The sequence below is a fragment of the Poecilia reticulata genome, chromosome 20 (assembly GCF_904066995.2).
Source record: "Poecilia reticulata chromosome 20, P_reticulata-male-v2, whole genome shotgun sequence".
NCBI lineage: Eukaryota > Metazoa > Chordata > Actinopteri > Cyprinodontiformes > Poeciliidae > Poecilia > Poecilia reticulata.
In genome coordinates this window covers 9,804,680-9,858,652 of record NC_088849.1, presented here as the reverse complement: position 1 = coordinate 9,858,652, position 53,973 = coordinate 9,804,680, and the positions used below count along the sequence as shown (strand labels likewise).

The 53,973-nt window shown below is 40.2% G+C and overlaps 2 protein-coding genes across 14 annotated transcripts; both read left to right on the top strand.

Annotated features, from left to right (window-relative positions):
* The first annotated feature begins 10,226 nt into the window (after window positions 1-10,226).
* LOC103482481 (B-cell receptor CD22-like) lies at window positions 10,227-18,709 on the top strand. 6 transcript variants are annotated; one of them, XM_081601938.1, is made up of 9 exons: window positions 10,227-10,294; window positions 12,043-12,133; window positions 12,427-12,695; window positions 13,991-14,293; window positions 16,584-16,844; window positions 17,413-17,715; window positions 17,790-18,047; window positions 18,435-18,516; window positions 18,631-18,709. In XM_081601938.1, exons 3-9 carry the CDS (start codon window positions 12,479-12,481, stop codon window positions 18,665-18,667), a joined length of 1,461 nt encoding a protein of 486 aa, XP_081458064.1. In that variant the 5' UTR covers window positions 10,227-10,294; window positions 12,043-12,133; window positions 12,427-12,478; the 3' UTR covers window positions 18,668-18,709. The 6 variants fall into 6 exon arrangements, with proteins under 6 accessions (XP_081458064.1, XP_081458063.1, XP_081458062.1 ...); XM_081601937.1 differs by having other exon boundaries at window positions 12,330-12,695; window positions 14,120-14,293; XM_081601936.1 differs by having other exon boundaries at window positions 12,330-12,695.
* Window positions 18,710-38,776: 20,067 nt separating this feature from the next.
* Window positions 38,777-51,549, top strand: LOC103482483 (myelin-associated glycoprotein-like). Of its 8 annotated transcripts, XM_081601728.1 has the most exons (14): window positions 38,778-38,841; window positions 39,061-39,106; window positions 39,915-39,960; window positions 40,128-40,221; window positions 40,342-40,432; window positions 40,629-41,003; window positions 44,748-45,050; window positions 45,840-46,124; window positions 47,763-48,065; window positions 48,140-48,403; window positions 50,338-50,640; window positions 50,715-50,972; window positions 51,267-51,354; window positions 51,470-51,549. In XM_081601728.1, exons 5-14 carry the CDS (start codon window positions 40,360-40,362, stop codon window positions 51,486-51,488), a joined length of 2,271 nt encoding a protein of 756 aa, XP_081457854.1. In that variant the 5' UTR covers window positions 38,778-38,841; window positions 39,061-39,106; window positions 39,915-39,960; window positions 40,128-40,221; window positions 40,342-40,359; the 3' UTR covers window positions 51,489-51,549. The 8 variants fall into 8 exon arrangements, with proteins under 8 accessions (XP_081457852.1, XP_081457856.1, XP_081457854.1 ...); XM_081601726.1 differs by lacking the exons at window positions 39,915-39,960; window positions 40,128-40,221 and adding an exon at window positions 39,370-39,530 and having other exon boundaries at window positions 38,777-38,841; XM_081601727.1 differs by lacking the exons at window positions 39,915-39,960; window positions 40,128-40,221 and adding an exon at window positions 39,370-39,530 and having other exon boundaries at window positions 38,782-38,841; window positions 39,061-39,101.
* Window positions 51,550-53,973: the final 2,424 nt, after the last annotated feature.

Here is a 53,973-nt window from a genome sequence, read left to right as displayed (position 1 = left end):
CTTGGGAATAGGACTTCTTAGCAGTACACACTTCATGATTAAAAAGTAAGACACTTTTGTATGAGTTGGTACAATTCAGCTGTAAAGCTCCTGGTCTTGCTTACAGATTGGTGTTGAACGTTTACTTTCAATCTCTCCTGTTTTTTTGGGGGGTTTTTTTCAGATGGATCCAAGCCTCCTCATCCAGTCAAGCTCATTAGTTGTGCTTGTGTTTAACACTAAAAATAAAATGTTACAACCCACTTCAACCCTGTCAGTGCTATAAAAACATCATGCAGTGACCAATTGTGAAACAAGCAATAAACATTACATTTTGTCAAAATGCAATAATCAAAGTCAGTAATACAAGTCAATTATGTTGAATTCTTTTACTGCTATTCAAAGGGAACTTTAAACAGGTGGATTTTTTTAGTCTTGATTTAAAGCAACTCAGCGTTTCAGCTTCTTTGTAGTATTATGGAAGTTTGTGGTAGATTTGTGGTGCATAGAAGTTGAATACTTCCCATCTGTTTCTGGGGATCTTAAGCAAGCTAGCAGAAAAAAACCTGAGCAGTCTGGAAAGTTGATGCAACAACAGCTGGTGTTTGTTGTATTTTGGAGCTGTGTTGTTGACACATTTACGTAGTTATGTGTAACCGGGTGGTTTTTACTGGAAAGCATAGTTTACATCCAGTGGTTGTAAATTCCCGCCCGTTTTGGGCACTTGAACACATCTAGGCTCCGTTCCCCACCTTCACTTCTCACTTCCGTTCACAGCCTTGTCGGGCTCATTAGCGTATATAGGCACCGGGTGTGCACGCCAATCTGAGTGCCTTTGTCAGGTCCGTTGTGTTGCAGTTGGCTCTCGGTCCGATGAGCGCTGGGGCCGTGCTCATCGGGTTGCTGTGAGAGGGTTCGGATCGTGGACATTTGATACTGGTAGGTAGTGATGGGCAAATGAAGCCTCATGAAGCAATGAACCTTTCCAGCCCTTTGCTTTGCAAAAAGGTTCATTACTCGACGCTTCATTCATCACTCATTAGTGACATCTGCTGGTGAAACTAACAGCCCTGTCACTCAGTTGGATCATACTTCCAAAAATTAGTAAATGCAATATTGTCACAATATTTTCATCAAACTTGTATTTAGTAACAGGAGAATCAATGAAACCATATTTAATTGTCATATGTTTTAATTATTAAAATGATTTGGAGCCAATCTAATCCTGGTATATGTTGAACGTGGTTGTGTTGGGTTTTCTTATGTCAGACTGATTTGACAATAAAGACATTTTATGTTTTAGTGTCTTGGGAGTGCAGTGCCTGTTGGGGCATTCACTTTTTCTTGAATTTATAATTGGCTCTGATCCCTTATATTCGGCGAGATGTTAAATTTTAGTTCTGCAACACCATTAAATCTGTTTCTGCTGTGAAAGACGGATATATCTTTGCTAATTAGACTGCAAATAATAGTGGCACTTTGCAGAAGGTGAGAAATTGGGACGTGGAGGGGTTAATAATTATCTAAGAAGAATTTTATTGTGAGCGATCATCTGTGTTACGTTACCTACTAAGTCTACTTCGGCTCGTCTGCTGGTAACGAGCTCTTGAAGGTTCTGCTCCGCTGGCGGCAAACAAGGAGGAGGCAGATGAAAGCTTGAAGAACTTTATTCCTTTCTTTTGGCAAAGCGAACAACTAACCACGAGCTGCACAGCTAGGGTCCCTCAAAGCTTACACAATCAGCTCTTCTTCCCTCTCTCACCCCTCCACGCTGCTCTCTTCCGCCCCCCTCAGGGAAAGGCTGGGCCTGTAACATCTGAAAGTATTCCCAGATGTCAGAGATTTTCCTCTTACTGGCTCCATTTCAGACAATCAAGTTCTGTAGCACATTTCAGCAACAATGCAGTTCATAAAATCACAAAAATATAAAGTCATAAAAAAACGTAATGTACAATTGAGAAAACCAGTAACAAACATTACATTTTGATGAGTGTCATCATCAATACACATCAAATATGTTGGTCAATGTTCATTTTATTTTGGCTACTGAAGACAAATGTCCTCCTCTGATGCGAGATCAAAAGGACACCAACCCATGATGCAGCGCGGCTCATCGCGCTTTTATTTTGAAAACCGACACGCAAAATGAAGCAGTCACGTGACCCATGCAATACGAGGCCTCGTTTGTTGCCAGTCACGTGGTTTTCAGCAAGACGTCACAAGCCTCGAAGCGGGGCTTCATCGGACACGCCCCCTTTTTACTCGGTACACGCCTCGAAGCCTGGATTCAGATAGCCCATCACTACTGGTAGGATAAATGGATTTTTGATGTCACTACCCTACCTGTCTGTATTATTGTCAGCAGATATGTCATTGTTTTATTTTGGTATTACAGATTGCTGCTGTTGCCAATTATGCTCCCACAAAAAGTGCATTTGTTTTGTAGTTGAATGCTCTCAAGAAATAGGTCATCTTTTAGAGAAGGAGTTGTAGCACAAACGGTGCAGAAACAGAACAGTTAATAGCTCCTTATTTTTACAAATTAGCTTATTGGGCACAGCCTTAGGACTGGGTTGGGGCAATGTGGGATTTGTTTTGCTTTGTCTAACATTATTTTGTGTTTCTACTAATTTGGTTTGCATTTGTTTTTGATTCCAATTGCTTCTAGTCTTGTCCTGGGTTTGTGAGCTTTATTGAGTTTTTAATTAGAATAATAAAGTCTATTTTTAATATTGTAAAAGAATGTATAAATAAAAATATATTTTGTATGCTATTTCTGTTTCATCATTCTCAGCCAGACCTACCTGGGTATTATTAATAGGGAAACTCTAGACCACTTGATATTTCAGTGGTCTACCAGTTGGCTTTAGAGCCACGTCCTCAGTCACCATCCGGGTGCTTTCCCCCGTGTTACATATGTGCGCGAGGTGAAGCAGCGTAAGGTGTGCTGAAGTGTATGGGACATCATCGGCGCGCCACCCCCTCCAGACGGGGCTTTGGCGCCCCCTCTTGTGCTACGCCCCTATGCGTTGCATACCCTGCATACCCACTTTTTGCGCCACTGTTCGCAACATTACGAAACTCATTTCAATTAGCCTACCTTCTCCCGTACTCGTAGGCCACTAAGGCTGGGCCCAAAAAATGCTCGAGGGCTTTTAAATGAATGATGAATAAAGTGATTTGTGGTGTTTGGGGAGGCGAGATTCTCTCACTGGGTGCGAGAGCTAAAGAGACCTGCTGCTGCCGCCGTACGAGCAGCACAGGTGTGTGTCTGTCCAATAAAACTATTAATCTATAAATCAATAGACTGGTCTATATATAAATATAATCCATGTTTCTGTCTAGTATTTGTATGGCATTAAAAGGACCTGGAACTTTTGTTTTTCCAATGAAAGCTCTGGTTTGCACAATAAATGCCATGTGGGTGAAGTTTTATGGATGATACTTTGATGTCCCATTCTCCTGAAGGCAGCACAGAGCTGCACCACCAGAAACCGACAAACACTGAAAAGAAGTTATGATTAATGTAGTTACAGTTCTATCCATGGTTTAATGTTACAGAGCTCAGTCGTTTTGCAAATAGTTCAAAGTTTATACTGGCATGTTGTACATCTGATCTGCTATTTTGTGTAACATTTAACAACTAGGAAATGGCAAAAAAATATTTTTTCCACTCTGATTGGCTGCTGTTAGGCCTACCAATTTTAAGTTGAATGTCCATGCATTTTTTGGAGACACCTGTGAAAATAATTTCTATTCATATGGGTTTTTTGTTCTCTGGGAAATTATTTTTGATGATAAATACAGAAACAAGCATAAAAATCAAAACATCTACAATAGTGATAGTAATATTAATAATAGTCAGTGCAAAGTAGCCTGCAAATTCTTTGGTGGGGGGCGGTGAGAGACCTGGATAAAGGCTAGGGGTGCGCTGGCCCGAAAAACGTTGAGAAACACTGCGCTAGAGCTTCGCACAGTTTTCCCCCAAATAACTGAGTTGAGCAATGCTGTTGGAGGCACATAATGTTAAATAAATGATGAAAGAGAGCACCTTGTCAACTAGTAGCCTGTAGCCCGCTGATATGTTCAAAAGTGTGTAGGACTCTCGATATTGAGTATTTTGGAAAAGGTGCTGTTGAGGAAAAATTATAATTTTTAGTGTTTAATAGAGTTTAATCTTTTTTGAACAAATTTCTTAATTTTAAACAGAGTTGCTAATTTAGTCAATTCCAATTTGAAATTGTATCATCTGTGACTATGTGAGAATCACATGGAAATTGTGTGCTATGAAAATGTTTTGTTAACTTAGACAATTGCTCAGGTTTATGGTGAATGATTGTCTTAACTTTTATTTGAATATTATATTAGGTTAGAAAAAGAAATTTTACTCCATTCTATTCTGTTGATTGTATGTATTACTTTTTGGTTTATTGCAGGAGGTCTTTGAGGTTGCTGAGTGCAGAAGAACAAATTGGGTTCCTGGAAGATTAACTTTTTCTTGAATTAAATACAGAATTAAAGGTGTGTTCCTGATAGAGCGGGAGAGAAACCAGAATCTCACAGCTACCTGTGAAATTACCTTCCTCTGTTTCTCTTTGTGTGCAAAGAGAAACAGAGACTTTTGAACCGCAGGAGGCCGGACAGCCTCTTCACTCCTTTTGTTTAACACGAAGGAGTGAATGACTTTTGATCTTGGCAGTAAAAAAGGGAAGGTCTAAGACTCTCTAAGATGGCTCCTGGTTGGATGAGCAAAGATACGCCTTATTTGAATCTTTGACTATAAAACGTTCTGCACAAAGTAACAGATCAGATTTTGCTCTTTGGAATTTCTCCAAAGATGTTTTTTAATCCCCTTCCCTGTCCTCTCTGTCTCAGGTAATCAATTTATGTCTCTGCTTTTCTTCAGGTTTTCTGTTGTATCTTCTTACTTTGTTCCGATTGAATTAAATTATGCAATTCTGTGACGTCATCACACATTGTTGTTTTCTTGTGCCCACACACGGTCGCCGAGAGGAACCCGGGATTTCAACAGGAAGGAAGAGAGAGCCAGATTTTTTTTCCCAAATTTAACCACACAAATTAATTCTTCCTTAACAGTGCTCATATGAGTAGTTTTACTGCACTGTACCTTTTTTATTTTCTTAAGTAATATTTTTACTATGCGTTTATTTTGCCCCCAATAAGCCAGTGCCCTCATGTTAAACTTGTCTGGAGCCGGGGCAGCGTAGAGGGATTACTCATTCCTGTAACAGCAGAAGTATGCGCACTCGGCTACGGAGAGCCATGCAGCCTATTGTCTCGGGTTGTCTCGGTTACCGCATTTATCTCAGCTCCAACATCGGCTAACTCATTGTCAATCAGCATACTACCTTGTCTTTGTCTGTGTGATAATACAAGTCATATTACCAATTGACTCTCTGCATGAAACTTATTAATCATCCAGTAATTAGGAGTTTTGCCTCAGTTGTGAAGGCGTCACACGCTGTACAGTTGCTGCCGACGAAACGTGAAGTTGACTAAAAATTCCGCCATGACAAATCTCGGTACAATCGTTCCAAACCTTTATCCATTAAACGAGCCATGAATTTTCACTTACATCATCCATTATTATCTTCTCACATCAAATTTTGTTCAGTGTCCTATTCAGTACCCATCAGAGGCCTAAATAGAAACTAGTTTTGCCGCAAATTTTAACATTCATGTTTTCGTGTTTGACTTGTAGGAATTTCTTTCAGATTTATACTGCATAGAGGCTGATTGCTGCTTCATGTTTTATCCCAGGTGTGCAGTACAAAGCAAACTAGAAGGGCTACATTGTCAAGCAGTTGCTATTTTTTTTGGGTTTATCGAGCGTTCCCCTGTCTTAGCTCAAGTTTAAGGCTTCTTTAAGTTGTCCTTCTAGGTAATTGTTTCCCGGCGGACAAGCAAACTGTCCCGTATTCCGATATTTTATTAAGCTCACGGCCCATGTAGTGTTTCCAAATTTCATTTCTTGTACAAAATCATTAGCAATCTGCATACCATTATTTCCTAGGCCAGTGTTTCTCAACCTTTTTTGGGCCAGCTCCCCGCCAGCATTTATCCAGGTCCGTCACCATCCCCCACCAAAGAATTTGTTGGCTACTTTGCAATAACTATTATTTTATTATTATTACTATCACTTTTGTGAATGTTTTGATTTTCATGCTTGTTTCTGTATTTATCATAAAAATAATTTCCCAGAGAACCAAAAACCCATATGAATAGAAATTATTTTCACAGGTGTCTCCAAAAAATGCATGGACATTCAACTTAAAATTGGTAGGCCTAACAGCAGCCAATCAGTGGAAAAATGTTCTTTGCCATTTCCTAGTTGTTAAATGTTACACAAAATAGCAGATAAAAGATGTACAACATGCCAGTTTAAACTTTGAACTATTTGCAAAATGACTGAGCTCTGGAACATTAAAACATGGATAGAACTGTAACTACATTAATCATAGCTCTTCTTCTCTTCAGTGCTTCTGTCGGTTTCTGGTGGTGCAGCTCTGTGCTGCCTTCAGGAGAATGGGACATCAGAGTATCATCCATAAAACTTCACCCACATGGCATTTATTGTGAAAACCAGAGCTTTCAGTGGAAAAACAAAAGTTCCAGGTCCTTTCAATGCCATACAAATATGAAACAGAAAAATGGATTATATCTATATATAGACCTGTCTATTGATTTATAGATTAATAGTTTTACTGGATAGAAATTACAAAGAACAAATCTGGTTCTTAATCAAATCCTAATTAGTCAAATTGAAAGTGTCATGGAATCATCAGCCTCATGATATTAACACTGACATAAAAATAATATTGAAGAAATAAATGTATCAAATCTAATTAAAAACATAAATAAGTGATCAGTTCTTTACTGTTATGGTCTGTAAGATATATTTATTCTCAGCACTAGAAATGGTCTCAACAGACCCATGGCATTTCAACAATATTATTTTACCATTTATCTGGAAATAGTGTCTGTTTATTCTTGCCATACTGCTCGAAAGATCTTGCCATACCTATTGCTAGATTTATTTTATCGTTTATTGACGCTCACCATCAGTAATCTTCACTCATCACCTGCTGCGCCGCCTAATCGTCATGTGTTTCACATCATGTGTTGATTTTTCACTGTTCAGCGTCGGATTCTCTGTTTTTATGCCATAATTCACATCTAGTTTGTCGCTCCGTTTTATATCCCGCTTCTCCCGTTTCAGAGTTTTGCTCAAAGTGTGCGTCTTTTTTTTTTTTTTTTTTACCCCCTAAGGTGCAGGGCGTATCGATGGGGAAAGGCAGACTGACATAAACCTTTTAAAACAACGGAAACTATTTCGGTATCCTGATTATTGAAATTTAAAAGTGCTGTGGTACCGTTGTTCTATCACACCCGTTTCATACCGGACCACTTACAGCCCTGGTGTTAATGCTATAAAATGAACGCCGTCTATTGTGGTATCACCCATGGAGGGATTTCTTTATTTAAATGGGTTCATTTTTCAGAGGGATACAAAGTGAGGGTATTGTGATTTTAGTAATTACATGTTTATAAGAGCGATTTTCTGTTGTCCTTCCATGGTAGCGGGCAGCTTTCAAACGGAAATATATACACTTTTTAATATAAGTTGCTGCTTTGACATGATCACAGCACTGCCAAAACATATGTACAAAAATCCTCAATAAAACATAAAATATTTTAAAATCAGACTCCAGACAAGTGAATCACAGCATCGTCATCAGCCGCTGTCAGTGAGTGTCTGTTGCAACGCTGAACTGTTGGTGAGCTGTGTTAGCGTGGTGAAGCTACCAGTAGCGCCAAGAAGCTACAAACACTGAATAGAAGAAGAGCTGCCATCGATACCGTTGCAGCCAAGCATGTTTTAATGTTACACAATACAGTTTTAGCAAGTTGCTCAAAGTCTAAACTGGTATTGTTGTGCATATAAGGTGTAAAGTTTACCTTCGACCAAACGCCCTCCCAAAGGAATCCCAGCGCCCCCCTTTTGTAAAAATTTCCGCCAGCGCTCCCTGCCGTCCTACCACCCACGTTGAGAACCGCTATCATAGGCCACCCTACCCTTCTTGGTTGATGCTGTTTCTCCCATCTTACCCTTTCTACTTCAGCAGTCGGGCATGGCCCCCTTTTTTGGGGGAGGAAACTCCAGCAAAGCTGGTGCAGCTTTAACCTCCATTTCAGCAGCTCAAGTCCTCGGCATTTTACTAAACCAGTCTCATTGCCGTAACCCGTTTCCCGAGAGTTAATTTCTGCAAGCGATCCCAGATCATCGCTCTCTGCTATAAGTTGTCGTGTTTTAAACTATAAGCCAAACCTCCACCATCTGTCTCATGTCTTCTATCGCCATCATATAATTTCAGCATACCTGCTCGTTACAGATCTGGTCATTTTAACACTTAATAAAGATAAGCTGCCTCTTTGCCTGTGCTCTGTCCAGTCCAGCTATTAGACAAGTCACCCATTTCAAAGCTTAATCTCATCCTGGCTGTATATTTCCTTAGTTTTTCATCCCCATTTTGAGTCCCAGCTTTTTCTTGATGCTCATCGTAGTTCCAAGCCCTGCATGCATGCAACCTTGAGGGGAAAAAATACAATAAAATTGCATAAATCATTTAGCTTTAGACTATGTTCACCGGTCTTCAATGTATTTATTCTCTTGGCCTTACGCCAACATCTTTGTCCATTTTTTAAACATTCCCTTCACATTATTATTATGCATCTCTTCTCTGCCTGCTGTTTCCCCCAGTGCCAGACGAGCACTGCGCGATTCTCTGGTGGTGGTTGGTCAACCTCATGCAAAGCGCATGTTCTTATCCTGTCAACGTTAAGCATGTCTTTCCCCCTTTGTTCTTTTCAGGTTTCATTCCAGACTGTAACCCCTCAGCTGGCCCCTATTCACTGGCCTGGCATCATGTCATTATGGTATATCACTGCTGGCCTTCTTCCACCAGCTAAGTTTTCCCGTGTCATTTTGTCACCTCAGATCGATTCCTCCTATCAGTGCCTCACATTTTCTCGTGAACAGCATCCTTATCGGCTGACCACTTATATCCTATGCCTTTTCTTTCCTCTCACCATTCTCCTCCTCCTGTCCCTCAAGTCAACTCACAGGTTTATGGTCCCACTATTCCCTTCCTCACCTTAGGGCCTCAGTCCCCTTTTGGGGGTAGAGCATCCATAATCAGCGTCAGGGCCCGAGTGCCAAAGAACTGTTATTCATTTCCAAAGAACCGTTATTCATTTTGTCATTAAATCTTTAATCGTTCATTTCTACGTCTGAGTTTTTCCAGCCATGTCTCAGCGTTGCCTGCCCCTACAGCTGGCCCATGTCCTAGCCTTTCTCTCATTGTTGGCCCATGTCTCAGTTGTTTGTTCTTCCCTCATACTTTTCAGTGTGGCTCCCTCACAGCGGACACCTATCCTCCAGCCTTTCTCCAGGCGATTGTGTGTCCCCTAAACTGATCCCAATCTCCTGCCTGGCTCCACGCCTTCAACTATCCTTCACTCTCTTGCCTGGTATTATTTCAACCCTTTCTCTTAGCAGGCCTTCATTCTTCGGATGGGCATCATAATATCATGAAAACAACTCTATCAATCAAATTTGATTCCTCCTACCAGCTTCTCACCTTCTAGTCTTCTGCACTCCTTTGGCTGACAACCTGTACTGTATTTTTCTCTCCGCATCCGCAAGTCAGCTCACAAGTTTTAAGTCTCACTTTTGCTCGGGCCTCAGCCCCATTTCTAGGGGGAGAGCATCCCTAATCGGTTATCGGGATGTTCATCGAGTTCACATCATATCTCGGCTCAAATCAGCTGCCGGGGCCCGAGCGCCAAAGAACTATTAATCATTCCTGTCATTAAATCTTTTAATTGTTCCTTTTTCTCAGAATCAGCCAGTGTTGAACATGCGTAGGTCAGTACCTACACAGGTCCTTCTGTCCATTCATATCTACACGTTTTTGAATATTAAATGTGCCTTTCAGCAGATCATGTGGAGTTATTTGATCTAAATCATTCTTTAAACAACATGATGCTCACATGAAAATTAAACGTTGACTTTCTCTTTGTCAGACTCAACTTATCAGTAACAAGATTTAATTTCAAAATTACAGCTGTGAAATTTGACTAAATTAGCTTGTGTTTTTCAAATTATTTTTTTATTTAAAATCATTTTCTCCTGACATTTATTGCCATCTTCTGTTATGTTCTACTGACAGTTGGTAGTTACCATAGCAACCAGCAACAGTAGGCTAGTCCCCTTTTACCATCTTTAACTCTGGTATGTATTAAGATCAGCTCTGTGCTTTCTTTACAAGTGGTATATTTTTAGACAAATTTAATGAAATACAGTGTTTAATGTTTTGCCATGGTTTGTATATATTTTTGCTGTTTTCATAATTAAAATTGCACATTTGAGCTATCTTTAACTTTACAACTGTTAACTCATGTCAACTGCTCTGTAGTTTGTTTGGGGTTATTTATTGTATTTTTATTTAATGTATAGGGTCTGGACTGATGTTAACCATCAGCTTGACCTTTTCTCTTGTTAAGTATGCTTCAATTTTTGATACAAAGTATTTCAGTTGTCAGTTGTGTCTTAGTCTTTAAATATTAAAATGTGTATATTCTCCATCTAGTAAAATTGCATATTGACATTTATAATAAAAAAAAGGTTTGCTATGTAGGTGTTTTATGTAAATTGATTTTAAATACCACAATACAATCACAGCCAGCCCGTCCCTTTTTACTGTCTGTAACTTTGTGGCACAAACTGCTGGCCTGATGCAAACCACCAACTTTTACTCTTTATATGATAAACACAACCAGCTTGACTGTGTGTTGTGAAGTCAACCTAATGGACCTAAGACGAACAGAGAAAGTTTACATATCCATCACATTTACCGTATTTTCCGCACTATAAGGCGCACCGGATTATAAGGCGCACTTTCAATGAATAGCCTATTTAAAAACATTTTTCCTAAATAAGGCGCACCACATTATAAGGCGCATAGAATAGAAAGCTGCAGTTAGGGTTGCTACCCGTCCTGTATTGAACCTGAGCGGGAAGCGATTTGTTCCGTTCTCTACAAATGTGGATGTTTAATAATAGAGAAATGGTCCCCGAGTACTTTATACTGCCCCAGTCATTGTTTCACTCACGGTGTTGGTTTGCGATATTGTGCCCAACTGCGTTCTGGGTAACACAGACCAACCGACACGCTGCCGCCGCAGTCTCTGTCTCTCTTTCCCCGCACCCCCGGCTTTAAATGTATAGGGGCTGGTCCCTTGGTAAACCTAGTCGAAGCACCTCGAATGAATGTCTAAAGCCACTTTGTTTACATAAAGAAGGTCAACAAAACAGTCCCGACTCGGGTCGGCAAGGAGAGCCTTCCGCAACTGGGCCGGGACGTGGCTGGACGATGGTCACCCTTCTCCGTTCGCGCACAGCATGTTCGTGGAGAACGTGGTGCTAAATGACCTGCAGACGACTTGATTATCAGATCGGTAGGTAGGTCAGTCAAACTTTATTAACAAAACGGTGTTCTGACAACTATCCTAGCATGCACCGCGCACTTCTTCTACGGGCAAAAATGAAGTCGGCGGCTGCTTACCGTAGTTGCTAGACCTGTTGTGGCTCAATATTGGTCCATATATAAGGCACACCGGATCATAAGGCGCACTGTCGGCTTTTGAGGAAATTGAAGGTTTTTAGGTGCGTCTTATAATGCGGAAAATACGGTACTTTGAAACACAGAAGGTGGTGGTCTGACCTGCTGTTGATCAACTAAAATACATAAAGTTTTTCAATCTAAACTGGTTCTGATTTAGCTGCAGCTCTTTTTGGTAGGTCTGTGTTGATTTGATTTGTTTATGTATGTTTTCTGACTTTAATTGTAATGCAGAATAATTTTTGATAATATGAAATAATCAAAAAATTTTTCCAAAATGTTTCATTTCTGCCTTTTAATCATGTAAGCTCTGATTTTTATCAAGAGACTGTTTTAAAAATATTAATCTCATCATTAGGTTGTTCCAGTCAGGGAGATGAAGAAGCTCTGCCACCTGTCTAATAACATCCTGATAGTCAGCATTTCACTGATTGTCTTCTTTCCTACAGGTGAGTTTGTTTGTTCACTCCCTTTTATTTGGAGACGTCACATAAATCACTTCTAGTCTGAAATATTTGATTCCAACATGGTTCAAAGGCTCCACACGTACCATCAAGATGAATCGGAGTTCAGCATCATGTTACATGGTTGATGTCACAGGATGATTTTTCTCCATGTTATTTTCATCTTTCTTCTGTTTTACAGGTGCCTTTTCTCATTGTGGTAATAATTTTCACGCCCACGTGCATACAGTAAAAGAGATAGATGCTCTGATTGGATCTTGTGTGGATATCTCATGTAGATTTGAGAATTTCGAAGGATTTGACAGCAGGAGAATCACTTTCGGAATCTGGATGAAAAATAAGGCGGAAGTATCTGACACTGTTTATAACAGCAGTGGGAAAATTAACACCTATCAAATGGAAACGACTGGAAATCTCAGAAGGCAAAACTGCAGCATTCGGATTCCTAATTTAACAGCAGCTCATGCAGACAAATACTTTTTCAGATTAGAAAACGAACCCGTGAAAGTAACATTTTGTGACGATCCTTTTAAGTTAACAGTTAGAGGTAAGAGAGCTGTTTCTTATTGCTATGTAATATACACTCAGCCACTTTATTAGGTATGCCTAGCTTGTAGCCTTTGGGAAGCCTTTTGCCTCCAGAACTGCCTTAATCCTTTGTAGCATAGATTCAACAATGTACTGGAAACATTCCTCAGAGTGGAATTTGGTCCATGTTGACAGTATAGTATCTCAAAGTCATTGCAGATTTGTCAGCTGCACCTCTATGATGTGAATCTACAGTTCCACCACATCCCAAAGATGATCTATTGGACTGAGATCTGGTGACTGTGGAGGCCATTCGAGTTCAGTGAACTCATTGTCATGTTCAAGAAACCAGTGTGACATGACTCGTGCTTTATGAACGTTATCCTGCTGGAAGTAGCCATCAGAAGATGTGTACACTGTGGTCATGGTCAGCAACATTACTCAAGTAGGCTGTGGCGTAACTTGACACGATGCTCAGTTGGTACTAATGGGCCCAAAGTGTGCCAGGAAAATCTCCTCCACTCCATTACACTACCAGCAGCAGCCTGAACTGTTGATACAAGGAAAGATGGATCTATGGTGTCATGTTGTTAATGACAAATTCTGACCCTATCATCCGAATGTCACAGCAGTATTAGAGGGAATCTCTAAGAGTCTCTCTAGTCTCTCAAAATTAGGGAGTCTCTCAAATCCCCCCCACCTCTGGTCACACACATCGTTTCAATCAGAAGACCACAGTCTGACTCTCCCTATTGTAATCCAAGGGGGGGCCCAGAAAGTGTTTGGGAACCACTGGGCTACATGTTAGGCTGCATGTTAGGCTACATGACGGCGCGGCATTGTCTCCATAGTCTTCTTACCTTGTAAAATGTGTTCACTGCAAATCCGCGGTTACACTGAGGGCTGACAGTCATTATGATTGACAGCTGATGTCCAGCACCACCATATCTTTCCTCACTACAAGTTATAAGATAAAATGACAAGTTTGCTTTGCATCCTTGCCTGTTTGTGCAGCCGATTACACAGCATCCTATGACCATTTTTAAAGTCAAGTCAACTAACTAGAAGTGGTGTAAGGTTACAGATGTCTGTTTTTAGACTAGCTTTAAAGGAGCACATTGGTTGTTTTGACTTCCGTCATGGTGGAGTGGGCAAAGGTCAATAAGTGAAGGGTCAATAAAGGTAATGTTTCATGGAATTAAAAGCTTGTTGATGAGTAAAATGGTGTTATATTTGTAGGCATAATGTCCAAGTAATCCAGACTGTACTTTGTGTCATGTTTCACTTTATGACATGTCTGGTTTGAAACCACAGATTCTGCTTGGAGTCCCATCATTAATGTTTCTGGAAGTGAGCTGAAGGAGCATCAGTCTGTCACTGTAACATGCTCAGCTCATACTCCCTGTTCCCTCTCACCTCCTATACTCTCCTGGAATATCGAAGGAGACTCTGTCAGAAAAATAGAGAAAATAACTGATGGAGCCTTTACAACAAAATTCCAGGAGACCATCACTCTGTACGACACACATAATGGATACAGCATCAAATGTTCTGCCAAATATCCTGTGACAGGAGGATTCAAACAAGCAGTTGCAGAAAAGACTCTAAATGTTTCATGTAAGTGATCCTATCAGCACATCATAGTTCATGTTTTTTCCATTTACTTGATCAACTCACAATAAAACAGGTTGTGACATTTAAACCTAAGCAACACAACCAACATCTAGCTGGGTGTGCATCTTGCATAATCATAGACGGCAGGCCTACAGTATGAATGGGGAGGTCATCTTTGTCAGAAACTACTTACAAATGCCATGATTGTCATCTGTATTCTCATCTATTAGTGATGGGCCGGTTGCGAGCATTTCGACTCTTGGAGTCGGCTTTTAGGTGTACGATTAGAGCCGATTCCTCACTTAGAGGCGTTCTTAATAACTGATAGCTGTAAGCAAAGCAGCATCTGGCTGAAGATTAAAGATATTTTGTGATAATTAAGGATGTGCCGATCAGGTTTTTTCATACCCATACCGATCACCCATGAGGGCCGATCACCGATACCGATCAAATCATTCTTTTTTTTCTTCTTTTTTTTAATCAAAAACACTACCGGTTACATTATGTGGAAAAAGGAACCATGAATTCACCTTAAATTAGACAAAAACTTGTTTTTAATAACTTTTTCCAAGAAGAAAACTAAACAAAACAGGCATTGTAAAAATTGTACTGCTATCGGTAATACTATCTTTAACAGACTGATAACATATGGAGGTTCTGAAGAGGCTAAATAATGCAAAGAGCCAAAATAAAACCTCTCAACATTGCCAAAAAATTCAAATATAAAACTTAATATTCAAAGGCAAATACAGGATCCATTACAATAAAAAATCCTGAGTTACTGAATGAAAACTTCCTGATAGCATGGCGGCTAGCTGATTACTGCTAGTTCTGAGTGGCTGTTTCTGACTGAGCGGAGTAATTATGCAGAACAGGGAGGAGATCGATGATTTTTTTAGAGATTATCTGTCTCATGTTAGGACAGCGAAAGTTTTAATACGTATGTAAAATGTATTTTTTTAAGTTAGATGGTGCAGCTTTAAGCAGAGGTTCGGTGTGAGAGTCACTACCAGGTGGAGCAGAAGCGGCGCTCCGTCTGTGAAATATTACTACCTGTAACGCGTAGCAGCGGTTTAACATCGAGAACAGAACCAGCGTCTTGCATCGCAGCTCGAAGACTTAAATAATTTTGCGGGTTATTTGTTTAGCTTTCTGATTGTCATGTTAATCCGGGTGACTGTTTGTAGCTGTGCGCTGCTTTACCTGCCATCTGATGCTCCATATGTCTTTTTTACTGCAGTGAGCCTCGATGTAGCCAAACTCCGTCAAGTATGTCATTGTTTTTATGCCATATTAGCTTCGTTGTGTTGATGCATTTTGACGTGCTTCAATTTTCCGCAGCAACACGCAAACTTCCCCAGTCATTCAGTGCTTATAGTTCCACATCACTTAGGATTTGTTGCTGCGCGTTTGGACAGTGTGAAGGAAAGAGGAGACCAGCTGCACAGACAGGCTGCGAAATGAGATGCAGGTGATGGGTATCGGCAACTAGAGAATGATCACTGATCACCGATCATGCACTTTTTCATGGAAATCGGCCGATTATGATCGGTGGCCGATCAATCGGCATACCTCTAGTGATAATACATTATTGTTACGGGTTTGTTTGGTAAATTTGTTTACTGTATTTTGTTAATTTGTTTTGTTTTTTCAATTGAAAGTTTGATTAAATTATTATGCAGAAGTTAGAATGTCTGTTTTCATAGCAGAACAAATATATAAAATTAAGGAAGTGTAAGGCTTCTTATACCGGGAACATAAAATGCAAAATGATTTGTCATATAAAACATTCCTGTTTGCCAAGTTATATTACTATGTAGGGCTGCAGATGATGATAAATTAAGAGACGTTTGGGAGTCGAAAGAGCCGGCTCGTCTTTGGAAGCTCTCTCTTAAATGCTAAGTCTTTTCAAGGAACTAATTTACTTAAATACATTTTTTTCCCCATGAAAAATATTCTCTGTTAAAGTGGAAAACAAAACTTTTTGAGTTATTGAAAGAAAAATATTACGGATCAATTTCATGACATTTATTTAGGCTTGTTTTGAATGTTTCATGTTAATTTAAAAAATTACAGAATTTGGAGATTTTGAGTCACAACTTTTCACAAGTTTTAATGTAAACTGAAGGGAAAACAAGTTATAAAATATTTCAGATTTTAAAGCACTGCTACAGCCTTAATGTCTAATCTACATGATACTGATGTTGATTAAAAGCTCTTTGAATGTTCTTTCAAGTAAAATTTTTACTAACCCTACCCATATAAAGTAAATGTGTCATGTCATTTTCCTCAGATGTTCCCGCAGGAACTGCAGCATCCATCAGTCCATCAAGTTTGGTGTCACAAGGTGCCACTATGGAGCTGCGCTGCAACAGCAGAGGCAATCCTCCCATTACCAGCTACGCCTGGTTCAAGAACAGTGGACGTGGAGACAGTAAAGTCTCTTCAGCGCAGACTTTCAGCTTCAATGCTACTGAGCGAGCCGCCTTTATCTGTGAGGCCACAAATAGGCTTGGGAGTCACAAATCGAAAAGCATCTGTGTTGACATCAAGGGTAATACATGTTTTTTTAATAAGATCATTTCATTTTTATTCATAATAAATATAGATGTATATGCAAGTGTAGTATATCATAGATACTGGATGGACAGAATAATTACTGCACAGCTGTGCCGTAGGAAGGCCACATTAAAAGACCAGTTTGAAATGGGCTGTTTGATTAATTAAGGACGGGGATCTAATAACCAGTCAGTATATGGAGTGACCCACCGCCTTGATGTGCAGTAATCATTCTGTCCAATCAGGATCTTGAGATGCCACACCTCCCAGGCGGGAGGGATTATCTACTAAAAGGAAAAATGCTCACTATCACAGATTTAGACAGGTTAGTGAACAATGTTTAAGAGAAATGGTTATATTGAAAATGTTCTAGATCTTTCCGTTTAACTCACAAAAAATGGGAACAAAAACAAAATGTTGTGTTTATATTTTTGTACAGTATGTATATTTCCAATGCATTTATTATACAGACAACAATTATGTTTTTTCCATGTGTAAATCTGTGCCACACAGATGGGACATAAACTAAATAGGTAAAATGTGTGTCTGATGTGAAATTTCAGATGCTCCTTTTACTCCCAGCATTCATATCTCTACTCATAATCCGAAGGAGCGTCGGCGTGTCACTATAACCTGCTCAGCTTTCACTCCCTGTCCACAATCAACTCCTAAACTCACCTGGAATCTCCAACAAGACTCTCTCACACAAACAAGCGACAACACAGAGGGAACCTTTACAACTAAAATCCAGAAGACCTTCACTCTGACTTACAAACATGATGGATTCATCATCAGATGTTTTTCCAAACATCCTGCGATTGAAAAAGACAACGTAGTACAGACAGAAATGACTCTCAGTGTTTCATGTATGTGATTCTGTCAGCAGGTCATGGTTCATCTGTTACTGATCAATAAAGTTCATGTGTCTCATTTTCATCAGATGCTCCTAAAGACACCTCAGCATCCATCAGTCCATCAGATGAGGAGTCAGATGATGGCTGGGTGGAGCTGAGCTGCTCCAGCAGAGCCAAACCTCCACCCAGTTTCACCTGGTTCAAGAAAGGCCCCCAAATATCCACTCAAGTAGCTACAGGCATCTTTCACAAGGTTCAATTCACTCAGGGCGGGCAGTACTTCTGTGTAGCTGCAAATACGCTGGGTAGTCAGAAATCATCACCGGTCAGTGTCAGAACAAAAGGTAAGTTCTGCTTCCTCTTTTGTTTTCCTTTTCAAAACCCTTAAAGATATTGAGATATGATAAATGGACTGAACTTATAACAGATAACAGTTTTAAGCAGAATAAAAGGTTAATTTAGGAAAGAAACGTAAACTATTGTTTTAAGACTTTGCCATCTCGTCAATATCCTAAGAACTCTGTTACTCTGGGTAGATTTCATCATGTAATTTCATTGAATTAATGAAGAACTATTGCATCAGTTCAAATTGTATAACATAGATTATTATATGTTATGAAATTGGTTAAGATTTTCCTCTTCTACAAAAGTAGTAATAAATGTAAGATAACAGTATTTAAAGCCAAGATATTGTCCATTCAAGGAAAACTGAGCATGTTCTCTTGTTGAAGGTTTACCGGGACTGTGGATGTATATTGTAATAGCGATTTTGGGAATAGGACTTCTTAGAAGTACACACTTCATGATTAAAAAGTAAGACAATTTTGTATGGGTTGGTACAATTCAGCTGTAGAGCTCCTGATCTCGGTTACAGATTGGTGTTTGACGTTTACTTTCAATCTCCTGTTTTTTTGTTTGTTTTTTCAGATGGATCCAAGCCTCCTCATCCAGTCAAGCTCATTAGTTGTGCTTGTGTTTAACACTAAAAATAAAATGTTACAACCCACTTCAACCCTGTCAGTGCTATAAAAACATCATGCAGTGACCAATTGTGAAACAAGCAATAAACATTACATTTTGTCAAAATGCAATAATCAAAGTCAGTAATACAAGTCAATTATGTTGAATTCTTTTACTGCTATTCAAAGGGAACTTTAAACAGGTGGATTTTTTTAGTCTTGATTTAAAGCAACTCAGCGTTTCAGCTTCTTTGTAGTATTATGGAAGTTTGTGGTAGATTTGTGGTGCATAGAAGTTGAATACTTCCCATCTGTTTCTGGGGATCTTAAGCAAGATAGCAGAAAAAAACCTGAGCAGTCTGGAAAGTTGATGCAACAACAGCTGGTGTTTGTTGTATTTTGGAGCTGTGTTGTTGAGTGATCTATAAACTGAAAGTATTTTTAAAGTCTACTCCCTGAGCTACAGGGAGCAAGTGTAAGGGCTTTAGAATTTGGTTGATTTGTTCTATTTTCCTAGTTTTAGTGAGCAGCTGTGTTCTGGATGGGCTGCAGCCGTTTTTTTTTTTTTTAGGCAGACATGTGAAGACACTGCTGTGGTAATCATCACAACTGAAGATAAACACATAGATTTCACTTTATTTTTCTTTGACATTAGTTCTATAATAGGGCTGCACAGTGGCGCAGTTGGTAGAGCTGTTGCCTTGCAGCAAGAAGGCTCTGGGTTCGATTCCCGGCCCCTGTCTTTCTGCATGGAGTTTGCATGTTCTCCCTGTGCATGCGTGGTTTTTCTCCGGGTACTCCGGTTTTCTCCCACAGTCCAAAAATATGACTGTCAGGTTAATTGGCCTCTCCAAATCGCCCCTAGGTGTGAGTGTGTGTGTGCATGGTTGTGTGTCCTGTGTCTCTGTGTTGCCCTGCGACAGACTGGCGACCTGTCCAGGGTGAATCCCGCCTCTCGCCCAGCACGCCAGCTGGGGATAGGCACCAGCACCCCCCGACCCCACTGAGGGACAAGGGTGTAAGAAAATGGATGGATGGATGGATGGATGGATGGATGGATGGATAGTCCTATAATCTCTGAAATGTTCTTCAGGTGATAGGAAGCCAACTTTGTAATTGTCTTTGTGTCTCTAAAGGTTTAAGTATCACTACTCCCAGATTTAGGGCCTGATCACTAGTTTTTTAAATTGTGTTTTCACTTTGCTTTCGCTTAAGGAGGTACTACATACAGGGTTTATATTTTTTGTGTCTACTTTGGCGTTCTTTAGTCTTTGCTCTCACAGTCGTTCTGGACTGCCACCTTGTATCCCCTCCGATCTGCTGAAATGACAAAATATCCTTGAAGTAGAATGGACCTTACCAAGCTCCGCCCAGAAACACCCCTCGAAAGTCCACACAGCTGCATGTCTCACAAACAAAGTCTCGCGGAGCTTAGTTTCTATGTGTAAACATGGCTTCTTTCATTTCGACTGACTCTCTGCAGAGTATTTCTGAGTCGATTAGTGTAGCATTTCTGCCAGATTTTCAAAAAATATCAGCCACGACAATGGACAGGGGAAATAACATGGTCATGTCATCTTTTTTGGACGACATCAAGCTGTGACGCCTCCAACATTGTGCACGTCACAGCTAAATGCTATCGGTCAATGAGGAAGACAGCAGATCCTCACACCCTCAGCATAAATATAGCTGTGGACAAGATCACTGATGCCTATTGTTCTTGCAAGGCTGGGTAAGTCGGGCATTCATGGTTTTGAGGGTTACTTTTGAAATCACTTGTTTTTGTTGTTGGCAAATGTTCGAGTGCCTAGGCCTGATACACGGTACTCGGTGCTAGCGTGGCTAACGCGATTACAGTTTAGTAAAAAGCCTTTTCAGGTAAAATAAAATCTTTAATGTATGTCAGATACGGTACACATTGCATATTGATCTGTTCAGCTAACGTAAGACTGTGTAACAGACAGGCTTCAAGGTGTAGAAGTTGTATCGGTACTGCCATTATGCTGTACTTGGCTAAAAGGTTTTCATAATGGATGTGTTTATTAGTGACTTTATTTTTTTCATTCACTAAACACAAAGAAAGCAAAGCAATAATACTTGCACCAGCAGACACTCCTTTGTTCTTATTGATCCTACGACGGTTGAGCTGCAAATGCGGTCGTGCACAAGCTTTGATCCAAGCAAGGCATTCTGTTTCAGATTTTGGAAATCTGTGAATTTTAGTTCCACAAATACGATCAGGATACCTGACATCGCCTGTAGATTCCCCACTGACGGTGGAGAACCATTTTTTTTCGGGTCCTGACGCAAAAACTTTCTTTCGGTCTGCTAGTTCACAATGTACATTAGCATGTGTTTACTTCTGTAGCTTGTGTTTGTGAGACGGTCATGCACTTGGTAGCTGCGCTGTGACGTGAAATGGGCATTAGCCAATGAAACGCGGCCCCTGTGGTAAGGTCCATGGAGGGGCGGGTCAATGAGGACTGAGATTTTATTGGATTAGCCCAATGTCCTTCAAGAAAATCAACCAGTGCTAAACATGCGTAGGTCAGTACCTACACATGTTCTTCTGTACATTCATATCTACACATACTTTTGAATATTAAATGTGCCTTTCAGCAGACAGCACATCATGTGGAGTTATTTGATCTAAATCAGTGTTTCTCAACCTTTTTCGGGCCAGCGCCCCCCTAGCCTTCATCCAGGTCTCTCACCTGCCCCCACCAAATAATTTGTAGGCTACTTTGCACTAGCCGTTATTTTATAATTAATATTACTCTCACTATATTGTAGATGTTTTGGTTTTTATGCTTGTTTCTGTATTTATCATCGAAAATAATTTCCCAGAGAACAAAAAAGTCATGGGAATAGAAATTATTTTCACAGGTGTCTAAGAAAAATGCATTGAACATTCAACTTAAAATCAGCAGGCCTAACAGCAGCCAATCAGAGTGGAAAAATATTCTTATTTTGTGCCATTTTCTAGTTGTTAAATATTACACAAAATGACCAGGTAAAAGATGTACAACATGCCAGTTTAAACTTTGAACTATTTGCAAAATGACTGAGCTCTGCAACATTAAAACATGGATAGAACTGTAACTACATTAATCATAGCTCTTCTTCTCTTCAGTATTTCTGTTGGTTTCTGGTGGTGCAACTCTGTGCTGCCTTCAGGAGAATGGGACATCAGAGTATCAACCATAATATTTCACCTACATGGCATTTATTGTGCAAACCAGAGTTTCAGTGGAAAAACAAAAGTTCCAGGTTCTTTTAATGCCATACAAATATGAGACAGAAACATGGATTATATCTTTATATAGACCTGTCTATTGATTCATAAATTACTGGACAGAAATTACAAAGAACAAATCTGGTCCTTAATCAAATCCTAATGAGTCAAACTGAAAGTGTCATGGTGTCATCAGCCTCATGACATTAACACTGACATGAAAAATAATATTGAAGAAATAAATATATCAAATCTAATTAAAAACATAAATAAGTGATAAGTTCTTTACTGTTATGGTCTGTAAGATATATTTATTCTCGGTACCAGATATGGTCTTAAACCCATGACATTTCAACAATATTATTTTACCTGTTATCTGGAAATAAAAGGTAAAATAGTAAAGTAGTTTTTTTTTTTAACCCTCTAAGGTGCACAGCGTTCGGGAAGTGTATCAATGGGGAAAGGCAGACTGACATAAACCTTTTAAAACAACGGAAACAATTTCGGTATTCTGATTATTGAAATTTAAAAGTGCTGTTTTACCGCTGTTCTATCACCTTCGTTTCATACCGGACCACTTACAGCACCGGTGTTAACGCTATAAAATGAACGCCCTCTCTCGTGGTATCACCCATGGATGGATTTCTTTATTTAAATGGGTTCATTTTTCAGAGGGATTCAAAGTGAGGGTATCGTGATTTTAGTAATTACATGTTTATAACAGTGATTTTCTGTTGTCCTTCCATGGAAGCGGGCAGCATCCAGACGGACAATAAAACACTTTAATATAAGTTGCTGCTTAACATGACCACAGAACTACCAAAACATATAAAATTAGCAGACAAAGTGAATCACAGCAACGTCATCAGCCGGTGTAACGCTGAACTGATGGGGAGAAGCTGCTAGCAGGAGCGGAGCTGCGCCAAGAAGCTACAAACACTGAATAGAAGAAGAGCTGCCATCGATACCGTTGCAGCCAAGCATGATTTAATGTTACACAATACAGTTTTACCAAGTTGCTCAAAGTCTAAACTGGCATTGTTGTGCATTTAAGGTGTAAAGTTTACCTTAGACCAAATGCCCCCCAGAGGAATCCCAGCGCCCCCTTTTTGTAAAAATTTCCGCCAGCGCCCCCTGCCGTCCTCTGAACGCCCCCTTGGGGGCGGTACCGCCCACGTTGAGAACCGCTACTCTAAATCGTTGCTTCTTCTGCTGTGCCATCACAAATTATAGATTTTTCCAAAAATAAATTGCCAATGAACTGACCTGAAGGAGGAAGGATGAAACTCTAGCAGTAGCGAGCCATAAACAAGAAACAGGCCCTGCTGCCAGTAGGGCACATGCACAGCGCATGGCAGGGTATCAAATTACGCAGCTAAAATTCTGACCCAGGAGTGATTTTACAAAGGCTGATGTCTTGAAAGGTCAGGCTCTCCCGTGTCACGTGGTACCGGACAGCAACTAAATTTGTTGTTTACAAGTGTGTTTTATAAAACTACGACATGTCCTACAGACCTTTAAATCTCGTCAACTGTTTTTAAATAGCTATAAAACCATAACATTTTGTGTAAAACTTGTATACGGGATTGTTTTCGAAGGATTAAAGACTTCTTTTAAGGACAAGTAAAAGAAAAAGTCACGCCTACAGGTTGTTTACCTGTTCAGCCGCAAAACACGTGATTAGTGATCCCATGGGTAGGATAGTCAGATGCCTACCCGGCATGCTTTTGGACTTTGGGAGGAAGCCAGAGTACCCGGAGAGAACCCACACATGCATGGTGAGAACATGCAAACTCCATGCAGTTACTATGAAGCCCTAGAGATCGGGCAGGAGACCCACAGGACTCGCTATGAAGCCCTGGAGAAGCGTATTGCATATTGCATTTTCAAAAGTGTAGTGAAGTCTCCAACCACATGTCTGAATACAGGTGGCTGTTTCTGTGGCTGTGTCTGCTCTGAAATAGCTGCAAAACATGTGATTAGTGATCCAATGGGTAGGATAGTCAGATGCCTAACAGTCATGCTTTTGGACTTCGGGAGGAAGCCGGAGTACACGGAGAGAACCCACATATTCACTACTACTGGTTGCCATTTCTGCTGCTTCTCTGTGTCCCTCAGCCTTTTCTTCAACTGTTCCACTAAAAGCTGCAGGTTTTTGTATATGTACGCTGAAAGATAGTGCCCTTCTTCTCCAAGGTTATCTGTTCCTGCTCCAAAGTGATGCTTCTTTCCTTCAGGGCAGTGTTTTCCTTCTCCAGGGCAGTGTTTTCCTGCTCCGGGGAAGTGTTTATCTGCTCCAGGGAAATGTCCAAAACTGTCCTTTTTTGCTCCAGAGAGGTATTTTCCTTGTCTAGGGTGGTGTTTTCCTGCTCCAGGGCAGTGTTTATCTGCTCCAAAATGGTGCTTGTCTGCTCCAGAGCGGTCTTTTCCTTCTTCAGTGTAGTGGTGTTCTGCTCCAGGGTGGTGATTTTCTGCTCCAAGGCAGTGTTTATCTGCCTCTGGGCGGTGTTTATATCCTCCAAGACGGAGAGTTTCTGCTCCAGGTTGGTGTTTTCTTGCTCCAAGGAAGTGTTCATTTGCTTCAAGACAGTGCTTTTCTGCTCCAGAGTGATGCTTTTTATCTTTAGGCTGGTGTTTTCATGCTCCAAGATGTCGCTTTTCTTCTCCAAGAAGGTGCTTTTCTGCTCCAGAGCTATCTTCTTCTCCCATGTGGCGTTACACTCCATTAAAGTTCTGATTTTGTTGGACAATTTTTTTAATTCTTGATCTTTCTCCAGAAGCAGCTTGTCTTTTTCATGTTCAGGCAGCTCTGTATTCCGAATAACATAAGACACTGTATGTGTGTTATAAAACACAGATTTACACATTTTTGTGTAAATCTGTGTTGGTCAGGCAGATTTTCTGACAGCAGAAAACAACAACAACTGTGTTGTGAACAAATTTATAATTGCTCTTTTATCAGTAATTTGTCACATCAAAATGTAAAGTTTTGAGTTTTTGAGAATTACTGACACAACCCACAGATCAATGCATATTTAATCTAAACTTTAAAACGTTCAAAAACCAATAAAGGAACATTTTGCTGTTGCAAAAAAACAGTTGAGCTTTTTCATTCTAGATCAGTGTTTCTCAACCTTTTTTGGGCCAGCGCCCCCCCTAGCCTTTATCCAGGTCCCTCACCGCCCCCCACCAAAGAATTTGTAGGCTACTTTGCACTGACTATTATTTTATTATTATTATTACTATCACTATTGTAGATGTTTTGATTCTTATAATTGTTTCTGTATTTATCATCAAAAACAATTTCCCAGAGAACAAAAAAGCGATGGGAATAGAAATTATTTTCACAGGTGTCTACAAAAAATTTAATGAACATTCAAGTTAAAATTGGTAGGCATAACAGCAGCCAATCAGAGTGGAAAAAATATTCTTATTCTTTGCCATTTTCTAGTTGTTAAATAGTACACAATGAGCAGATAAGAGATGTAAAACATGCCAGTTTAAACTTTGAACTATTTGCAAAATGACTGAGCTCTGCAACATTAAAACATGGATAGAACTGTAACTACATTAATCATAGCTCTTCTTCTCTTCAGTGTTTCTGTTGGTTTCTGGTGGTGCAGCTCTGTGCTGCCTTCAGGAGAATGGGACATCAGAGTATCAACCATAAAATTTCACCCACATGGCATTTATTGTGCAAACCAGTTTCAGTGGAAAAACGAAAGTTCCAGATACTTTTAATGCCATACAAATATGAGGCAAAAACATGGATTATATCTTTATATAGACCAGTCTATTGATTTATAGATTAATAGTTTTACTGGACAGAAATTACAAATAACAAATCTGGTTCTTAATCAAATCCTAGTGGGTTATATTTAAAGTGTCATGGAGTCATCAGCCTTGTGACAACAACACTGACATGAAAAATAATATTGAAAAAATAAATATATTAAACCTAATTAAAAACATAAATAAGTGATGCTATTTACTGTAATGGTCTGTAAAATATATTTATTCTCTGTACTAGATGTGGTCTCAACAAACAAATGGCACTTCAACAATATTATTTTACCTTTTATCTGGAAACAGTGTCTGTTTATTGTTGCCATACAATTTTCATGTATCTGTACTTTACTTGAGTAGATTTAATAATGTATACTTTCTACTTTTACTCCACTACATTTTACAGTAAGTATCTGTACTTTCTACTTCACTACATTTCTACAAAACTGTCGCGTTACTCGTTACATCCAAGTCGCGTTGCTCTTTTTGTTCGTTAAAATGTGAAGTTCAGGGACTTAAGGTGGCGCCATAAAATCCAAGCAATAACGTGACTTACGTGTCTGTTGTCACCCATCGGCTCCACCTTTACTCACACGCGGAGCCCCAGACATGCGCAGTGGTTTCCTCTTAGCTGGAGAATGTGTCTGTCAGTAATATAATAGCGCTGCATAAATCATAAGATATGGCGACATGTAAAATCAGCAGCGCTTCCCTTTCAGACGGTGGGGACTTCGTCCAACTTTTAGCGTCACTTGGAAGGAAAGTTTAAAGAAAGGTAAGATCTGTGGACGTGTTGCTAGCAAAGCTAGCTGTACAGACACATGTTGCATCTGCATGAAAAAAAGTCGTCACTCATGCGCTGAATTATTGTGTGGAGGTGTTGACTGAGGTGTCACCAGTGGTGGAGAAAGTACTCAAAAAATTTACTTAAGTAAAAGTAAAAAAGTCCTTGCTTTTAAAAATACTTAAGTATTAAAAGTAAAAGTACTCGCTGAATGCATTACCTAATCGCTAATATCATTAAGTGTGCCGATCGTATTTAATTTTAATACATCAGAAATGTGCCATTTTAATGAACACTACCACAGATTAAACATGTTCTTATTGTGTTTATTCTCTGTAACAGTTTAGAGTTAGATATGGGATTCTATGAATCATAATTTCAGGGATGGAAACATTTTGTCTCCTGTCCTAACATAGCATGAACTTCATTAGTCACATTTATTTAGAAAGAAATCTAACTGAAAGGGGATGTAAAGAAGGTGCGGGCGGGGTGGAGGACATGCAACCAAGGAGCCATGTAGCAGAGTTGTATTCAAGACCACCGAACCCAAGACCAGCGCCCCGCGCTAAATGACACAATAACATCAAGTTTACCTATCAAAATTGGTTTTCAGATTGATCTGAAAGATCTACATTCCCATAAAAACACCTAGATATTAAATACTTAGAGCTGAAATATATTTAACCAGTATCAATTAAAACTCACTTCATTCTGTTTTGCTTTCATCGCTGTGCTACAATCCGCAGAGGTCTCCTGCTATCGTCCAGGGCGTTAATTTTCCTAGAAAATTAACGCCCTGGGCGGTTGCCCATATTGCACATGTCAGAAACCACAACTGAAACATCGCAATTAACGGTAAATAACGTTCAACTATGAACACTGTCCAACGGCGCAACAAGTAACTAAGCAGAATGAGCACCGTGACTGTTTTCATCCTCCCTCCCACTGCGATGTTTGCCACCATGACAGGAGACGAAATCAATCAATGAGCAATGAGCATGCTCTGTGTTCATAGTTCAACTTTTACTTATTCAGCGATTAAATGAATGTCTAATATATATATAGCTACCGCAGTGTACACAAGAACAAAGAACGGCTCTCAGTGAGGCTTCAGTCCTTTAGGACTTAGTAAAGATCCATCCAGAAGAATCGGATCGTTCCTGAATGTCATATCACTATATTGCAGACTTTGGTCACAGCGTTGTCCCACATATGCGACACCTCAGTCAACACCTCCACACAATAATTCAGCGCATGAGTGACAACTTTTTTTCATCAGATGCAACATGTGTCTCAGTACAGCTAGCTTTGCTAGCACAGATCTTACCTTTCTTTAAGCTTTCCTTCCAAGTGACGCTAAAAGTTGGACGAAGTCCCCACCGTCTGTGAAAGCGAAGCGCTGCTGATTTTACATGTCGCCATATCAATTTATGCAGCGCTATTATATTACTGACAGACACCTTCTCCAGCTCAGAGGAAACCACTGGGCATGTCTGGAGCTCCGAGTGCGAGTAAAGGTGGAGGTGATGGATGACAACAGACACTAAGTCACGTTATTGCTCGGATTTTACGGCGCCACCTTAAGTCCCTGAACTTCACATTTTAACGGAAGAAAAGAGCAATGCGACTTGGATGTAACGAGTAACGCGACAGTTTTGTAGAAATGTAGTGAAGTAGAAAGTACAGATACTTACTGTAAAATGTAGTGGAGTAAAAGTAGAAAGTATCCATTATTAAATCTACTTAAGTAAAGTACAGATACACGAAAACTGTACCACCACTGGGTGTCACATATAGGGGACAATGCTGTGAGACCATATTAGAGGTGTGCCGATCGATCGGTCACCGATCATAATCGGGCCTATTTTCGTGAAAAAGTGCATGATCGGTGATCGGCGATCATTGGCTCTTGTTGCCGATACCGATCACCTGCATCTCATTTCACAGCCTGCCTGTGCAGCTGGTCTCCTCTTTCCTTCACACTGCTCAAAAACGCAGCAACAAATCCTAAGCGATGTGGAACTATAACGCTCTGAGTGAATGGGGAAGTTTGCGTGTTGCGGCGGAAAATTGAAGCAGGTCAATCAATCAACTTTATTAAAGACGCAGAATAGGTCCATAGTGTGAAGATCTAAAAAGAAAAACAATAATAAAATAATAAAACACAGTAATAAAAGAAAAAAAAATGTAAATACAGCAAGCACAAAAGCAAGTCACCGAGTTGCCATAAGGCTACATCGCCGGTGAATCCACATCTTGGACTTACACCTAACTGAACTCCGTGAGATATCTGTTAGTGACAAGATAATGTTGTTTGTAGAGACACAAAGCCTCCCCATGAACCTGTACATAAAAGATCGCAGCACAGCATGAAAAGTGGAGACCCCAACACTGATAAATATCTGACTAGCACTAGTCCATCTCAGCATTCTGAGCAGCATCCTCATTCCGTCATTGTAGGCCACCTTAAGCTTCTGTAGAGTACTTTGTTTATACTGTCGCCAAAGGTGAGCAGTATACAGTGGGGTGCAGAATGCCTTAAAGCAGGGGTGTCAAACTCCAGTCCTGAAGGGCCGCTGTCCTGCAGTTTTTAAATGTGCCACAGGTACAAAACACCTGAATCAAATGGCTTAATTACCTCCTCAGTTGTCCAGAGCCTTGCTAATGACTTAATTATTCTATTCAGGTGTGGTGCAGCAGAGGCACTTCTAAAAGTTGCAGGACACCGGCCCTCGAGGACTGGAGTTTGACACCCCTGCCTTAAAGAGAGCCACTTTAACTGAAACTGAACACATCCAAAACTTGCGTAACAACATGTTGGCTTGTGCATACATTAGACGCCGTTGTCTGTTGATGTCCATGTCATCAGTTAAATCATCAGTTATATAATGACCTAGATATTTCACGGCAGTACAAACTTTAAGAACAACACCTGATAAGAAGAAATCTGGAAGTACCAGCTTCTGATCCTCCTTAGTCCTTGCAATCATAATATTACTTTTCAGTGCATTGTACTGAATGTCATACTCCTGGCCATAGTATGAGCAGGTCCTCAATAATTGTTGAAGACCAGCACTACAAGGACTGAAAATAACGAAATCATCGGCATACACACATCCTGTCCCACATTGCTGCAGCCACTTTGATAAATTATCCATATATATAAATTAAACAGAAGAGGAGACAAAATACTTCCCTGTCTAACCCCATTACTTGTTTTAAAGGGGGCTGACACACAATTACCCCATCTTACATACATCAGTTGATGTGTGTACCAAAAGGATAAAATTCTGACAATAGATCCATGGACCCCTCTGTTTTGTAACTTATGAAATAACGTGTAATGATTAACCCGATCAAAAGCCTTTGAGGCATCAATGAAGCACATAAAAATTGTGGAGTTATGTCTATTATACAAGTCTAAAATCTCTTTCAAAGCAAATATACATATGTCAGTGCCATGCAGCGATTTAAAACCAAATTGGTTTTCAGAAGTAAGAAGAAAATGCTCAATCTTATTCAATATAATCTTCTCCAGAACCTTGGATCATACACTGGCTAGAGCTATGGGTCGATAATTATCCCTATTATTTATTTTGCCAGCTTTATCTTTTAAAATTGGAACTAATATAACGGCTAAAAGTGAATCAGGTAAAATACCATGAACTAGAAACACCATTAAAACACATGGCAAGCAAAGGAAAAAGTTTTTTGCTTGAGAGTTTTAAGTGCTCTGCAGAGATCTCATCCATACCACAAGCCTTATTATTCTTTTGGATCGTGACTGCATCATATGTCTCATGAACAGTTGAATAAATCGTAATAGTGCTTCTTCCTTCCAAAAATCATGCGAGGAGCTATTCTGCATTTTCCTTGCAAGCAGATTAGACTTCATTTTATTCTCACGTGTTTTTATGAAGCGTAAAGCATATTTAAATTTCGCGTTTGCTTGTTTTTTATACTGAAATAGGAGACCTTGCTTTTGTCTGCCTCCCGCAACCCAAGCCTTAAAGGCCCGCCTGGCCTCAGCATGAAGCTCCTTCACATGTTCATTCCAACCTGGTCTTGCTTTCTGTAGCTTAGTCTTATACAATGCCCTACTGGAGCCACGTAGAGACTTCAGAATATTTTCATACAAACTGCATAGCTGTATACCATGCAGTGGATCCTTACAATTAATATCACTACACGCTACTGCAGGTTTTGGCAGCTCAATGCAACCCAGCTGAGTCTCAGTTTGATCGAATTACATATTCAGGTAATTTTCTGCAGCATTAGACCAGTCTAGTTTTCTACCATTCATGCTCCTATGAACAGGCTGAACAGCTGGCATGTTGCCAATATTCACAGAAATTGACAGAGGCATGTGATCACAAGTCGAAAGCCCATAATTAATGCTCATAGATTTGATAGATTGATGAGAATCGGGTGTACTAATGCAGTGATCTAACCATGACGTTGTGCCCCATGCTTCACTAACATATGTGAAGCTGTTCTCAGGTAGAAAAACCTTATTAGATAAAACCAGACCGTTATCAAGGCAGAATTGCATCAAATGATTTGCAAATATTGAACCTTCATCAGAAATATCTGCATTCATGTCCCCCACAATTAAAAAACAGGATGAAACATTTTCCTGAATAACAGTCATAATATAAGATAACCTAAGAAGATATTCCTCTTCATTCCTGTGGCATTCATACGGTGTATAGATATTGAGAATTATTACCCTCTGGTCATCATCATTAAACTCAATTCCAATGGCCCAATTGACGTCTAATCTGAGCACTTTAACCAAGGGATCATAGTTTTTATGCCATAAAATAGCAACACCACCAGGTATTCTACCATGAACTATTCCATCTCTCAGATCAGTTGTAGATTCACCCACACCATAAAAGTCTTTATGTAGAAAGTTGAGTCCTTCCAAGTCCTACTTTGGTAAAAAAGTCTCTTGAACACACAAGACATCACAGTTCTCCAATAAAGTATTTACAGTTAGACGGCGTAAATTATCCGATTCATTAGTCCCAACAGGCAATCCTCTTCCATTGTAAGAGACAATATTAATGTCCATCTACTAGTAATGACTCGATAGCTCCCGGACTTTCTAACCGCGCGTCGAACACAGTGGGCAACACAGTGGGCACCAAACGCTTCCGAGACTCACCAGAAGACCTTTCCTCGGATTCTCTGGACCTACGTGCCTCAAAGAAGCGACGAACAAAAACACCAGCTGGCCACAGTTGTGGGTCAAACAAATCCATCATGTCTTCGTATTCAGCAGTAACATGAAACGAGCTGAATCTTTTCTGGATGGATTCAATTTTACGACATGTCACGGGCTTCCTCAGTTTATCAGCCAGATACGAGCGTAGAGTATCCGTTTCAAGATCAGGTGCAAATCGAGTTGCAAAAACACTCACCACCCTAGTTTTGACCACTGGGATGTTGTTATCCACACTGGTTCCGGTTATTGCCAGCTTCTGGCACTGTTTTCATGACGGGACCTCTTTGAAATCTCCGATCCCTGGCTTAACCTCTGTATTCCAATCTTGACGTGGCTTTCTAATCCCTTTTTTTTATCCCTTTTTTTTACCACGGCGGAGATTTCGGCAGGTCCTCCACCAGCTGCACTTGTGAGTGGTGAGCAGAGGTCCTCACCTCCTGCACCGTGTCCTCGCCATGCGCTCCTACCCTGGTTCGATTCGCTTGCCTCGTCGAGTCATATTCCTCAACTGCAGTCAGCCGGCAGTCCAGAGTTGTGACGACCGCTTCGAGATTCTCATTCACAGTGGCTTGAAATTCCATGACATTCCTTAAGCGAAAGACCTCCAGGCTCACCTGCTCCATCTTGCTAAATAGAGCAGAAGCATCCATGTTGCCGAAACCAACTGGCGGAAGTACATCCAGATAGTGCGAGACGAATCTCGGAATGTTTTCACCACACTCATTAAGCACCCTGAGACAGTCCTTTATGTTGTTAAGATCCTTTTGAGGTCCTTTGTGTTTGATGCAGTGAATCGAAGTAGTGCACAACTCAAACAATTGGCGCTTTGACTCCTCAATCCACTCAGAGGAGAAATTATTTGAGGCCAATAATACATTTTCCTCCTGAGATAAAGTTCTCATTTTCGTAACAATGAAGCTCAGAAACTCATCCTCCACTATCACTTTCCCCTCATCGGTTTTAAAAATGTAGATTTCGCTCTTAATTCGAACCTCTTTTCCAGTACGAGACACACCCATATGTTGCACAGCCGCCATTTTAGCATTCTCTCTCAAAATGCATCAACACAACGAAGCATCTCTAGACCATATAGTGATATAACATTCAGGAACGATCCGATGAACCTTACCACAGGGTCCCCCTTTCATTGGCTAATGCCCATTTTATGTCACAGCGCAGCTATCACGTGGGTTACGGTTCTTGTGAGAAATTCTGTTCCCCTGTGAAAATCTGTTCAATCAGCTCAACCGTCATAGGATCAATAAGAACAAAGTGTCTGCTGGTGTAAATATTATTGCTTTGCTTTCTTTGTGTTTAGTGAATGAAAAAAATAAAGTCAATAATAAACACATCCATTATGAAAACCTTTTAGCCAACTACAGCATAATGGCAGTATCAATACAACTTCTACATCCTGAAGCCTGTCTGTTACAGCCTTACGTTAGCTGCACAGATCAATATGCAATGTGTACCGTATCTGACATACATTAAAGATTTTATTTCACCTGAAAAGGCTTTTTACTAAACTGTAATGTTAGCCATGCTAGCTTTTACTAAACTGTAATCGTGTTAGCCACGCTAGCACCGAGTACCGTGTATCAGGCGTAGGCACATTCGAACACTCAAAACCATGAATGTCCGACTCACCCAGCCTTGCAAGAACAATAGGCATTAGTGATCTTGTCCACAGCTATACTTATGCTGAGGGTCTGAGGATCTGCTGTTTTCCTCATCGACTGGTAGCATTTAGCTGCAACTTGCACAATGTTAGAAGCATCGCGTGGCTAAAACATCTTGATGTCGTCCAAAAAAGATGACATGAACTTGTTGGTTCCCTTGTCCATTGTCGTGGCTAATATTTTGTGAAAATCCGGCAGAAATGCTAAACTAATCGACTGCAGAGTCAGTCGAAACGAAAAATCCCATAGAAGCTAAGATCTGCGAGGAGGTTAATGTCCATACTTCTGGACGGATCTTTACTAAGCTTGATAGGACTGAAGCCTCACTGAGAGCCGTTCTGTGTTCTTGTAATGCTGTCCGTGTGTACACTGCAGTAGTTTTTATTTCATAAAAAATATAATTGGCAAATAAATAAAACAAGAACATAAGAACGGAGAGCATGTTTATTGCTCTTTGTTTTCGTCTCCTGTCATGGTGGCAGACGTTGCAGCAGGAGGGATGATGAGAACAGTCACCTCCTTTTGCTTGGTTACTAATTGCTTATTGCGCCTCGCAATAAGCAATTGCGAGGCGCTGGCGTTGTTTACAGTTAATCGCTATGTTTAATGGTGCAGACAGTTGTGGTTTCTTGACATGGGCAGTATGGGCAACCACCCAGGGCATTACTTTTTTTTAGAGATGGCAGAAAACCTCTGTGGATTGTAGCACAGAGATGAAAGCAAAACAGAATGAGTTTGAATTGATACTGGTTAAATTTATTTCAGCTCCAAGTATTTAATATCTAGGTGTTTTTATGGGAATGTGGATCTTTCAGATCAATTAGAGATGCAATTTTGATAGGTGCACTTAATTTTATTGTGTCATGTAGCGCAGGGCGCTGGTCTTGGTCTTGATTTGGTCTCGGGTTTGGTGGTCTTGACTACAACTCTGCTACGTCGCTCCTTGGTTCCATGTCCTCCCTTGTCTACCCTTTCAGTTGGATTTCTTTCAAAATAAAGGCCACTAGTGGCAAAAAAGTGATGTTCATGCTATGTTAGGACGAGAGACGAGATGTTTCCATCCCTAAACTAACTGAACTTCTGTTTTTGTTTTGAAGGTTTCATAGACACAATGTGAGGAAGAAGAGGGAGATATCTTTAAAGAGAGACGAATTCACTGCAGCGCAGATGAATCTCACATTGGATTTTGGACTCAAACTCAGCTGCTGAATCTGAGGCCCCGTTTACACGACAACGATTTCGGGGGGAAACGGAAGAGTTTTGTTGCGTTTGCAGTGCGCATTTACACGAAACCACCGAATGTTTTCTCTAACAACGGCACAGATTGAAAACGGGTTCCAGAGTGCGATGTTTCTGAAACGTACCGTTTTCCGTTGTCGTGTAAACCTAGAAAACGGATCTTTTCTTCCAGAGAATCCCCAGCTCATGCATAGTATGGCAAAACATAGCTGCTTCCTACAATCCACAGAAGAAGAAGAAACTACTCACAATGCTGGTGTTACTGTTTCCCCATCAGATTCGGTTCCCTCAGCGTCTCTTCACTGCTCCGCACCGCCCAGGTGGCAAAATACAGGCTGCTTGTTCAGCGCTGTTATCTAGAGAACTACGGACCAGGACCAGCCCAGCTCCAGACCAGTTTAACAGGAGGGGCACCGACTTATTTTGGGGGGCAAAATGAATCTACGTTGCTGAACATAGACAACAACACCAGCAGCCTACAGGCTACTTGTTAACAAGCTTAACGTGCTGTGTTGATATTAGCTAGCCAGTCATCTTTTAGCTATCATCCCCTGCATCCAACAGCTTTACTCAACTCAGTCGGTTAGTTCGGGGGAAAAAACTGTGCCAAGTTATTTACGTTTTGCTGGGTTGCTGCCATGATTCTAACACACACCTGCGCAGCAGAAGCAGCATCAGGGCTCCTTCGCTGCCTCACAGGTGTAAACCCAGCGTAAGCGTCTCAGCTTTCATGTTGCGTTTGAAGGCGGCTCGGAAAAACAGGTTACGACTTGTTAGCGACGGATAAAACTGTTTTAACTGCTGAAAAAGGTAACAGAGGACACGGATATGGGACGTGCGGGAACTCCTATTTTATCAAATTGATATAGGAATAACAGACTGTTGGCCATTCCAAGGTAAAAACAATAAACAGCTTCCAGTCCGGGCCGCTACAGACACCGTGAAAGCTCAAACAAGGTTTTTCGGCAAAGTTATCCCACTTTTTCCAACTGCATGCGCCCTAATCAGACGCACACAATGCGTGTTCTCTCACGGAAATCCACATGCCTTCAAGTACAACTTTTTTTTAAACACATGCGCACTTTTAAAGTTTCATAGAACCTAGCACCAACTAGGCGCAGCGAGAGCATTACACGTTTTCGATGTGCACCGTTACTGTGTAAACACAGATCGTAATCAGAACGTTATCGTGTAAACGATCCAACAAAAACGGAACAAAAGTGCCGTTTTTGTTCGATCGTTGTCGTGTAAACGCCCCCTGAAGCTAGAACTCCTCGACTGGAAACAGACGACAGATAATATATATTGCCAATTAACCTGACAGTCATGTTTTTGGACTGTGGGTGGAAACCGGAGTACCCGGAGCAAGGCAACAGCTCTACCAACTGCGCCACTGTGCAGCACGGATAGCAACATGAACAGTGAATATATAATATACTTCCTAGCAGCTAATCAGACATCAGACTTGTTTGCCTTTACTAGTGTTGAAAACTCGTTACTGTGGAGGAGAGGAAGACCGGCTCAGCCCCGTCCAGGATATCTGCAGTGTCAGGGTAGCCAACAAAGTCTGCAGGTAGAGTTTTGCATATCTGCTGCTCCGGTTTTAAGATCATAGTTTAACCAAGTACTGTAAATAAAAAGTTAGCCCACGTTGTGATGATCCGGCAGATCGTGGACTGATGGAACATTCAAGAATTTTGCACACAGAACAGAACATTCAGTCTGTTGTAGTACGTTTTAGGCTTAATGTTTTATTAATAAATAATTGCTTCGGTAGATTAGCTACCGCTTCTACTTTACTGAATTATTTAAACATAAACTGTAGCCCACAAAACGCACATTTAATTAAAAAATTAAACAAAACATCTTATTGCTGTCTTACCTTTACTTATCAATGAAATTCATGTACCGCTAATTCTGCACAAAAATATCCGTTCATCCAAAGCCAAGTCTATCCTCGGCATGTCTTTTCTACTCCGTTTGAGAATCATCAAACTGTCTTGAAGCAAAACTTTCAGCTCCGGTGTTGGTCTTCCTTTAGTTATTATCTCCTGCTTCAATTGAAAATCCACTTTAGAAAACTGTTTAAGTGTAGAAATGTAGTCTTTCATGTTGAGTCGGAAGAGAGAAGAAAAGAAAACAAATATATCGCTGTACTTTATTTACTGTGTGGCGAGCTCCATGGCTAGCTCACTGTCTCTTACTCTGCAGTTGTAGAGTCACAATATCTGGGATCATGAGCGCCCCCAGCGATGAGGCAAGAGAACTGCCTGCCTCACCTCTAGTCTGTTCTCTGCTGTTTCTGATCGCTCCTCCGCACACAAGACACGATACACACACAGTTAGTGACAAAAAATACTGTACATTATATACATAAGCGAAATTATGGAAAATCAGTCCATATATTAAATGTTTCTTAGTCATTTTATTGCTGGCGTACAGACATGCTCCCATAGAACGGCAGCCAGTGCAGTTAGCGAGAGGTTATCAATCCCAGGTGAGGCTCAGCTCGCTGCTGCCTCACAGGCTTCGCTTCTGGGCATTTGAATGGGAAAATGCGACAATACAGCGATTTTTAAGAAAAAACTAATCAGAATTGGTTAAGCTAAGTAAAAAATAGATACTTTATAGTACAAACCACAGGGTGAAAATAGCAATATACATGATTTTATTATTATATATTATTTTTCCATGATAACATGACTTCAAGTCACTGGTCCACTGTCGCCTTGATCTCAGCAGGGAAATGAAAAAAACTAAGCACTGGATGGTACCGGCTAATTACTGGACACAACTGCACACCAAAAAACTCGATTGTTGTACCAGTAGCTCGTTTTGCGTCTTTTTCATGGTACAGATCTTGCAGCTTTGGCTAAAAACAATAGGAACAAGCAGGACCCGGAACCAATCTATGTGGCATAAATTCAAACGGAAATACGTTAACACATTTCGTGGCATATACTCATAGACATAATGTAAGGATAGACGCCTCATGGACCGCTCTCGCCTATTGTCGCTGACGAGATTTAGGGCGGCCATCTTGGAGCGGTCCACCACTCCACTCAGGGTTATGTGTTTAGCAGGCGCAATGACGTATCAGCGCATTTAATCGATCATAATACGCTTTTTTTGTTACTGGAAACCATATTCAAACATCTTATCAAAGCTACATTTATAAACAATTGTATTTTTAAGTATGTTTTTAATACATAGTTCAGCATATTTAAATATGCTTAGTGGCTGTAACAGTAGAATAGGAATGGAATATTCTAATATTGATGTATGATGAGCATATTATAAATCACACAGCCGTTCATAATTTACTTAATAAATTATTTAGTAATATCAATACATATTTATATAACTATACAAATACAAATAATTATTAATACTGTATAATATATATTGGATACATGTTTATATGTATGTATATATGTATATGTTTTTCAGCCGACGAGTTCTAGCTTCAGAGAGATTCAGCAGCTGAGATCGAGTCCAAAATCCGATGCAAAATTCATTCGTGCTGTGCAGTGAATCCGTCTCTTTTTAAAGATATTTTCCTCTTCTTCCTTACATCGTGTCTTTAGGAAACCTTCAAAACAAAAACAGAAGATTTGGGATGTATCTTACTTTTGACAGAGTGAAAGAATTACATATAAATAATAGTCTTTACCACCTGTGTAAACTTTGCTGGTGAATGTTATAACACATAAGTTTTATAATATATGCTACATTGTTTTATTTATAATATAGGTTCTAGTGTCAGATAATCTAAGTCAATGTTAGAGAATAATTTTTTAGATTTACAGAATCTAAGTTAGCCTTCATAGCGGGGCTGAACCGTATTACACCAAGCACTGTAGCTAATTTAGCTGGTATCTCGCTGGTGGATATAAAAACAATAAAGTAATATTCTAATCACAAAATATACACAATAATATGTCCATTTTACTTGTGAAATGTTGTCTGTTGAGCCCTCACATCATTAGTCCATCGATCCGAACAACAATATCCCTCAGTGCTGAGGCATCTTCTGCTGCTTTGATTGAGCAATGTAGGAGGGAGTACCGCTCCAAGATGGCCGCCGTATTTCCTGCAACAGAGCAGCCAATGCGGGGTCTACTCTTTCCTTTATTGCCATATTCTGTTATGTTCTACTGACAGTTAGTAGTTACCATAGCAACCAGTAACAGTAGACTAGTCCCCTTTTGCCATCTTTAACTCTGGTATGTATTAAGATCAGCTCTGTGCTTTCTTTACAAGTGGTATATTTTTAGACAAATTTAATGACACAGTGTTTAATGTTTTGCCATGGTTTGTATTTTTGCTGTTTTCATAATTAAAATTGCACAGTTTAGCTATCTTTAACTTTACAACTGTTAACTGATGTCAACTGCTCTGTAGTTTGTTTGGGGTTATTTATTGTATTTCTATTTAATGTATAGGGTCTGGACTGATGTTAACCACCAGCTTGACCATCTCTCTTGTTAAGTATGCTTCAATTTTTGATACAAAGTATTTCAGTTGTCAGTTGTGTCTTAGTTTTTAAATATTAAAATGTGTATATTCTCCATCTAATAAAATTGCATATTGACATTTATAATAAAGAAAAGGTTAGCTATGAAGGTGTTTTATGTAAATTGATTTTAAATACCACAATGCAATCACAGTCCCTTTTAACTGTCTGTAACTTTGTGGCACAAACTGCTGACCTGATGTTAACCACCAACTTTTACTCTTTATATGATAAACAGCCAGCTTGACTGTGTGTTGTGAAGTCAACCTAATGGACCTAAGACATCCATCACATTTACTTTGAAACACAGAAGGTGGTGGTCTGATCTGCTGTTAATCAACTAAAATACATTCAGTTTTTCAATCTAAACTGGTTCTGATTTAGTTGCAGCTCCTTTTGGTAGGTCTGTGTTGATTTGATTTATGTTTATGTATGTTTTCTGACTAATTGTATTGCAGATTAATTTTTAATTATATTAAATAATTATAAAATATATTTCAAAATCTTTAATTTCTGCCTTTTAATCATGAGAGAGATATATGGACAACCTTCTGTCAAATTTTAATTGGAGTTTAATGGATTAAATGATATCAGCCCTCCCTCTCCTACCCCCCCCCCATATCCGGTGACCGGAAATTCCCCACATCTGGTAACAGGAAATTCTCCCCAACTAGAAACTTGCAAGTGAATAAATAAATATACTGTATTCTAAACCATGTTGGATTAGATTAGGAATATTGTACCTACCTCTGGTTTTAAACAGATTGTCTTCTTGATACACAGCGTTCAACAGAATGGCCCCTGCCCACCAAAGAAAACATATGTGTTTGTGAGTATGTCCTCAAAGATAAGAAACCCACAGGATACGTCAGACATTCCTTCAGACAATACTTCTTGAGGATGCTGAAAAGCTTACGGTGCATTATTTGGTGTTGGACAATAGAATAAGTGCTGCATCATACTGTTTTTTTGGCTCTATTGGCCTTTATTTGATAGTTAATTGACAGGAAAGTTGGTAATGAGAGAAGGGGGAAGACATGCAGCAAAGGTCGCCAAGGCCAGGAAATGAACCTGCGACAGCTGCGTCAAGGTATCCTTTAATCCATCAAACTCCGATTAAAATTTGAGAGAAGGGTGTCCATATATCTCTCTATCATGTAAGCTCTTATTTTATCAAGAGACTGTTTAAAAATATTAATCTCATCATTAGGTTGTTTCAGTCAGGGAGATGAAGAAGCTCTGTCACCTGTCTAATAACATCCTGATAGTCAGCATTTTACTGATTGCCTTCTTTCTTCCAGGTGAGTTTGTTTGTTCACTCCCTTTCATATGGAGATGTCAGATAAATCACTTCTAGTCTGAAATATTTGACACTGATATGGTTCAAAGCCTCCACATGTAACATGAAGATGAATCGGAGTTCAGCTTCATGTTTCATGGTCGATGTAAGAGGATGATTTTTCTCCATGTTATTTTCATCTTTCTTCTGTTTTACAGGTGCTTTTTCTCATTGTGATCATCTTCAAGCCCACATGTATACACCCCATGAGATGGAAGCTCTGATTGGATCTTGTGTGGATATTCCATGTAGATTCCAAACTTTTCCAGGATTTGACAGCAGCAAACCCATTTATGGAATCTGGATGAAAAATGAGCCTGTATATGATGTGGGGTCAAGTTACATGATTTTTAACAGCAGTGGGTCAATTAACACCTATCAAATGGAAATGACTGGAAATCTCAGAAGGAAAAATTGCAGCACTCGGATTCCTGATTTAACAGCAGATCATGCAGACAAATACTACTTCAGAGTTGAGAACGGGGACACGACAGCAACATTTTGTGAAGATACTTTTACGTTAACAGTTATAGGTAAGAGAGCTGTTTCTTATTGCTATGTAATATACACTCACCAGGCGCTTAGCTATGGGGGGGCTATGGGGGAGCACTCATCTGGCCCAGGCCCGGATGGGTGCCCATGGGGGCCCGGGTCTGGAGGTACCAGGTAGGGAGGAATGGTTTCAAGTCGCTTTAATGTCTGATTATAGACGGAGAAAGTGCATCTTCACCTGTTTAGAAAGGTGTATGTAATGTTAAAATTACTGTCCCTCAATGGAATATATAGTAGTCAGTCCCAGTGACTGTTTGACTCACGGTTTAGCCAATGTGCTACCTGGGTAAAAATGAAACAAGAAACGCAACCCCCCACCCCCAACAGTTTCCAGCAGCGCAGGTAATACACGTGAGGGGCCTGGTCATTGACCCCGGTCATTGGCCCCACCCCCCCCGGCCCGACACTGACTTGTTCCACTAGTGCAGAGGTGGGCAATCCTGGTCCTCGAGGGCCGGTGTCCTGTAACTCTTAGATGTCTCCCTGCTCCTACACGCTTGAATCCAACAGCTGAATCACCTCCTAAGAGCAGTCAAGTTCTCCAGAGTCCTGCTAATTACCTCATTATTTGACTAAGGTGTGTTGAAGTAGAGACGCATCTAAAAGTTGCAGGAGACCAGCCCTCGAGGCCTGGAGTTGCCCACCCCTGCGCTAATGACACTCACCAGCCACTTTATTAGGTACGCCTTGCTAGTACTGGCTTGGGAAGCCTTTTGCCTGCAGAACTGCCTTAATCATTTGTAGCATAGATTCAACAAGATACTGGAAGCATTCCTCAGAGAGTGTGGTCCATGTTGACGGTATAACATTGCGCAGTTGCTGCAGATTTGTCGCTTGCACAACTATGATGTGAATCTCCCATTCCACTACATCCTAAAGGCGATCTATTGGGATCGCCTTTAGGCGATCCCAATAGATTGCCCAATTAATTTGAGATCTGGTGACTGTGGAAGCCATTCAAGTTCAGTGAACTCATTGTCATGTTCAAGAAACCAGTGTGACATGACTCGCGCTTTATGAACGTTATCTTGCTGGAAGTAGCCATCAGAAAATGTGTACACTCTGGTCATAAAGGGATGGACATGGTCAGCAATAATTCTCTGGTAGGCTGTGGCATAACTTGACATGATGCTCAATTGGTACTAATGGGCCCCAAGTAAGGTAAGGTAATTTTATTTACATAGCATATTTTCAGCAACAAGGCAATTCAAAGTGCTTTACATGAGTTAAAAGGAAATACAAACAAAATAACAAACCAAAGTAAGAAGAGGAAAGGACACATTAGGACAGATGGCAACATTCATACAAAACAATGGGCAAAACAGACACGAGTGAAGGCAGTGACGTCAAAGGGCCATGAACGATGTCGCTGACACTCCTGGAAAAGTTTGATTGAGATGTTGTTATTGAGGAATGTCCTTGGGAGCACTCAGCTCCACAGCTCCATGAAAACAGGAAGGGGTGAGGAGGGAAGAGCATTGTGTTTACATATCTTCAAGGAGATTGGAAATATGCAGCCCTTCCAAGGCCACATGGGGGAAACCAATTCAGAAACAGAATGTCTTAAGTCGGGAAGATTATGAATTTCAATCTTCCCCAAAGTCTCTCCAATACATCATCCAAATTAGTTTGGTCGTTCCACAGAGATAAAACTAGTAACTTTTCCTAGATCAATTCCATCCCGTTAGTGAGTTTTAGAGTCCTCGACTCTGTCCACACCAACAGTCTGAGTGTTCGCTAGTTCAGCCAAGTCTGTCGCAAATTTGTTGATAATCCAGGAATTCACAAGCTCCAAACAGCAGAAATCCTGTTATCATGAATAAATCCAGGGTGAATTCCGCTGGGTGTGACCCCACAGGACAAGAGGGCTCTCTTGTGCCCAGACTTCTCGTCGAAAATTTGATCAATTGCATTGAGAGATCAGTTGACAAGATCCATAATTTGTAGATTTGGAGGATGTGCAAAGAAAGGCTACAAAATATAGAAAAAGACAAGACAAAAGCAGAGCAAGATGGGCAGGGAGGAAGCAGAGGATAAAAGCGCCCACCTTCATTGACAGCAAGAGAGAAAGGCCAGGAAAATCTCCTCCACACCATTACACCACCAGCAGCAGCCTGAACCGTTGATACAAGGAAAGATAGATCCATGCTGTCATGTTTAATGACAAATTCTGACCCTACCATCTGAATGTTGCAGCAGAAATTGAGACTCATCAGACCAGGTGAATTTTTTCCAATCTTTTGTTGTCCAATTTTGGTGACCCTGTGCAAATTGTAGCCTCAATTTCCTGTTCTTACCTGTCGGGAATGGGACACGGTGTGATTTTCTGCTGCTGTAGCCCAACCGCCTCAAAGTTCGATGTGCGTTCAGAGAAGCTCTCCTGCATACTTCAGTTGTAACAAGGGGGTTATTTGAGCTACTGTTGCCGTTCTGCCAGTTCAAACCAGTCTGGCCATTCTCCTCTGGCATCAACAAGGCATTTGCCCCCACAGAACTGCCGCTCACTGGATATTTTCTTTTTTTTCCTCTGTAAACCATAGAGATGGTTGTGCATAAAAATAATGGTAGATCAGCAGTTTCTGAAACACTCAGTCCAGCCCGTCTGGCACCAACAACCATGCCACGTTAGAAGTCACTTAAATCACTTTTCTTCCCCATTCTGATACTCGCTTTGAACTGCAGCAGATCGCCTTGGCAATGTGTACATGTCTAAATGCATTGAGTTGCTGCCATGTGATTGGCTGATTGGAGTTTTGTGTTAATGAGCAGTTGAACAAGTGTACCTAATAAAGTGGCCGGCGAGTGTATTTGCGCTATAGTTATGTTGTAAAATGATGAATTTACAAATGTAACCAGAATTAATCAGAAACCAATGTTGCATGTGCAGTCTCATTAGAAAAGGTCAGCAAAATAAAATAGTAGATATAAACAAATCATAAATCAGATATAGATATGCACCAAAAGACTGTTGACAAATGCTGTAAGCAGACAAATATGATGCATGAACTGAATCTAAACTGAGGTAAAGAATGACGTATTTACTGCAATATTATCAGCTCTACCAGCAACAAAGTAGTTTGGGTTTACAAAACCTAAAAAAAGGCCCTAAGCATAATGACACAATTAGTATTGAAGTCAATAGCACAGAAAGAGGCTTCTCCTCAACCACATAGATTTGGTCCTAAGCCAAGCGTACTTTCTCCATAGTGCAATATTTGATATCTTTATAATCATACTTACTTATAAAGAATATGAACGTTAGTCTTCTTACCTTGTAAAATGTGTTCACTGCAAATCCGCGGTTACACTGAAGGCTGACAGTCATTAAGATTGACAGCTGATGTCCAGCACCACCGTATCTTTCCTCACTACAAGTTATAAGATAAAATGACAAGTTTGCTTTGCATCCTTGCCTGTTTGTGCAGCCGATTACTCAGCATCCTATGACCATTTTTAAAGTCAAGTCAACTAACTAGAAGTGGTGTAAGGTTACAGATGTCTGTTTTTAGACTAGCTTTAAAGGAGCACATTGGTTGTTTTGACTTCCGTCATGGCGGAGTGGGCAAAGGTCAATAAATGAAGGGTCAATAAAGGCAATGTTTCATGGAATTAAAAGCTTGTTGATGAGTAAAATGGTGTTATAGTTGTAGGCATAATGTCCAAGTAATCAAGACTGTATTGTGTGTTGTTTTTCACGTTATAACATGTCTGGTTTGAAACCACAGATTTTCCTCGGAGTCCCAGCATTGTTGTTTTTGGAAGTGATCTGAAGGAGCATCAGTCTCTCACTATAACCTGCTCAGCTTCTACTACCTGTTCACGCTCACCTCCTGAACTCACCTGGAATCTCAAAAAAGACTCTCTCAAACAAATCCTGAAAAAAACTGATGGAACCTTTGCAGCTAAACTGCAGGAGAGCATCACTATATCAGACAAGCATGATGGATATAACATCAGCTGTTCTGCCACATATCCTGTGACAGGAGGATTCAAACAAGCAGATACAGTAAAGACTCTCAGTGTTTCATGTAAGTGATCCTATCAGCACATCATGGTTCATGTTTTTTCCATTTACTTGATCAACTCACAATAAAACAGACTGTGACATTTAAACCTAAGCAACACAACCAACATCTAGCTGGGTGTGCATCTTACATAATCATAGATGGCAGGCCTACAGTATGAATGGGGAGATCATCTTTGTCAGAAACTACTTACAAATGCCATGATGCTCAACTACTAGTAATGGGTCGGTTGTGAGCATTTCGGCTCTTGGAGTCGACTCTTTTAAGTGTACGATTAGAGCCGACTCCTTACTGAGAGAACTTCTTAATTATAAGGGAAGGCTACAAAGACATCAGATTATTAAGTAGTACTCCTCAGGTCAATCAATGTTGCTTCCTAAGTGGACAGTTTGATTTCACAGAAGTTTGATTTACTTGGAGTAACATTGTGTTGTTTAAGTGTTCCCTTTATTTTTTTGAGCAGTATACATTCTAAGTAGATTTTAAGTATAATTCAATCACTAAATTAGTACACTCAAAATATACTAACCAAGCACGTTCACATTACATAAAGAAGTATACTTAAAGTATACCAAGTACTACTTTAATTTGTCCATTAAAGTGGAAGTACACTATAAATTGTACTTTTAATACAATTTATTTGCTATACACTATGCACAAAATTAGTATGTCAAAAAAGTCACACGTTAACTAATTCTAAGTATACTTGATATATACTCATGATTAGTCCAACTAAAAGTATCCTCAAGTATGTTAAAACTTAACATACTTATTACATAAATTTTTCACCAGGGTATGTCATCTCATGTTCCTCAGATGCTCCTAAAGACACCTCAGCATCCATCAGTCCGTCAGGTTTGGTGTCAAAAGGTAGCTGGGTGGAGCTGAGCTGCTCCAGCAGAGCCAATCCTCCCATTACCAGCTTCACCTGGTTCAAAAGCAGCAAACATGGAGCCATTAAAGTCTCTTCAGCGAAGACTTTCAGCTTTAGTGCTACTGAGCGAGGAGAGTATTACTGTGAGGCCACAAATAAGCTTGGAAGTGAGAGATCAAAAAGCACCTGTGTTGACCTCATTGGTAATGCATGTTGTTATTTTAAAAACATACTTTCACGTGTATTAATAATATATATATATATATATATCATTCTGGTTAGACAATGATTACAGCTGTGTCTTTGGAAGGCCACATTAAAAGACCAGTTTGAAATGGTCCTTGCTGTTTGCTTAATTCTGGGGTGACCACCATTTCACTCTCAGTGCAACACATCTCCTTCACATACAGATGATCAGCTTGTTGGTTGTGGAGTGATGGTCCAGTCCTTTAAAACATGAGTGTCATACTCCAGTCCTCAAAGGCCACTGCCGTGCAACTTTTAGACTGCATGCAAATCTTGTGTGTTTCGAGAAGCATTGCAGAAGCTTATCAAAACAAGGTCAAAGATGAGGCTTGACGTAATCAAAGCTAAAGGTGGTCCATGAAATATTAGTCTGTGACCTTTTTCTTGATGGTGATTTTTTTTTGGCCAGGCTGTGTATATATTTATATGAACAAAAACATAAACGAAACCTTTTTGTATTTGCTCCCATTTTTCACGACCTGAACTCAAAGATCTAAAATATTTTCTCTATAACCATTTCTATTAAATATTGTTCACTAATCTGTCTAAATCTTTGACAGTGAGCACTTCTTCTTTCAAAACGTTTATCTATCCCATCTCTCAAGCATATCAAGGCAGGCCACATTAAAAGGCCAGTTTAAAATGGGCTTTTTTACCCATTGATGGGTCTGAAAACCAGTTGGTACATGGTGTGACCACCAGAGACTGATGTGTCCAACCAGATGTGTCCAACACATTGCCTTCACATAGAGTTGGTCAGGTTGTCACTTGTGGAGTGTTGGTCCATTCCTTTAAAAAGTGGACCAACATTCAGTGGCTGTGCAAAGCTGATGGATATTTTCAGGAACTGGAACATGCTGTTGTATGCGCTGATCCAGAGCATCCCAAATATGTTCAATGGATGACATGTGTGGTGAGTATGCTGGCCATGCACAAACTGGGGTGTTTTCAGCTTACAGGAACTGTGCACGGATGCTTTCAACTTGGTACGGTTCACAAGCATGCTGTGACATGAGGCCATGATCGTGGATGAATGGCACAACAATGGGCCTCAGGATGGCTACACCGTAACGCTGTGCATTCAAAATTGCATTGATAAAATGCACATGTGTTCAATGTCCTTGACATTCACCTGCCCATACCATAAACCCGCCGCAACCATTGGTCACTCAATGCACAACGCTGACCTCAGAAAACTGTTCACCCACACAATGAAACAAACACTATCGTCCTTCTGCCCTGAACTGTGAAAACTGGGATTCATCCACGAAGATCTAATCTCTCCAATGTGCCAGACGAAGTGCTCACTATATGAATTAGACAAATTAGTGAACAATATTTGAGCGAAATGGTTATATTGAAAATGTTTTAGGTCTTTGAGATCAGCTCATAAAAAATGGGAGCAAGAAAGTGTTATGTTTACAATTTTGCTCAGTGTATGTATATTTCCAATGCATGTTGGAATACACAACAATCATGTTTGTTGTGTATTCCAATGAACATGATTATTAAACACAAAAATCATGTTTTTTTTACATACATAAATCTCACATGACACATGTAGGATATTATTTGTGTCTGCTGTCAAATTTCAGATGCTCCTTTGACTCCCAGCATTAATATCCCTGCTGGTTACCTGAAGGAGCATCAGTCTATCACTGTAACCTGCTCAGCTTCAACTCCTTGTCCACACTCACCTCCTGAACTCACCTGGAATCTCCAACAAGACTCTTTTGGGAAAACAGAGAAAAACACAGATGGAACCTTTACAACTAAAATCCAGGAGAACATCACTCTGTCAGACACACATGATGGATACAACATCACATGTTCTGCCAGATATCCTGTGACTGACAAAAGCAACATAGCAGAGACAGAAGTGACTCTCAGTGTTTCATGTAAGTGATCCTATCAGCAGGTCATGGTTCAGCTGTTTCTGATCAATAAAGTTCATGTGTGTCATTTTCCTCAGATGCTCCAAAAGACACCTCAGCATCCATCAGTCCATCAGGTTTGATGTCAGAAGGTAGCTGGGTGGAGCTGAGCTGCTTCAGCAGAGCCAAACCTCCACCCAGATTCACCTGGTTCAGGAACCTCAAACATGGAGCCATTAATGTGTCTGAGAAGCAAGTTTACGGCTTCAGTGCTACTCCTACTGAAGAAGGAGACTATTACTGTGAGACCACAAATGAGCTTGGTAGTGAGAAATCGACAAGCATCTGTATTGAGATCACTGGTAATGCTCATCTTTTTGAATAAGATAATTTCTATATATACACAGTGAGAGAGAATTTAGAGACCAGTTGTCAGTTGCTCTCATTTTCTTTATATAGATATGTAAAATGAACATTGTTCTTTTATTTTATGAACTACTGACATGTCTCTGAAAAACCATGCAAACGTGTACCTTTATTTGCAAAACAATGAGAAATGGTCAAAATAACCTCATTATTTGAGGTCGAAAAACTTTTTTGTTGTAATTTCAAAGAAAAGAAGTTCATTTACATTGAGAAACAATAATATCAATGTTTTTGTCATGATGTGTTGTTGAGGTGGACCCAATTGTAGCAGACAAAATTATAGTTGTGAATATGTAATGAACAAAAACTCCAAGTCCAATTTACAAAAGGAACATTCCAGAGAAGCACACAAAAAATAAAAAAAACTTTCAAAAAGTTTATCAATCCCATCTCTCCAGCATATCAATATACTAGTTAGACAGAATGATTACTGCACCGGTGTGCCTTAGGCCTTATTTGCTTAATTGGTGGGTCTGAAAAACAGTCCAACCAGATGAAGGAGAGCTGATCAACTCTCCTTCACATAGAGTTGATCAGCTTGTTGGTTGTGGAGTGATAGTCCATTCCTTTAAAAAGTGGACCAACATTCAGTGGCTGTTCAAAGCCAATGGATATTTTTAGGAACTGGAACATGCTGTTGTATGCACTGATCCAGAGCATCTCAACCATGTTCAATGGATGACATGTTGGGTGAGTATGCTAGCCATGCACAAACTGGGGTGTTTTCAGCTTAAAGGAACTGTGCACGGATGCTTTCAACTTGGTACGGTTCACTAGCATGCTGTGACATGAGGCGATGATCGTCCTGAATGGCACAACAATGGGCCTCAGGATTGCTTCACCGTATCTCTGTGCATTCAAAATGGCATCGATAAAATGCACCTGTGTTCAATGTCCTTGACATTCGCCTGCCCATACCATAAACTCACCACAACCATTGGTCACTCAATCCACAACATTGACCTCAGAAAACCGTCCACCCACACAATGAAACAAACGCTATCGTCCTCCTTCCCTGAACTGTGAAAACTCCACGAAGATCTAATCTCTCCAATGTGCCAGACACTATCAAATCTGAGCATTTGCCAATTCAAGTTGGTTAGAGCAATGAACTGTAGGTCGACAAGCATGTACTGTAGATGTCCCTGAGACAATTTCTGACTGTTTGTGCAGGAGGTCTTTGTTTGTGCAAACTAATTGTTTCAGCAGTTGTCCAGGTAGCTGGTCACAGACTACATTGGCGGTGAACATGTTGGATGTGGAGTTGCTGGGCTGATGTGGTTAGACATGCTCTGTGATTGTGAGGCTGGTAAGATGTACTGCCAAATTATCTGAAACACCTTTGTAAACGGCTCGTGGTAGAGGAATGAACATTCAATTCACAAACAACAAGTCTGATTGACATTGCTGCACTCAGCATGCCAATTGCTCACCCCCTCAAAGTTGTGACGCCTGTGGCATTGTGTTGAGTGATAAAACAGGACATTTCACAGTGGTGTTTTGTTGTGGCCTGCACTCCTGTGCAGTAATCATTCTGTCTAATCGGGATCTTGATACGCCACAGGCAGGACAGATTATGTATTAAAATAAAATCCATCACAGATCTAGACAGATTAGTGAGCAATAATCTGTCAAAATGTTTATATTGAAAATGTTTTAGGTCTTTGAGTTCAGCTCATAAAAAATGGGAGCAAAAACAAAAGTCTTGCATTTATATTTTAGTTCAGTATATATATTATATATATATACACATGTGTGTGTGTGTGTCCAATGAATTCATTAAATACACAACAGTCGTGTTTTTTCAAATGCATAAATCTGTGACACACATAGGACATTAATTAAATGTGTGTCTAATGTGAAATATCAGATCCTCCTTTAACTCCTAGAATTAATATCCCTGCTGGTGATCTGAAGGAGCATCAGTCTGTCACTGTTACCTGCTCAGCTTCAACTCCCTGTCCACACTCACCTCCTGAACTCACCTGGAATCTCCAAAAAGACTTTCTCAGACAAACAGAGGAAAACACAGATGGAACCTTTACAACTAAAATCCAGGAGAACATCACTCTGTCAGACACACATGATGGATACAAAATCAGATGTTCCACCAGAAATCCTGCGGCTAGAAAAAGCAACATAGCAGAGGCAGAAGTGACTCTCAATGTTTCATGTAAGTGATTCTATCAGCAGGTCATGGTTCAGCTGTTTATGATCAATAAAGTTCATGTGTCTCATTTTCCTCAGATGCTCCTAGAAACACCTCAGCATCCATCAGTCCATCAGGTTTGATGTCAGAAGGTAGCTGGGTGGAGCTGAGCTGCTCCAGCAGAGCCAAACCTCCACCCAGATTCACCTGGTTCAAGAAAGGCCTGGAAAGAATCACTAAAGTAGCTACAGGCATCTTTCACAACGTACAATTCAGAAAGGGCGATCAGTATTTCTGTGTAGCTGCAAATAAGCTGGGTGAAGAGAAATCATCCCCGATCAATCTCAGAACAAAAGGTAAGTTGTGCTTCCTCTTTTGTTTCCCTTTTTAAAATCCTAAAGATTTTAAGAGTATCAGTATCTTAAGAATTCTGTTATTTTGGGTACATTTCATCATGTAATTTCATTGTATTAATGAAGAACTATTGCATCAGTTCAAATTGTGCTTTATAAAATACAAGCATTACACAGACATCAGTTAAGCTTTTGCTCTTTTTTATTTCAAAAAGTTGTAAAAAAAATTATGATTGCAGTATTTAAAGCCAATATATTTTCCATTCAGGGAAAACTGAGCATGTTCTCTTGTTAAAGGTACAACTCGAGTTGGAGCCTGGGTTTTTGCAGTAGCAGGGGGCGTGGTAATGGTAGTTCTTTGCTGTGCAGTCTTCGTCATTGACAAGTAAGACACGTTTGTCTTCCAAGTTGGTACAATTCAGCTGCAAAGCTTCTTGTGTCTTAGATTTTGGTGTTTGATGTTTACTTTCAATCTCTCCTGTTTTTGTTTTTTCTTTCAGATGGTTCAGACGCTCCTAATCTAGTCAAGCTCTTGAGTTGTGCTTGTGTGCAACACTAAAAATAAAATTCTGCAACCCGATCCAACCCTGTTAGCCACTGATTAGTGTATGAAATAGTTTCTGTCTCTCTGTAAAAACCTACAAAATATTTAATTATCAATCAATAAGTTTATTCACTCAACAAATCACATTTCATCACCAGTGTACAAAATCATTGTCTTGCAACAATTTGTCTACATGTGTGAAAGGGAGCAAGAAGAAAAGCCTTATAAAAACCTGTCCCTTTTTCGGTGACTACAAAATAAATTTTGTTTTCATGGCTGCATATATAAAATTAAGAATACAACCCAGATAGCACACAATGTTAAATCAACGTTGAAAAATAGTTAGAATCGTTGACTTTTGGTTGAAGTCAACAAATGACAGTGGATCAACCATCAAACAACCATCCAATCAAACCATTGAAACTGTGTCATTGAATCAATGTCGTTTTGTGGTTGAAATCTGATGACTGAAATGCTGAAATCTTATTAATGGTTGATTTTTGGTAGAAGTTGACAAATGACGGTGGATCAACCATCAAACAACCATCCACTTCTAGCCAAGTAACTAACGTTGAAACTGTTTCATTGAATCAATTTTGTTTTGTCCTTGAAATCTAATGACTGAAATGCCGAGGTCTGATCAATGTTGAATTAATGTCAGCTGTTTTGCCGCACCCCTTCCCCTCCTCTCCTCCTCATCCGAGCTCTGGGTCAGAGCATTTTATTACTGAGCGGGGGTTATCATGTTTTAAATTAAGCACTGTAGAGGATAGTCAGTGCTGATTCCTTTCTGTACATCTTCCTACTTGTTCATAACAATTCTCACTGACTGTTTGCGTGGGATATATTGACACAAAAACATCTACAACTTACTACAAGGACTGGAGCGGTACACCCATACCATTTACATGAGTGGGTTGGTCCAACCACACAGCTGCTTTGCTGTTGGCTTGTTGGCAAAAGATGTTAATTCAATGTTGAATTATTATCACAAAGGTTGCATGAGTGGTTGAGGTGAACAACTGACGGTGCATCAACTCAATTCTAGCCAATTAACTAATGTTGAAACTGTGTCATTTGATTTATTGTCGTTATCCATTGATTGAAATGCCAACATCGAATCCAGTGTGTTTCAGCACTAGTCCTCCAAGCCCTGCAAGTTTTAGGCATTTCCCTAATTCGGCACACATAATTTTAATTGATCTCTGATTAACGGGGTTTTGCTGAACTGAAAACATGCAGGTCAGTTTGCCTTGAGGATAAGGTTTAGGGAAGAACTCATGGTCTAAATGTTCAATCAATGTAAGCTGTTTTTCATACCCCTTTCCCCCCACCACCCACTCCTCAATCTCCTCCCCCTTTCCACTCTCCTTCCCTCCTCCTTGGGCTCCGGGTGAAACAATTTTAATTTTAGGTGAGGGTTTTAAATTTTCACCTTTTATTTTGTTAAAAGATTTTTTGGCTCTAGTGGCCTTTATTTGATAGTTAATTGACAAGAAAGGGGGTAATGAGAAAAGGGGGAAGACATGCAGCAAAGGTTACCAAGGCCGTGAATCGAACCTGCGACAGTTGTGTCAGGGACTGGGGCAGGAGTGGGCAACTTCAGGCCTTGAGGGCCGGTATCCTGCAACTTTTAGATGTGTCTCTACTTCAAAACACCTGAGTCAAATAATAAGGTTGTTAGCAGGACTCTGGAGAACCTGACTGCACTGAGGAGGTGATTCAGCTGTTGGATCCAGGTGTGTTCTACCAGGGAGTCATCTAAGAGTTGCAGGACACCGGCCCTCAAGGACCAGGATTGCCCACCCCTGGACTAAGGCCTCCGTGTGTGCAATCTGTGCAGTTTGTGGCACCCCTCATCACCTTCTCATCTCCCCCTACTCCCTCCTAAAACTCCCCACACCCACTTGATCCTCCCAGCCTTCCCCTCTTTACCCCCTCTCATTCCTTCTTCCCTCCCCCCATCCTTGAGCTCTGGGTCAGAACATTTTATTACTAAGTGGGGGTTAATCATGTTTCAAATTACGCACTATATGTTGAGAACATTGGGTTGTGATTCCTTTACGTACATTTTCTTACTTGTCTGTAAATATTATTACTGACTGTGCATAATATGTTGACACAAAAACATCTACAAGTCTCTTTTTTGGCCTGGGAGAGCATGTGGTGGGCAACAAAGTGTAAGGCTGGCTGCTCCTGGTAGGCTTTAAATTGTTGTGATAGTAATTAGTGATGGGCAAATGAAGCCTCATGAAGCATTGAACCTTTCCAGCCCTTTGCTTTGCTAAAAGGTTAATTACTCGATGCTTCATTCATTGCTCACTAGTGACATCTGCTGGTGAAACTGTAACAGCCTTGTCACTCAGTTGGATCATACTTCCAAAAATTACTAAATCAATCAATCAAATTTTATTTGTATAGCACATTTCAGCAGCAAGGCATTTCAAAGTGCTTTACATA

Coding starts and splice junctions, on each gene's coding strand:
- LOC103482481 (XM_081601936.1), top strand. CDS start 12,061: ATGAAGAAGCTCTGCCACCTGTCTAATAACATCCTGATAGTCAGCATT. Junction 17,716..17,789: donor AATGACTCTCAGTGTTTCAT/GTATGTGATTCT, acceptor CATTTTCATCAG/ATGCTCCTAAAGACACCTCA. Junction 18,517..18,630: donor ACACACTTCATGATTAAAAA/GTAAGACAATTT, acceptor TTGTTTTTTCAG/ATGGATCCAAGCCTCCTCAT.
- LOC103482483 (XM_081601726.1), top strand. CDS start 40,360: ATGAAGAAGCTCTGTCACCTGTCTAATAACATCCTGATAGTCAGCATT. Junction 46,125..47,762: donor CACCTGTGTTGACCTCATTG/GTAATGCATGTT, acceptor GTCAAATTTCAG/ATGCTCCTTTGACTCCCAGC. Junction 50,641..50,714: donor AGTGACTCTCAATGTTTCAT/GTAAGTGATTCT, acceptor CATTTTCCTCAG/ATGCTCCTAGAAACACCTCA.